Source organism: Takifugu rubripes, chromosome 9 (genome assembly GCF_901000725.2).
Source record: "Takifugu rubripes chromosome 9, fTakRub1.2, whole genome shotgun sequence".
In the NCBI taxonomy this organism is placed as follows: Eukaryota; Metazoa; Chordata; class Actinopteri; order Tetraodontiformes; family Tetraodontidae; genus Takifugu; species Takifugu rubripes.
In genome coordinates this window covers 13,325,397-13,396,824 of record NC_042293.1, presented here as the reverse complement: position 1 = coordinate 13,396,824, position 71,428 = coordinate 13,325,397, and the positions used below count along the sequence as shown (strand labels likewise).

The 71,428-nt window shown below is 47.3% G+C and overlaps 3 protein-coding genes across 5 annotated transcripts in view; 1 reads left to right on the top strand and 2 right to left on the bottom strand.

The window, feature by feature from the left end:
- LOC101079447 (homeobox protein aristaless-like 4) overlaps positions 1–5,739 on the top strand; it is a 14,917-nt gene extending 9,178 nt beyond the window's left edge. For both annotated transcript variants that reach the window (XM_003967522.3, XM_011607561.2), the window contains exons 4-5: positions 2,816–2,944; positions 3,215–5,739. In XM_003967522.3, the coding sequence (XP_003967571.1) occupies positions 2,816–2,944; positions 3,215–3,535 (450 nt within the window). In that variant the 3' untranslated portion in view covers positions 3,536–5,739. The remainder of the gene's footprint in view (positions 1–2,815; positions 2,945–3,214) is intronic.
- Positions 5,740–11,994: 6,255 nt separating this feature from the next.
- Positions 11,995–38,804, bottom strand: tspan18b (tetraspanin 18b). 2 transcript variants are annotated; one of them, XM_011607560.2, is made up of 9 exons: positions 38,505–38,798; positions 23,360–23,442; positions 16,312–16,407; positions 15,200–15,394; positions 15,044–15,118; positions 14,418–14,516; positions 14,013–14,189; positions 13,357–13,440; positions 11,995–13,036 (listed from the first exon to the last, which is right to left on the bottom strand). In XM_011607560.2, exons 2-9 carry the CDS (start codon positions 23,360–23,362, stop codon positions 12,989–12,991), a joined length of 777 nt encoding a protein of 258 aa, XP_011605862.2. In that variant the 5' UTR covers positions 23,363–23,442; positions 38,505–38,798; the 3' UTR covers positions 11,995–12,988. The 2 variants fall into 2 exon arrangements, with proteins under 2 accessions (XP_011605862.2, XP_029697750.1); XM_029841890.1 differs by lacking the exon at positions 15,044–15,118 and having other exon boundaries at positions 15,170–15,394; positions 38,505–38,804.
- A 20,582-nt stretch (positions 38,805–59,386) lies between these two features.
- Positions 59,387–71,428, bottom strand: part of cd82b (CD82 molecule b) — a 12,293-nt gene continuing 251 nt past the window's right edge. Inside the window, exons 2-9 of the mRNA XM_003967521.3 lie at positions 68,815–68,887; positions 67,789–67,861; positions 64,664–64,788; positions 63,865–63,939; positions 62,176–62,274; positions 61,727–61,900; positions 61,258–61,341; positions 59,387–60,955 (exon numbers count right to left, since the gene is read on the bottom strand). Coding sequence (XP_003967570.1) covers positions 60,878–60,955; positions 61,258–61,341; positions 61,727–61,900; positions 62,176–62,274; positions 63,865–63,939; positions 64,664–64,788; positions 67,789–67,861; positions 68,815–68,877 — 771 coding nt within the window. The 5' untranslated portion in view covers positions 68,878–68,887 and the 3' untranslated portion in view covers positions 59,387–60,877. The remainder of the gene's footprint in view (positions 60,956–61,257; positions 61,342–61,726; positions 61,901–62,175; positions 62,275–63,864; positions 63,940–64,663; positions 64,789–67,788; positions 67,862–68,814; positions 68,888–71,428) is intronic.

The window sequence follows — 71,428 nt, the reverse complement described above, 5'->3', positions numbered from 1 at the left end:
CGGCTGCGGCCCACTTTGATTTTGTGTATATCATTCTATGTCAGTGGATGTTTTCCGCTGTGCATGCCCCCAATGTGTGTGTGTGTGTGTGTGTGTGTGTCTGTCTATGCGGACTCTTGGTCCGCTGTTCTCGTCTGCACGCCTCTGGAAGGTCAGAGAGGTTAGCTGCGGAAAGCCGAGGGCTTAGGCGTCAGGAAATTAAACATGAAATGAAAACAAGCTCCAGTTTGAACATTCTCCCATCTCACTTTCCAATATCCCTACTTCCCCTCGCTGACTTTAAAAGGGAGGTGGGAGGAGAGGGACGCGGGGAGGAGCTGGCCGCGGCGGCTGGGGAGAGATTTTGACAAAGGGGTAATGAAAAGAAGAGTTTAATTTCTTGATTCTTGGCAATTAATCCCGCCTCATCGCTGGCCTCGCCTGACTTCTATGAGTTTGGCATTTAAGCGCCACATATTTGGTTCTTCAACACCAATAAGTTGTCCTATCGAATAGCCGTGTTAGCGTTTTGGACAAGAACACGTGTAAATGAACCTCACCCGGCGTCTAACTGAGCTTTGTGATGGCGAAGAGCACCAGCGGGTCCCCAGGATCTGGCGCCGTTGCTACGGTTACTGTCGTCTACGTATATGGTCCACGACTACTCAGCTCAGTTGCCTGCAGCTGTGGAGTGCACGTCCCAAATCTCTGAATTTGCTCCAGTTTGCACTTACACAACAACGAATGCGGTGACGCTTGAGACATTTCACACCGGAGCCCGTTTTCGTATCACTTTCAGGCGTTTCTGTGTAAACGGACAGTCAAAACAGAACTCAAGTTCTGCGTTTCCACCCCAAAAACGTTACGTTATCGGGGCCAAAGTTTGGGTCCAATCAAGACCTTTTTGTGCAACGGCCTGTGTTTGGGGTTCTGTAACGTTTTGAGCTCATACAACCAAAGAGGAGCCAAAGAAAATATATGACAATTTCTCAATGTTATTGAATTTACGCATTTAATTATAACGGATCCCGGACCCTCACGGAGCACAAATACGTTCTGAGCCACACTGCAGATATATAACATATAACCGAACTCACGTTCCAGGTGGAGACCAGTGTGATAACTGCATCTAACATATAAACGTTAGTGGACTCGTTCTCTGCGGTCACTGCAGACAATCTGGCAATGCTGCATTTGAACCTCACAACAGACACTTTCTATAGTTTTAGAATAGCTGCTCCTCGTGTAACAATGTGGCGCTGTGCATGTGAAAAATTCACATGCATGTCAATAAACGCGACTGAGAGAAAAAGTGAGAGATGAAGAAACATTAAGGGGGATTTCAGGAGGTTGACAGAGGGGAAATTGCTTGTCAGGGACTTTGGAAACCACAAGTTGATTGGGCCGGGAATCAAGTCCCAATCCAAGTTCAAACCACTTTGCTGAAGCACGATCTCTCTCTCTCTCTCTGTCTATGTCTCTCTCTCGCTGCCTCTCTTCTCTTTGAAAACGTTTCTGTTTCCCTCTTGGGAGGACAAAATTCAGACAACCAACAAATAGATACAGATAAACAAGTGAGGACTTGTTGTCCCCCTTTGGTTCTTGGCTTTGAGGATGGGAGAATTGGGTCCCATTTAAAAATACTACCACTGATTTTTGTGACTTAACAGCAAAAAAATAGATGATTAGAATCAGACTGGGACCAAACCGAAAGGCAGCAAGGATTATTTTTTTTAATTTTTTTTAAAAAACCACGACTGAGTTTGTGCAAACCACCGTGACCATCTCAGAAAGTGAGGATCAGTAGGCCAGGAAAGGAGGAGTCGATCCTGAGAGGTCCGAAAAACATCAATGGTGCAACTAAGTTTCTCACAACTAAGTTAATGGGGCAGATTTACATCCTTGCCAGTGTACACAGTTTTTTTTTATCATTTACTCTGACTCTGGATCAGTTGATTATCGTGCAGTGTGCTCGGCTGCTCCATAAAAACCCCACATAAACTTCTAAATTGGGGAAAAAAAGCGGAAGAAATCCCAAGAAAAGCAAAACAAAGAATAAACACACTTATCATATTACCACATTAGGGAGCCTTAAGGCCAAGGCTGGCTGCATTTATCTTAGTATTGCTGAATTTTTAACTCTTTCACTCAGTCTTTCACCCTTCACTTTGCTTTAATCCAACACCTTCCATGAAGAGGTGAACTATGAAGCCTGGACTCGGTCTGTCAGCAGGTACCATAAAAGAAAAATCAGCCTTTTGGCCAAGCCCCTGTAACTATCTGTCTCATGAGATAAAATTACCCTGAAGAACCTATTTCATGCATCAAATACCTACATAATGGACGAAGAAAAGCATGTCGTCGGGCAGAACTTGAACTTTTGTCACGGAGTGCGCAGAAGGATTCCCCACTGTATCCCACAGTGCTGACATGTGGGGGAGAGCACACCTTTCTGCCAGTGATTTATGAATGGCTACAGGTCCAGATGTGGATCTGTCGACGCTGGCAGCCTGAAGGGAGGCAGACGCTTGTGTATCAAAGGGAGGAGCTGAAAGGTGCAGCACCGGGGGAGACTCGACATTTTCACATCAATAGCTCTGAGCGGACGGCACTTTAAAGGCACGTCAAGTCTTAAAACCCGGGCCTGGACTTTCATGTGCAGCAGAATTTATACGCTTCACTGTCTTTGTTTTATGTGGTTCGGTTTCTGACGTGTAGTTGCTGCGAGGAGAGAACAGTTTTGTTCTTTGCACAAAAGAACTTGGGCTTGTTGCTGGTTTGTACTTTGAATGTCCCTGAAGCTTTTTTTTTTTTTTGGTGTTGTGATCGTTTTTAGGTGTGGTTTCAGAATCGTAGAGCCAAATGGAGAAAGAGGGAGCGTTTTGGCCAGATGCAGCAGGTTCGGACACACTTCTCTACTGCCTACGAGCTCCCTATACTGACCCGGCCTGAAAACTATGCACAGGTATATGTCCCAATCATATGTTGGCCTTCGTCTAATTCTCATTTACAAACACCGGTTTAGAGTTGCATTTGTACAAGTCCAGCTTTTACCCTTACATGTCTGTTTTTGGATTTAGCTTTTTAGCTGAGAATTGCTAAACATGCTAACACCTGGGGAAGTAAACAACATAAGGAAAGTAAAGGAACCTGCTAACACAAGGGTGTAATGGTGCGGGGTGTAACTTTAATTGAATGATGTTTTATGCAGTAAACACGTACTTTTCCACTTCAGATCCAGAACCCGACGTGGATCGGAAGCAGCAGCGGAGCGTCGCCAGTGCCTGGCTGTGTTGTGCCTTGTGACCCCGTCTCCTCTTGCATGCCGCCTCACCCTCACGGTCCCGCGGGTGTTGCCGATTTCCTGGGCGTGCCCAGTCCAGGCGGCAGCCACATGGGACAGACGCACATGGGCAGCCTTTTTGGGGGTCCCGGGATGGGAAGTGGGATCAATGGCTACGACCTCAACGTTGATCCGGACCGCAAATCCTCCAGCATAGCTGCGCTGCGAATGAAGGCCAAGGAACACAGCGCAGCCATCTCTTGGGCAACATGATGTCCCGGGCCAGGACCACCCTGCCCCCATATGACCCTTCTCTTAAACATCGGCGAGAGTTGTGGGGGAGGAGGGGGCGTTTCTGAGAGCACGATTGATAACGCAGGTCAAACGAACAGGGAGAGACCGCCAAGATAACGGAGGCCAATACAGCAGCCGACGCAGCCGAGATAACAACTGTGACTGTGACAATCAGCAGATGCTGAAAGTGAGAGAAATAGGAGAGGTGTGACATCATGTTTTCTGTTGCGATTCCTCCGTCTCTCAGGTCCGATATCGATGTTAAACTGGGTATCATCCGTGATGTGGCGATCTGTTAGTGACGAGTGTCAGTCAAATCTGCAAAACCTAACGACCTTCAAATGCTTTTGGTATTCCAGGCGCTCCGACTCTGCCGTACAGTGTTTCCATTTAGAAGATTCCGCTCTGTTCTTTGGTGACTGACACCCAGACTGCCCTTTGTGTTTTATTCCTTTACACTTGTCTCCTCTAGTATAGATAGTTGAAGTACCTAAAGGAGTATTTGTGCTCTGAATTACATTTAAAAAAAATAAGGCCACCCATGTGGGACAAGTGAGAAAATTCCCTTTCTAACCCCTTTTCTAAAAAGAAAACAATATTTGGCAGCGAGGGAAAACATTTCGTCCTTCCAAAGAAGAGATTTAAGGCAGTTAAGTAAGGAGCATGTGAGTGAGTGCAGGGATGGCGTCTGCCAGCGTAGTCTGGGAGGAGTGGAGGCTTTGGATTGGCAGCAGTTTCAAACCAATGTGTCATTTCCTCCCCTAGGACCGTCTCCACAGGTTCCCCCGCTAGGTTCAGGCCTCAGGTTACAGGAAACCGCTGGCAGAAGGGGCCAACGTTGCACAACAGCAGCCTTCAACCGGTCACGTCACCATCAATCAGTAAACAAACACAGATAGACACACTTAATTAGCATCAAAGTGGGCTGACCTGACCTGTGAGCGTGCACCTCGGCACGCATGTTTCTCAGCAGCGTGGAATCTTGGCCCCATGTGGCTGCGGGCCACATCGCCGCTCTTTCAGTAACATGATGCGGGGACATCAGGAATGCGGCGGCTGCGTGCTGTGATTGCAGGGGTGCCCGTGCGCGTTACCCCCGCCGGATCAGGCCCGTCAGCAGCTGCATCGCAGGCTGATATCAGGGACGGTGCTGGGCTGCAGACGAACCTCCTTCCTGCCAATAAAGCATCCATTTTGCTCTCCTTCTAGCTGGGTTTGTTGAGCCGATGAGGCGCTCCTACTTGAGATTAGGACTGCAACTAACACTTTACATTATTGATTAATGTACAGCTTATTCTGTTATTTAGTGGTCACAAAATCGGGATTGTTCATGATCCAACCACCCCGAAGCTTATGTGATGACTTTAAAAGCTATTTTCATTATCCATTTTCTATTTATGAATTTTTATATTGACAGTATTATGAATTTGGTTAACTGACACAGGCTCCACTTGAGATTTTCCCCAGTTCCGCCTCTATTTTGCAGCGAGAATTCACTTTTTGTAAACTTTGTTTGATCCCAATATTGTTCAGATCCCTTATGACTATAATACGTAACCCGCGCTTGGATTAATGTAAACCTGGTTAGCCGAAAGACGGACGTGTCAGATTGAAAGCAGGATCTGGTGCGTGTTTTTGTGCGTCGAGTGTGCGTTTGTCGTCCCTCAGCTTCAGCCCTCTGGAGCTCCACCCACGTTGATACTACTGAAACAAAGCAAATGACATCTTATCATGCCATATTGTGCGAATGTGGTCAATGTTATTGTCTGGGCTTGTCCGTTTGTTTTTGTCTTATGTGTAATTATGGACCTCCAGAGATGAACCCATTAAGTGTTGCAGTAATATTTCAAAGTGTATGTAAAATCAAAGTGGTGTGTCTTATTCTGATGAGCTACTCTGGATGTTTACAGAGGTTTTCTTTGTCATTTGTCTCATGGCTTTAAGCAGTTTTTGGTTGTTTTTTTTTTTTTTTGGATATTAATCGAGCATTTCTAGTTTTGTTTGTGAATTTAGAAAACGTGCCGTTGCAATATTTATTGCACTTACAGTGTTGGAGAGGTTTTTAAATTCCAACTTCTGCTGGGTTTCATGCCCCTGAAGTCCGTCCATATTGGGAACCACGGAAAACGATGAAGAGGTTAAGACAAATCTGAAGTGATTGGAAATAAAGGAATCTCCAGCAGTTGAGTGGGTGGCTCATTACCGCAGTAACACAACACGCTCTAATACAAGCTGTTCAAAAAGGAACATTGAAAGAGATTAAACGGAGAGAATATGATGGCATCGTTGCGTTTGATGAGATCACAACAAGGGCTTTCATTTCATTTATGTCTCATAAGTTAAAATATTAAGTTAATGACCACATTAGCGGCCGTTCATTAGTTCTGCTTTCAGCCTCTGTTTGAAGTGACGTATGAGAGCAGCATCAGTGTTCCTGATGCATCACTGAACAAAAGCGCTTCTCCCAAAATGGTCTTTGAAGAAAGAATGAAATCAGCCAAACTGTGGAACTACGGCGTTAGTCATAAAACGTTATGCCTGCGTGGTAATCGCAACGACCCCCCCCCCCCACTGATACAGTCACCATGCACATCTCCTTTTAAAGGTGAACGCTAGGGGATCCCGTTCTTTCCTGCAGCTTCCAGATGCAGCGTTCTGTCCAAACTATTAGTCCCAAAGTTAAGCCTAATTGTTCGAACGGGCCTTAAATGCCTCCAGGTGGCCGTCGGCCAGCGGCGCAGTTCCAGCCTCGGCGAGACAAAGCTGTCATGCGATGCAGAACGCAGCATCACACAGATGTTCTTTGTTTTTGCAGTCGGGGCACAATCATGCAACAACACAGCCCTCAAAAAAAAAGAGGTTCTTATGATCATTCCAAACTTTCTCTCACAAGCAGAACGATGGCTGTAATCAATCCCCCCTTTATTTCAAACTTTGTGTGGAACATCATCCACGGGCGGCCCAACCAGTGGGGACAACGCACAGAAAACAATGGGGGAGCGAGGCCAAGGGGAAAACAAGGGAACCTGCGCCAGTTCATATCTTGCCATCGCTCTGGTCTTTGCCCTGCAAAGAATGTTGGAGCGCTCCCATTTGCGGCTCCGTCCCAGCAACACGTGCGAGTGTTTGGACAGGGCGCTCAGATCTCAGGAGGCCTGCCGTCGCCCTCCGAAGCCTCCAGCTGGAGACGAGGAATTGGACGTCCACGCCTGATGGAAAGGAATGTTTCTTATTTTTGTAATGTTAAACAAATCTGACAGAACCATGACTCTTTCTAAACACTGCGACTGTCCCGATTCATCGCTGGCTCCTCAATCTCAGCGCGTTGGTGCCGACAGGAGACGTGATTCACGTCCGAAAAAAGGACCAATCCAATGTCTGACCCCACCAAATGTAACAAAACTCACGGATTAGCCACCCCACAGGACACAGGGCCGATGAACTCCACAGGGCGACACGCTACCCCTCGAAACTTTAAAGGTTTCCTCTGCTCTCACTCTCAGTCAAAACTGTGTGTAGATGACACATTAAACACTCGCAGAGAGGAAGAAGAGGAGCCCGCTGTGCCCCGGACAGCGCTCGTTAAACCTAATGGGTCACGCTGCTCTAACCAGGCTTCACTGACACCCTTAATAGAAGCTGGTGCCGGGTCATGGCACCATAAAGGCCATTAGGACACTTCAAAGTTCGCCCCCACTGCATTAGTGACCTCTTGATGGCAACGAGAGGACGGCTCAGATTCCGACCTGGTCGTTCTGTCCATCGGTCCACATAAACACGTGGACGCTTCAGCCACTTGTTAATGGCCGTCGTTAATGAAGCCGAAGCCCTAAATCACAACTTTCAGAGCTCTTGTTGAATCACCCCCCCCCCCCCTTCCAACGTGGTATGAAAGAAACCCGCCGGTCAAACTTCGGTACTCGCAGGACTGTGACAAACACGCCGACTCGCTGCTAAACGGACTCAGACGCTGAAATCCAAACAGGCCGTGGCGTCCTTCATATCACGATGGCAGAGTTCGTGTCAGTTGCCATAAATCAGAAGAGGTGGTTGGACCGTGACTGAGGCCGTCCTGAAGGTCTTAGAAGTCAGGGGATCCTGGCGCTGTGGCCATCAGTCAGCACCACAGAAGGAGAACAGAACCACAGAAATCCAGTAACGCTAAACGTTTGACACACATGAAAACAATTCAGAATAGCCGGAATATAACAAGTAACATATCTCTAATCAAAGTTGCTAATCGGTTAAAGGCGCAGGAGATGGTACCGTTTGATCTGGATAATGTCTATTTCAGGATCAAATGAAGAGTGACGGGCCTGAATGGAGCCCAGCTTGTGTAGTGCTGTGTCACTTTGTCTGAGCAAGTCACTGCTTCTGCCCTCTGAGGCCGGCGAAGGAGGCTGATCCAGAGAGAGCAGCACGGACGCTTCCCCGAGCCCTCGCTAATGGGCTCTCCGGCCCCGGGCCAGCCTGACGGCTGCTGGCCAAATCAGCTCCATCACTGTCGCCACTTCGGTCTCTTGCAAGATCGGACGGCCGAAGATCAGCCGGTGGGGCGATAAGACGGCCGCTGCCGCACATTTCTACTAAATCCAAGGATGAAATGGGCCATTTCTCAGGCCTGCAGAAGGTAAGAGGACGAGGTTCTATTGTCCCGTCACTGACGTCCCGCTCGCTGTCTGAACGACATCTCAGGCAACTGTAACCATGGATACAACCTCATGATGGCTCCTCTGTCAACCCCCACCAATAAAACGCCAGTTTATTGGTGTGTGGAAACGTCTAATGTGCCTTTTTGACATGTTAACGTAAACCTGGTGGATTTAAAGTGGCCCTGACACGAGTTATGGGCTCGCGCGGGTAGAAAGAGACGGATCTAACCGCTGGGTTACTTTGTGGTTTACTGACTCAAAGCAAGAGACACAAACTGTATAAAACTGGGCTTTTGAAGCGGCATTAAACCAATTCTCCCTGTATTTATATTAGCGATTAAATAAAATGACTGGTAATAGGCGCGCCGCTTGTCAGCCTGTGTGGAATGTAATGACTTTTGAAATACATGCTGCAGATTCCGGAGCATTTTGCAACTGACCGACTCAACAGTCTGACCACTTCTTTACATCAGGTTCAGTCTCGCTGTGCCTCTAACCCCCCTAAACCTGTTGCCTCCAGAGCAGCGTTGGGTTCCTCCTCCCAGCAATATGCTTTCAATTATAAATCTCGTGAATATGGAGGCAGTGAGTCATCCCCTCTGATTTATTGCACAGTTCAGTCGCGCTCGCTGCATTTGCACAATAAGCTCTCCTGCTGCTGAGCTCAAAGGTCAGACACACACACCAGCTCACCTCTCGCGGATTCATGTGCAGCAGGTCAGCGCGGCCCTGGCTGACGGGCAGATGACAGCTCAACGGCTACGGCCACGGCGGCGAGGAGCGAGGCGCCGCTTTCTGCCTCCCGCTGCGACAGAACTTCGGAAGGGGAGGGACAAAACGGGGAATTTTTGGGAAAAGTAACAGAATGGGCCGATAATTAGTCATTCGGGCCGTTTTTGCTGCCAAAAGTGACTCTTCTCCTCTGTGAGCACTTTGTGGTGTTGTCACATGGGACAGCTCGAGCCATCTATAGGTCGTCATCATCAGTGAGTCACGAGTGATCCCCCACCAGAGTGTTGACGTTCAGCCTGAGAAACTATCGTCCCTACAGACTCACTTCCTGTTCCGCTCAGGAAGGGGGGGGGGGGCACCACGCTGTGCGTCACAGAGGCTGATGATGGAGTCTAAAGCTCCGGCTCGTGGGGAAACTTCAGTCATTCCGTCTGACTTTTAAGAGCCCGTGAAATGAGCTGCAGTTTTTAACTCCCCCATTGTACCAACTGAGCCTGTTATTACATTTATTTTCTCACATTTTCACAAAGGGTTTTGTGGTCACAGCAGATGGAGGTTTTCTCCGCGGTATGGTTTCCACAGAGTTGTCCAGAGGGGCCCTCCGCTCTCCACCGGACCTAACACCTTTTACACTGAGTAAACAACACCAAAGAGAAACTCAAATTTTATGTTAAAGGTGGGGTTATTACACTCGGGGGGGGGACCAATTCCACTGGGAGTCAGACCGCTCATAAATCGTCAAGCAATGAAAGTTTCCTCTCCAAACGGATTTAAAACAAACTGAACAAGGAGCAGCCCCGGCTCCACCTCTCACCCATCACTCATCCTCTCAGCCTTTTACTGGTCGGAATTTTTATAAGGAAAGAGGAGATGCACAGATGCAAAACTAGGCCGGAGCACAGAGGAGAATGCTGGAACATCAATCAGCTGCTGTGACTCCAAGCCACAAAAAGAAAAAAGACCAAAGCTATTTTAAAAGCTTTTACACAGATTTGAAAAGGAGGCGTTCCAACTCAACCCCTGCGAATAGGCTGACAACAAAGGAAGCCTCTAAAAATACATTTTCCACTGATGTTCTGCTTGGTACAAATATGCTGACAAGTTATAAATTCACTGGGTGGGTGGGGGCACTCTAAAAGTAAATAGAACATTTTCAACTAATAAAGTGGTCCGTGACCCAAAACAGAACTCATTTGGCTCCTTTTAAACGTCACCAAAAAGTGTAAAAGTTATCCACTTGGCATTGTTTTAAGCAGCAATGGTTTAGTTATGAAACACTCATTCAAATGAAAACATTTTCCATGAAATTCTCTTAAATTATTAAAGTCCTGTGTTAATATATGTAAGCATAAAGGTTCTGCAGGGAGAAACATACCTGTGTATTAACAAATTCATCTAAGATATACTTGTCAGGTGATCTTCTACAGAAGACACCGAAACATACGCTTTTATTGCACATTTTTAAAGAATGTTACTCACTGAAATGACGATATTTGATGCTCTTACATTAATGTCCCCTCTTGATGACGCAAACTGAGGCGTAATAAGGACATTGGTGCCCTCGCGTGGTCAGATATAGCATTGCACTCAATATTTAATTCTGGACATTCATTAATTATACTTGCTTCTGTGTTGCGTGCGAAATAAATAAAAAAAGGTGCCTGTATCATCTTTGAGCATCTCTGGGCATCAGTGAATACAATTGTCTGTTTAATGTTTTATCCAGTTGCTTAATTCCTTTCAGCATTTATGGCAAAAGACATAAAGCTGGAAATGATTCCATTGTTCTTAGATAATAATCAGGCAGCACAACGACAAAAAGAAGTCACGACCGAGCTGTTTTCCATTTGTATACTTCCATTTGTGTACGCACCTGTTCAGAAAATTCAGAGACCTGAGACATTTTTAGGTGCAAATGTCACCCCCTTGTTCAAATTAGGTCCTAAAGAAATGACCACCTATGATGAGTGAGTTGATTCAGGTAATTAAATGTTGGATCTGCTGATGTTGATTTAGTTGATTTATGTGTTTGCAGCACGTTTGACACAAGAATAATGGATGATTTCTAGACACAATCATCACATTTTGCCCCTGCTTTGGTTTAAGGGTGGATCCAGAAGTTAAAGACAGCGTTTTGCTTTTTGGCCTCTGTGTTCTGTGGGGGCCTGACCCTCTGGTTGTGTTTCCCTGGGTGGAGGTTTGGGATGTGCCGTTAGGCCGAAACGGGCTCACCTGTGGGTGGAGGGAGAACAGGGGCTTTAAGGGTTGGATATCCAGGTAGCGGGTTCCAGACTGAGCTCTTTTTTCCTCCTCCAGGAAAATAAGAATTGGCCTCCTGACCTTCGTTTGGTGTTGGGTTCTATCTGTGACTCGCTAATAAATTAATTCATGTGTGGACTCATGTGTGGACTCCATTCTTTGCCATGAACCATCCCAGTTCATGACAGCTCCCACATGTTAATCATGGATTACTTTGTATCTGTGTTTGTGGATGATATTGTCTGTAACTAAAATGTATACTTTGTACCTTAAAAAGAGAACTTTTGATGGTAACGTGTAGTCTTTTTTACTCACACTGATTTTTAAATAACGTGAACTCAAGAACATATAAATACACCCATCAGGAATATGTTCTGTGATGGCATTTGCTCTAGTCATGTTGTTGGCATGACATTATATGACTCTAAAATGAGTCTTGCGTATTCGAACTCAGACGGTTCCTTATGCGGTGAAACGCCGCCCTCTGCCGGCGTTGGAGCGAAGTGCAACACCTCGATCTGTAAAGCTCTCGGATCTACCGCTAAATAAAATGTCCCCTTTGTCTTTATATTTAACATTAAAATATCTTTTTATTTTTAAACGTCTGACACGTCATTTACTTGAGTGCTGTCGTGACCAATGCTTTGCATGTCAGGTCAATTTGTGTTGACGCTTCTGGTGCTTTTATCTCTGGATGTTCACAGTCACCAATTTCCTAGATGGCGAGACAGATCAATGCGACAATGCATTTAGTTGACAATTGATTTCATTACCACAATACCACCAAGAGCCATTACGTGAACTCCAAACGCATTTAATTACATTTGGCTGAATCAGTGGATGAAATATCCATATTTTCTTTCATTCAAATGTCAAGACTGTCGGAGATTATTGATTTATATGTTACATTTACAAGAAAAAAAACCCCCAAACAAAACAAACAAACAAAAAAAACCCCAGCAAGCAGGAGCCAGTGGCAGAAAATTTCACTTTCTATTCAGATGAATTCGCTAGTACTGAACATTGATTGATGTAACATCATTAACCCAACAAAAGAAGCAGAGGAACAACACAGGAAGTGTCATTTAAAATGCCATTTATGTCATCGACTTTTCCAGAATCTAATACAAATGCACAATCGTACGTTTCACCACCTAAAACCACTACTGCAATAAACACCATACAAAGAAACAGAGAGCTGACGTATAGAAGCAGGTCAGGGAGGATCACAGGCTCACAGAAAAGAGCATCCAGTATGTACACACACACACACACACGCACACACACACGCATCTTATATAATACAGCATCAAAGAATAGTGGCTTTAAAAAGACAATATGAGGGAGTGTGAGAGTAACAAGGTAACAGCCAAACTGTACATGAAACACTTCTTTTTTTTTTTCTTTTCTACAATTAAGCCAACTTTACTTAATATAAATATTCTTCATCCAAAAGTCAGTGCAGTGCCTTCTGTTCGGGCTTCACCTGGTCCTCGTTTTTTGTCCATTAACGGCCAGGCTCTGTCAGACCTGGTCCACGTCTCCTGTCTACACACAAATCTTTTTTTATATCAGTTTTGTCTCTGATCGTTCGCTCTGTCTACCTGTCGGCATGTCTGCATGTGTGTACCTCAAAGGTCCAGCTGTGAAGTACGGGAGTTTGCTTCTGTGTCACTAACCAATAGAAAAATGAGACTAACAAATTTACAAATGTCCATATTGTTCTTTATCTCCTGAAATCCCTTTTAATTCTTAAAAAAAAGAGAAGAAGTTGAGACGTGGAGCAGTCCTACTGGATTCCCCTGAAGAGACACATGGCGAAGACCATGGCGAAAAGCTGAGGAAAGGAAAAAATCCCAAACATTGTTAATGAGTTTTGGAAAAAAACAACAAAACAATGATTACTTCTAAAGTCCAGGATAATACATTGAGTAACCAAATAAATATTTGCTAAAAAAAGTAAAATAATAAAACGACTGAGTACAGCCGGTCTTCTTGTAGTACCGAATTTCACCACTTGGTGGGGGTGTTGCCATACAAACAGCGTTTCAGGTTGTCACGCTGAAATATCTTCAGCAAATTCACATTTATAACATTACATAGGCAAAGAAACCTGGAAACTGTTGATAAAAATGACAAAAATAGACCCATTCATACCTCAATGGTCAGAACCACAATCGCCAGCGCACCAGCAACATAGATGTATAGTTCAAAGTAGTCAACAACTGCAGAATAACAGCCCTGCGGAGGCACAAAGACACTGATGTTCAGCTGGGTAGCAGTACCAGGGCTATAAACTAGTAGAATTACAGAGACAATTAAAGCAACATCACAGTTTGTAATTGAGGGAGGCTCTGAACAAAGGCTCGGTTCACTCAGCAGGAAGAGCAGCCCCCAGCCTCAATGCCTTTTAATGAGGGCTCTTTGTGTGAGCTGAGAGCGACAGACACACAATGAGGACACCTTGCATTATTCTGCTGAGCTGAAAAACAACAGGTGGAGAAGGCAGTAAAAACCTCATCCAATCAGCAGTGTAATTATTTCTTTCCATGTGTTTCTGGATGCAGGCTCTCTCTTTCACATATTCACGTAATTGTATCCTCCTTTTTTTTTTGTGCACAAATACAAACACTAGCCTCCACATCCAGAGGACCTCCTGACACACAAAACATGGAAGAGCGCTAATCAGCTGTGGAGGAGTCAGCAATCCCCTGGCTGTCATCCCTCAACTGCCTCTGCTCTAATTAGGCCTGGAGGTGGGTTGGAAGGAGACAGGGAGGTGAGGAGATGTCGAGGAAGGAGCCAGAAGCTACCTTGTTATTGCGGAACATCATATTGCCCGTTAAACACTGCTCCTGGCTGATGGAGGCCAAGTCTCCGGCCTGACTGGCACGCTGGCAGCAGGCCTCTGGCACGGCGTGGACCGGGTTGATCCGCCTGAACAGGCTGTCCCTAAAGTCCTCCGGGCTGTTCACTCCGCAGCAGTCGAACTGACGGCAGGAGCGGAAAAGAGAAAAAAAACATTCATTATTACCAAGCGGCCATTGGTGCACTATCCCGTGGTCGGCTGCATTCACACACCAAGCATGAACATTGACCTAAATTTTGAATTTCAGATAATAACTTTTGAGTCTGCACGCCGCCCTTTTCCCATTGACAGAGGGTGATGCTAGAAACGAGCGGATAGAAGCTCTTTCCCATATGTGCCTGGACCTTACTGTCGTCATGATGGCGTTCCATGTGGAGGTGAAGACGTCAGTGTTGTTGTAGCCCTGATAATGTCTTTTCAGCTCCTTGGTGAAGTACTCTCTGGTCAGCTAAAATCAAACAGCACAAGTCAGCCACATTACAAATACTAAAACAAAAAAAGATGAGTGCTCAGAGCGAGGGGATGTTTTATTTAATGGGAAGCTGATGTTACACTTCAAAGGTGTTACAGGTTTGAGGCGTACTCGTGCATATGTGAAGACAACTTCACGAGGCCTTTTGAGAGAGCCGAGCGCCGTCTGATAAATGTCCTCGAGTGACTCGACTTGAAAACAAACTTTAAAGGAGCGAGAGAGTCAGTTAGGGATGAATTTGTCTGAGAACAGGAACAAACTTGGTGGCTTTGGTAGGAAGTGATCCTCCCGGAGCTGCACAGACGTGCTGCAGCTCAACGCTAAAGGGCTAAAGTGGCTAAAGTGGCTAGCACAGGACCTGGATAATTAATGAAACAGACGTTCACAAGCAATGCCAGCAAGAGCAATTTTACTCTGATTTAGACGGAGACGGATTTTTGTTTTGAAAGGAATCGCTCAGATGAGTTATCAAAGGCAATAAAAAAAAACGCGCGTCTTCTTACGTGCTCTCGGAAAATGAAGGCTAGGATGGCAGCAGCCAGCTCTGCTAGGAAGATGAGGAGGATGAGCATGAAGAACTGCAAAGAAGCGGACAAAAGGACAGAGGATCAGCATCAACTGAAACTCACTTTAAAAATGGATTCTGAGTTTGGACTCACGAAGAGAAGAAGACATTTGTTTTCACGAATGGCTCCGCAGCAGCCCAGGAAGCCCAGCAGGAACAGCATGCCTCCCATTCCCAGGATGACGTAGACGCCAGTGAACAGCAGGGGGTTGGCCGCTATGATTTCCCTGAATCCTGTGGGGTCCACCAGCACCCACACACCCACTCCCAACAGGAAGGAGCCCCCCAGCTGATGGAGAAGCAGGACAAAACAGCAGTCAGACAGAGCAGAAACTGGCTGCACATTAAAAGTTAATGAGAAATCAGAGAACTTCAGCTTCCCAAGAAAGTGCACAGACCCCCAATCGGGCAATGCATGATGGGAATTAATGTGGGTGCTTCCAGGGACAGCGCGGATGGTGCGAGAGTTGAAGGCAGATAAAAGGACTAATATTTCAGGAGCCATGTGCACGGAGTAGCAGAAGAGTGGAGCCTCCGTCCTCTCTTTGACTAAAGCTCTCTGAGGCCGCACTAGGGCGACTCATGTGATTAAGAAAAGAGGTAGCGGCAGGGCTCTAAGCCTTCCACACCTCAAAAAAGTGGCCATTTTGAGAGTTCGCTGGGCTGGAAAGACGGTGCTACTCGAGTGTGAAATGGCCGTGAAAACAACAAGCGGAAGGCGGCGTAAAGCGGCGCCGGTTATTGAGCCACGCTAACAGAAGAGCTCATTCCCCGCGCCGCGTTATTAACCCAGCCTCGAACAGTCCTGTGTGAGCGGAGTCTCTAAACGGTTTGGTTGCGCTTAATAAAGCAGGAAAAGAGATGAACCCTCTCACCCACAGACAGCCCCCCCCCCCACAGCCTTCAGAGGCTCAGACTAACAGGATTAACCTTGATAGTCCGATCAGGACTGATAAACTCAAGTGCCAGTCACCAAGTCCTGGTGGCAGTGGGGGCCTCAGATGTGTGACAGCGCACTAAAATCTAATCAAAGGAGAATTGGATAGTATCAAGATTGCCTCCATCTAATGAAATGCAAATGTGGCTCCATTTAGTCAGGCAGGCGGGGGGCCGCCCCAAACCCGTTTTAAATCAATTAGATCGACACCGACTTCAGAGAGAGCCGGGTGAAGTGTCATTGAGAGAGGGGGACAAAAGCATACTTACAAAGATGAGGAAATTGAAGACAAACATGAGGTACTTGATGCAGCTGAGGCAGTCCCCCTCCATGGTCGTCCCCCGCGCCGAAGCCTCCCCCTGCCCCTGCAGAGACAACGCAACCAAACTGGAATCACGCAAAGCACTTAAGAAACGCAGCCAAATGGCGAGAGGATTCACATGCTGCTGCAGCTTGGATGAGCATTCACATAAACCTGCCAAGAAAACACGGCTGCACGGAGACCTGCTCGGATTCTAATGAGTTCTGCCACTCAAACACAGCCCACACACACACACACACACACACACACACACACACGCACAGGCCTGCCACTTCATTTGGTTCAATTTCAGCAGGAAAATCCCTGCTTCAACCCCCCCGGCGAGCTGCACGGACCCGAGTTACTGCACAGCCGAGCCGCGTAATGTCAATCCAACATGACACAACTCATTTCATCTCAGCCTGACACACTCTGTCGTTTCAAAAAGCACTTTTTCCAGCCTGATGCTCGGGTCCTTTATCAGGCTTCCCGGGACTCCCGGTGCTGTCTATCTCCAAGAATTTCAGTCCTGACTGTGCATTAACAGATAGGTCCGTGGAGCTTCTCTGTCTTCCTAATGTAATGAGCGGCAGGAGCCCCGTGTCCCACCGGCCGGCCCTCCAGCCGACATAAATACACTTTCCTTGATTGCAGCTCATCCTAGAAGCACTCCCACTTAATGAAGAGGGCCTTCTTGGCTTTAGGAGACAGCACAGCCTCTGTGCCGTGACCCCCTGCTTCTATAGAGACTCCATATCTGTTGCACATCTACTGGAGCTTTTGTGCCGCCAGTGAAACAGACCCTGTCTCCGGAGGAGGGGGTGGGGGGGGGATATTCTACATATTCTGCAAATGGTGAAACGGAACCGATCCGAGGGGCAGATTTATTTGCAGACTCAGTCAAAGAGAAAAATTAATTACGGGGCATAAATGAAGCGGCACGCGCTGCTTTGTAGCCGCGATTATTCATTTGCGGTTCCACGGCGATGGCCAGGATTGAGTCTGGGTTACGAGGGGATTAATAAGAGATTTCTCTGTGGAATTGTAAATAGGTTTACACAACTGCAGCCAAACGCCATCACCGCTAATTGAAAACAAGTTGGGATTTTTTTTCTTTGCCTTCCTTCCTTTTTTTTTTTTTTTTTTTTTATCTCTGCAGCCCAGCCGTCAGATGTAATCTCACATTCCTCACGCTGGTTCCTATTTTCTCTCCCCGAATCCTGGCGCGCCAGTCAGGTGACTCCTCCGGGTCATCTCTCTGTGGTGATTGAAGCTCAGGTTTACCGGCGACGCTTCGATTCCCGTCTCTTTTTAGGGGGCTCTGCTGTCACTCAGGGCCGGTTCACTCTTTCCAGCCCTCCATACTGGAAAATCCACACTTTCCGGGAGAAAGAAAAAACCTGTGGTTCCTGTAAACTATCATCTTATATCATCTTGATCATCACTCAACTTGTAGCTGTAATTATGTTGTGACAAATGAGGACTAGTGCGTGGCTGGTTTGGGTCCCCCCCCCCCCCTCCTCACAGCAGACCCGCGACAATAAAACTGAACAATGCAGGCAGCCTTTGTGGGCTGTGAGAGCGAGTTAACACAGAATGAGAAATGTCCCCCCCCCACTCCGCCTGAGGGAATATTGTTTTTGCTCTCCAGGCTGAGGGATATGGATTCATGGCTAAACAGCTCCTCTAAATCATAATGATATGCTGAGGTATTGATCACCCCCCCCTCGCGGCATTCTGAGAGCAACCTCAATGCCTGGGATGAGTTTTAATTAACCCCTCTCCATCCTAAGCTCCACTGAAAGGCCTAATGAGGGCACAAGAGGTGTTGAGATTTGCATACATTACAAACTCTCACTTTAAGAAAGCAGAAAGGGCTTTTCTCATCCCTCCCGGCCGCCAGCGTGAGTCCGAGGGGGGGGGCAAACTGCATTTACTCAAGCGGATGATGGAGAAGCGGAATGAGGAGGGGGAGGAAATGGCTGGTTGGAAAAAGTCTCAGGGTGCAGCTCACATCTCATTCTCCAAACAAAATGTCTGATTTCTCCTCCAGCTTCACCCTCCTGCTCTTCGCTCCCATCTCTGGGTCAGACCGGCTGTCAGATCTGGAGCCAGGTCCCCCCCCCCACGCCCTTTCTTTTCATTAAAATGCATTGGCTACTTAAGAGCAGAGCGGCCTGTGTGAGCCGAGCGAGGCTCCAAATCAGAAACCTATGGCGCACATCAGCATGACATAAATCAAACTGCCAAAGAGACCCCGGAGAAAGTGCAGAGTAAACAAACTGATCCTTCCCACGACTCCCGGGAGATTGTGGGTCCTCATCGATCACGGCCCGGCTGTGAGGATCAGCCCTCTGAGATTTCCTACACATTATGGGGGGAGTCAATGCTGCTCGTACCCCAGGAGGTGGCTCTTTCTCAGGCGTGCGCATTCGCACAGCCACGAATGTCCGTTTATGCGCCGGTATAAAAAAATATAGATAATAAACAAACATGTCGGCCTCAGAAATACCAAGTGCTGCACCACAGCTACAGACTGCGTGTTTGTTGGGTGGAATCCCTGTATATTTGTGCTCGTACCGGCAGTCCAGGCGCATTGTTTGCTCTCTTCTAACCTGTAAATACCAGCTCCACGTCTGCAGGGGCTCCTGGAACTGACAACACAGAGTGAAAAACGGCGGCAGGATGTTTTCTCTGACTCAGCTGCGGAGCTCTGAGACGGCGGATGAATGAAAAAACCGATCCCGGATCAAGTTCACAGCATCAGCAGAAGCCAGAGCTCTAATGAGGGCAAAGCCGCCCCACCTAAATTTGTTTCTCCTCACCGGGATAAGGAATTCCTGCGCCCTTGCTGGAGCAGCTTTGACAGAACTTTCCTGGCCCGGCATCAACTCAGGACTTAAAAGTCTATTTGTCATTCTTTGCCTTCCTCTGTCTGTGTTTTATTTTTAGATAAACCAAAAAAAGAGGCTCCAGGTCAAGGCTGTTCAAACAATGACTCTTTTTAATTGGAGGTAAAAGCGAGGAGAGCGATCGTCTGGGTCCCCGAGTGCAGCATCCCGCGTATAAATAGTTCATCCTTGCTTGGTTCTCCTTGAAGTTGACACTTTCAACAGGATTAATGAAGTGAATCGTTACTCCCCGGCTCCACTGGCCACCGCCCAGTGAAGAGGACGCTGCGTCTGTTCCCCAGCAAGTGTGGCCCCCCCTCACCCCCCTCACCCCCCACCCCATGCCAGATAATAGCCACCTCATCTCGAGCCTGAGCCTGCATAGTAATTGTTAATATGGGGTCCCTGTTGAGATTAAAAAGGCTGGAGCTTGACCTCTTCAAATGGCATTAACCCTCTAAATGATCACCTGTAGTTGAACCCAGGGGATGGAGCAGGTGTGTTTCCCCATTTCTTGTGTCGTGTTGTCCCTCTATCTGCTGCGTGAATACATCCAAGGATGACATTAATGCCCATATTCTCGATAGGCCCAGCTTTATCTAATTAAACTCCATTCTTTGTGATTTTCTTTGCAACTTCCGAGCCACAGCAAACTAACACCTCAAAATTCAAATAAAGACAGGCTCTTCCGGCAATGAACAGACCTCCCCCGAGGCCCTCCATGTCTCTTAATGAAGCTCCAATTAGAGGAGAATGAGCCTTGGGCTGTGCTGTCATGCTGAGGAGCATTAAAGCGTGTTGAATGCTAAGCAGCCCTTGCAAACAGCACCCTGGCTTCGAGGGCACGCACTTGCAGACAAAAAGGAGCAACCACAGATAGGGAACAGGAAAAGCTCAAAGGCAACCGAGCTCAAAGCGGCTGGATTAGAAAGCTCAGGCAGAAGAAGAATTCTATTTTCTTTAACATTCAGGCAGCTCTTATTCACAGGATGTACATTTCACATACTTTTTATGTGTATCTGCAAAGATATTGATGATTACAGGCCAGTCTGCGTCACGCTGTGACCCAAAGCCTCTCTCGTTTGAGTCTGCAGGTGGCGCTCTTCCGACTCCTGCTGGAGGAGCGTTTGTGAGAATCCCCGAGGAGCGAGGTCCTCTGACCAGGCAGCTGACAGACTCCTGAACAACAGGCTGATTAAGTGGAGAGGAGTCCCAAAAGGAACAAATGTGCAGTCAAAAACAGAGCGACCATGTGTTGTCAACAGCACTGCAGGCGACATTCTGCACAGCCAAACTGGGCACACGTCCAGCTCCACCAACAGTTGCTCCCACTCCAACAGAGAAATCAATCCTCTGGCTCCTTAGATTAAAAAAAAATGGGAGGAGGAAGGGCGGGGACAGCTTCGTGGTCAGACAAATCTTTGGCAAATCTGTGTGTGCGTGTGTGTGTGTGTGAAACTAGAAGGGATTCTCACTTAATCGTGTCAGCACCTCCATCTAGCTGAGAATACAAACTGGCTGTGCAGGGCTGGATCAATACCAGGCTCAGGCACATAGTCAGTCATGCATTGATCTCTCGGAGTTCCACTTTTGAGTCCAGTGGTTCTGTGGCAGTGGGAGCCCGCGCTAGACGAGCACAACGAGCAAACCAACGCTTCCACAGCGCCTGTGAGGGCTCCGCTCAGGCGTTTCCCACGGGGCGCTCTGGAAGATGACACACTGCCAATGAGATTTCCCACAAAAATTAGCTGTAACTCTATTTAAAACCGAGTAATTACTGTGAGGAGAACGTTTGTATGCAATGATCTCCTTTCGCGGCAGGTCTTTCTACAAGTTCACACACTTGTAATCCAATCAAAATTCTCAGCATCTCCGGGTTGACCGGCAATCGACCCCAGAGACAATTCATCACTAGCAATATGCTCTCTGGACCCGGTTCCATATTCATTCCACATCAGATTTGTTGTCTTTGTGCTGCTTATGAAAAGAGTTTACATCACAGATGGCCTCGGAATAAAGCAGACAATGGAAGGTTTAAAGGAGGACACTGCATTTAGACTCAAGGGGCTGGAGACAAAAGAGCAATTTATAGCTCAAAACACACACAAACTCCCAGTAAAGGAGCTCTGACTTCTGCAGAACTTGGCAAACACGATAAATATGCAACAGGAAACAAACACAAATTCAGAATTGGGAATTTCTTTTGTGGAAAAATAGCATTTGAGCAGATGTTGGAGTCTTTCCAGCTCCGGTCGCCACAGCAACCTAGATCTGGGGTGAGAGTGGCCTTTGTCTGAAGAGCTGTGTTTGGCATCTCCACTTAGGGCTCGTTCCTGTTGGAAAAGGAAAGGGGGGGCAGAGCCAAGCACTTTTCACCAGGAGGTGGCTCGGCCACCCATTTGCCTGTCAGGTGAGCACTCACACCCAGACCACGGTTGGAATACAACCAGTTCCCGGAGGCTGCATCACCGATCCCTGTGTAGCACGCCCGTTCCTGAACTTCCCGGCTCCGTGATAGACTTTAATGAAACAGCGAAGCCTACTTTGAGGTACTGATGCAACCCAAAGAAGAAAACAAAGCCTTGAGGACAAAATCTGCACACTTGTGTTTTTGAGTGAGCCGCAGATGAAAGAGATACCCAGAAATATTAGATGCCCCATTGCAAATAACTTCACAGAAGCGTGTAATTTAACAGTCCACATGGGGAAAATGCCGCCTTTAATGAAGTTGTTTGTGCAGGAACTGGGGAAAAAGAAAGAACTTTAGAGGCATATTTATAGCTGGATAATAGTTTTAATTGAGTCATGTGATGTTAGCAGTTGAGAATATTTAGTCAACCATTGTTATCACGCTATAAACCCACAATTCTATATCAGGAAACTCCAACAGGCAACTACCGGGAGATACCTCTGCTCTAATAACACGGGAACTTCAGCCATTATTCAGCAGTGCAGCGTCGTGCATTTAGAACAATACACTTTCCACATGTGGGCTGTGTAGGCTGGACGGTGTCAGCTAACAGTCACAAATAACGCATCAGCGCAGCCATACAGCGTAGATCACCAGTTCACTTTGGTGAGGGACTTTCCAAGCCATCGGGAACTTTGACCCCTGAAAGCTGCAGCGCTGCACATTTCTGATTGGTCAACGATACTCAGGGTTTTAAATATAGTTCAAGTTTGTGCACTCACATGATCTCGGTGACCTGCACGTTTATAAAGGCCTACATTATAATGCTATGAGCAAAACACACAATAGCGCTTTATAAAATGAACGCTGCGGGGCATCTAAAATGCTGCGCCAAATTACGCTAGTTAAACCAATTGGAGACAATAAATCTCTATATGTACATGTGTCCATTTTATATGAATGAGGCAACATTATTCTAATAGTATTTTCAGTCAATAAGAGCAAAAACCCTAGAAGGCAACATATACGTCATCCCCATCTCAGAGCTATTATGGCAGAAATGGTGCAGAAATCCACCAAACTGGGGTTTCACACGCTAAAATAGCCAAAGTACCCGATGAAAGGGGATTATTGACATGGCAGAATTATGTGACACAACCGGCTGCTTTTTCTCATTTGAAGATAATAATCAGCATGAAATAAAATCGCTTGGAGGGACCAAATGGCAGATTTGTTCCCAAAATCACGCGTTATTAAAGTGAAAAGGACTAATCAGACATGTCATTTGCTAATATATAACAAGCACATGCACTGCTTTCCTGGTTATGTGCTACTACTGATTAGAGCTGATGTGTCTGGGTCTTAACGCCCCCTTAACCCCTGAATCCATACACGCCTGCTCCTCAGTCGTGTCTGGAATACTAATGTTAGAAATGCCAATGCAAATTAGACTTAACAAAGACCAGCGCCGGCGTGCTGTGATGGTTATAGGACAAAAGCGCTTGTGTGGACCAGCGCTCACCAGCACTGTGCCTCCTGTTGACGGCAACAATGGCTGTCAGCATCTTACCCAAAAGAAAACATCTGTCAGCAAACCCTTTCTGCCGTCCCGCTGGCTCATTAATGCGTCTGCTGGAGCCCAATCTGGATTCAGGTGCACAGATTCACAGGGGTTCATGTGCTAAAAATAAGAGTTAGTAAAGATGCTGTCGTACCATGTGGATCTGCTGGTGCCTCCTCTTTATTCAGGTGAAGCTGATGACCTCTTTCGGTTTCCCCCCCCTCCTGTTTTCATGGGCTGTTGGACAGAAAGGAAAAACACAGAGGTCAGGGCTGCAATAACGAGATAAAATCGACAGCGAGGCGACAGAGCAGAGAGAGAAAAGCGACACATTTGTCTTACGTCTAATTCATTCGAGCCGAAAAAGACGGCGACGGCTGGAAATAAGAAAATAAAATTCTAGGCCACTTAAAATGACAGAGTGTGCATTTATTATATATGAGGCTCCCGCTCCCAGCAGCGAGCTAATTTGAGAATTGCCAGCGTTTTATCTGTGAATTTTTCACTGCTCAGCTGGAAGGCATTAACGTGGATATTTTATATAAGTAAAGTCTTGAGCTGTGACCAGGGACGGTAACGTTCTAATATGCATCTTGGCACACTGTCTTGCTTAAACAGCCCTTATTAACAGGCCCAACACATTGCAGACTCCTTGTAACACTTTTGACACAACCTTCATGAGCATCTGAACTCATGCATTATTCAACAAAATACTACCTAACTTTCTTACACACACACACACACACACACACACACACACACACACACACACGGGGGCGCGCACCTTTAAATATTAACATATGATCCATCGGCAACCAAGCGTGTCTGAGGTCATTCAGCTTTTTGAGCGGTTTTTGCAGCTTTGACACGAGTGAAAGCAGCGACGCCACCACAATGGAAGCGAATTAAAGGGCCCGTATTCGGCTCGGCAGCGCGGTTCTGAATGACAATACTTTGGAGCCAGTTTCAAAGTACTGGCGCTGACAACCGCCGCACTGAAGGCAGCAGCGGGGCTGCCCACGGAGGCGTGAGCGACACACGGCTCTCGCCACTTTAGATGGTGAAATACGGGAGGAAATTCTCATCCTGACAGGGGCCCGGGAAGGAGAATGTCCCAGGAGTATTCTGGATGATGGAATCAGCCACATCGTTCCGCCGACACACCATATTGCCAGCAGGGATCAGATTCAACAGGATGCAAAGCCCATCTGACAGTGGCAGCAAAACACCTCCCCCGTACGCCGCACTGGGTCTTATTACATCAAGAAAAGGCAATCAGAGTGAGAGAAGAGGCTGACGGAGCCAGCGAGCGGCAAGCTGCTCTGGAATGATACACTCCAGTGAATCCAGACTCTAAAGAGACACTGGAGTCATCTACAAAATATACGCCCATGCAACGCAACGCTATCGTCCCTTTTCCACTTCCTCCCATCCTCTATATCAACAGCACATCGAAAAGTGGCCAGAATCTGTCCTGAAGCCTGTTGCGAAGGTAGCGTCTCCTCAAACCTGTGCTTAGAGAGCCATTAGCTGGGCGAGAGCGTCGGTGGAGAGGGTCGGCATTATTTTTGGTTTCCATGGAAACCTATTTATAGGAAAGTAGAGCACGCCTCAATGAATCAGTTATGTGGGGTTGTGGTGGTGGTGGGCGGGGGGGTAAAGATCAGCGCAGACGGCTGGGAAAGCACAACAATAGGGAGAACCCTCGAGGGAGAGCGTGAAGGCCACGGACGCCGCGGGTCCAGTAAAGTGGGGGAACAAGTCAACTCCTGAGAGAAGGCTTCATCTGCATCCGCTCAGTGGCTTCCCTTTTCAATAAATCTCCCTCCCCATTGACATTTAAGTTCACTGAAGGCAATTTAAACATCAATGCAGGCAGTAATTGATTAGAGTCTGCTGATATTTCAGGCTCTGACAATATTATTGCATCACCGACAGCGACGCCGAGGAAGGCGGCACCACATTAGGAGACAAGAGCTCTTCCATACACCGACTGGCTGTGGGGACAAAACGGAAACCACAGGAGGTAGAAAAGGATACGAAGAATGAAGAGGCCCTTAGAACTTCAATCAATTTTCATTGATGGAATTAGGGGCTTTCTAGAAGCGTTCTGGTCATCAATAAGCCGCTGAACCGCAGCAACTCCGATTATTGAGGGTATAAATTATCAATTTCATCACAATATCAAATTATCTACATCTCTGGGCCATAATGCCATATTTGCCAGTTCTAGAGAGTCTGCAATGAAACCATTCTAAATTTGATTTAAGGGAAGGCAATCGATATCAGATGACACATCTATGGACGCATTACAGTCAGCAACGTATCACTTAGAAATAAAAAAAATGATGACACGCTTTTGATACGTCTCTACACACATCTGCTGGCCTTCCTCCAGCATGTTATTGTGTGATGATACAGACTCACTTTTTCTGTTTGGCTCTATAGGTCACATCCTGTCAATACGTTGGGCATCCTTGACTGAAAGGTCAAAGGCCGATGAACAGCAGGCTGTTTAAGCACTACTTCCTCTGTGGACAGGAAGTGGGCAGGAAAACAAGGAAGGACATGACAGTTATTTCACCTGCATGTTGCTGAGCTGGCACTGACCCCGAAACAGCTCACAAACAATGAGCTCAGTTCCTTTGGTTTATCAGAGGTGTTAAATGACCTAAGAATGAGCTGTTGGGTGGATGCGTGTGAAGCTAGAAAATCAGTGATTTGAAGGAAATTCCTTCCATGAGCACAGCTTACAATTAATAAAGTGGTGTGTGTTCATTTCCACTTCTCACTGTCAACCAGCAGCAGGCTCTAAATCATCTATTTCCCTCTAAAATGTTACATGCGGTTGGCATGAGGAAGGGGGGGGGGGGGGGGGGGGGGGGGGGGGTGATATGGCTATGGGTCAATTATTTTTAGTGTCTTAATTTTGTAATGTCGCAGCTCCTTAACGTTAAGAGGTGACATTCGGGGCCATTTGCTCATCAAACCCTGAGACACCAAATAAAAGGAAACCCTGCAGGTCTGCAGTCGCCCCTCCCTGGTGATCTCCAATCAAATCCTGAGGCCATCGTACATACATCATGCGATAACACACCAATGAGTCAGAAGGCGATTGCCAAAAGTCGTACATCTTGTGAACCCCCGCAGTAATGGGGCAACACTGAGGCTGAATTATTGCCTTTTCCCATCTGGATTTATTGATCTAACAGTGTGTGAGTCAACCACCAGAGATAAAGATAAACCACCCCAATAGAGAAACGATCTCCACTATGATCTGGGGGCATCGCTCAATTAATCACCCCCCCCCCCACTAGCTCAACACCGTCCACCCTTTACGGCATCACCGGTGCGGTTGCGCCTCAACTGCGGGGCAGGAGTACACACTCTCGGGGCAGGAGCACACACTCTCGGGGCAGGAGCACACACTCTCGGGGCAGGAGCACACACTCTCGGGGCAGGAGCACACACTCTCGGGGCAGGAGTACACACTCTCGCTCATCTGGAGGATAGAAATAATCCAGCTTGGAATGCAGATTCAACTCATTATGCAGCGATTCACTTTGGGCTGAATGGGAAGCTGATAAAAACGGGAGCCGTGGAATCGGGCTGGGAAGGTGCAGCTTTGATGGTGATGAGAGCTGACACCATGTCCACCTCTTTGGCAAATTAGAAGCAAACACTAGCCAGGTATTTTCTCTATGAACCAGGTTGTTCCTGTCGTTTACCTCAAAGACCCCCCCCCCCCCCAGTCAGAGGTGCTTCACTTTTTCGGAATCTTTACCAAGTGATACCCTGATAAAGGACGTCGAACAACTTCATATTTGTTGTATTTTGTGCCGATCTTGCCATCTCGCACAACACAAAACTTTCACCCTACTTCCCAAGGCCACGAGGCTAAACCCCAACTCTCAGAGGAACCAGAGGACTGGGGGGGGGGGGGGGCACCATAACACCACTTTGAAGTGGAGCAATTAAAGAGGAAAGACCTGTCGAATTGGGATGATGGGCCTAATGTTGAAAGAGGGGGAGGATCAGTAAGAGGGACAGGGAAGGCTGTGCATACTGAGAGCTTTGGGCCCCCACGGGACACAATTAAGAGCAAGGCTTTCTTAGTGCGGGTTACAAAAACACAGCCAGGATCCCAGCGCAGCCCTCCGAGCCAAGGTAAGAGTTCAACACGGCATGTGCGGAAGGAGCGTGTGGCTGTTTGTTCCACGACACCTCCCACCCACGGGCGCCGGCAGCTGACAAGCGGCCACATGCTAACCATTTCCACCCGTCAGGCCCTAAAACCCCGTCGAGTTTACAGAGTTTGCAGCTCAACTCTAACCTTAAAGTAGCGAGTAATTAAGAGAAAGTTCCAGAACACAAACAGGAAGTGCTTCCTCTTCTATATTCCCCCAGGTAAAAGATTGTAAACGCACAACAAAAAGGGATAGATCAAAGCAATCAAAGCAAGAATGGGTAAATGGCTTCGCTGAGGACGTTATGGCGGGGCTAGAACCCATTTATCCATCCTGTCTCCAATGTTGTGCTACTCTTCTGTTTTTGGGCAAAATGGGTCACTGAACGCTGGCTCAAAAGCCCAAGGTCAGGACTTTAAACCGCTCGATCCAATCGCATCATCAGCCTTCGTGCTTTCAGGATTAATCACCTGAAAATCCGTCAATTCATATTGTGCAGGTCGATTCACTGGTGTGAAACAAGCTATGAGCAACGTGCACACGAAGGAGGGAGACCGTCTGCACACTTGTGCACTGTTGTGTGAATCTGTGGATCCTGGAATACATCATGTGATGAGGTATTTGTAGAAATATGCGGCCTCTTAAACACATGTTGCGAGCAGACATGTGGTAACCATTTCTGGGTGCAGGGCTGCAGATTCGGCGTATTTCCTGATATCGGATTTTCACGCAGGATCGACATCAACAACAACGTGGTTGGCGCACAAACACAACGCCACTACCTGGCGTGGCCGATGCGTCTGCTGCAACCTGCCAAAGGCTGAGGAGCAGAAAGCACAATTGGAAGCAGATTGTTCACCTGATGACAGCACAGCCGCACTTCCTAATTAAAACCAGTGTGGGGCAGCCCAGTTTGAACTGGGGGGGAAACGTCTCTTAGCTATATGAAGCCGACGTTTCTTCTCTTAATGTGAATTCACAGCTAGCAAAGACAATTCTATGCTGGCTGAATTGTGAGGCGCAAATAAAAGTGGAGGAGGTCTGTAACCGATTTACTCTCAGAAGAATTCAATATTTAATTTGGCATATTTGAGGCAGACAAATGTGATGAAAAGTTGTGCTCACGGAGGCTCGATGGAAGCACTTTCCTGACTTTCTTTGTGTACCAGAGTAAATAAATGGTCCACGTGGCTTCGGCACAAACACAAACAGGCAGGGAGGGAAAATGGAGGAACAGCTACGGGTTAGCACCCAGGATACGGCTCCATTTTGTTTCTTTTTATTTCACAACTCGAGCTATTTCAAAAGAACTGCTCTGAACTTGTTGCTCAATGCAGACAGAAGCTTTCCAGATGGCAGATTCTGATAAGCATCGTGGTTTAAAAAGTGCACGTACGCACGAGCCAGGAAGCTTTGCCCCAATATTAGTACAACTGCAGCTCAGAGGTCTTAAATGGGCTGAAATGGAAATTAGCTTGCTACAGCTCAAGAATGCGAATAACAAAGTAGCTGCAAACAGAGTCCGTGTGTTTGTGGCTTTGAAAAGGGGGCTGCACGGGGGCAGCGGGGCACACGTCCTACTGGGTTACGAGACCCAGAAGCTCTGCATCTGGATCATTTCCTCAGCCCAGAGGGGCTCCTCGCTGCGACCTTCCTCGTAAAGCTTGCCAATATGTTAAAAAAAAAAAAGAAAGATCCCACTAAACGCCTGCCTCTGTGCTAGCCTGGATGTGCTAGCTGTAGCTCCTGGATGTAAAATGCTGAGAAAAACATCAGAGAGAACGTGAGAAGTGAAAGCGGCTCCTGGTTTCGTCTCTCACACACTGACACTAATGGCCAAAAAAGCATAAAAATGGGTTCCTGCACAAGGAGGAAGGGAATGTTGTTATTCCTGACCTGGAGAAGAAGAGTGATGGTTGGAGGATTTCTGGAGCTGCAGAAATGACTTTAGGCTGAAGAGCTCTGCACCTTCCGTAAGCCTCGAGATACAATCCCTCTCACGTAGTTTCAAATTTAGCTTGTTAATACATGAGAGATTTCTTCCAAGTATTAGAAGATCTAATGGAGAAAGAAAAGGACTTTTGTTTTTCTCCCTGCTAAAGGCTTAAGGAATTGCGAGTGGAGAGATGTCAGAATATCAAGAGAAATCATGCCTTGCTCAACACAAGAGGCACTCTGAGAAGGGAGATTTAATCTCTTGAGTTCAGAGCGTAACCCAGTTGTAAACACTCAGCAACAGCTGTGAGAGCACTCACTCAACTCTGGCGAATGGAAAATAATGCATAAAACACAAAACAATGGAAGGAACTCATCAAAAACAGACACTCGGGGGTCAAAGCGTAGCCGTTACAAGCTGTGAGCGCCGCGGTTGCTAAATTTACCTGGCTAAGCACTCTCACTCCTGCCCAGGCTGCTCGCTCGCCATGCCTGGGTTGTGGGAAAGACAGTTCATGCAATTACATCCCATTAGTTTACGGGAGACAGAGGATAGATAGCAGGAGGATGGAGCCCAAGCTGCCTGGAGGAGGTCCAAGATTAGGTCCCCAAAGAAACAAGTCAATAGGTTTACACCACAAAACATGATGGATCTGAGACGATGGCACAGGCCTGAACAAAAGGAACCTTCAGTGATCTGCGTAAAACGGACGCCATTGTCGAGAGAGACGTTCCTATTTGATGGACCGGATCAACGAGTACGCTCGATTCTGGGGAACCGATGACGACCCTCATACTGACGTGGAATTAACTGGGGGAAGTGATGAAACTGGAAGAAACACATCCAAGTGAGCAGCGCAGCATCAGCCGGGAAGGCAAATTTCCAACTGTTCACCGGGACCCAACAGTTATAAATAAACAGGCCATTTATTGCTCTTGACTACTGGGACAGGACCACACGAGTGGCCGCAGCTGGGATATTTATAGTGTAAACCATTAAAGTTCCTCTGCATATTTGCACATTAGCAAAACTTGAGCTCAAAATGGAGGAGAAAGGGAATAAAAAACGAATATCTTGCTTTCTGCCTACATGGCCTGAGTGGACGTGAAAAGTGCGACTGAGTTTGCTAATTACCTGTGAAGGTAACATAGCCAGACGTAGCTGGGTGTTGCAAGATGTTAAAATAATCTAAAAATAAAGCGAGAATATGACCCCACGCGGCGCAGAGCTCATTAATTTTCATGACTGCACACACTTGCAGAGACCAGCTAGCAACTGGTGGGCAGCTGCTGAAGGCAGGAAAAGTTTACAGAGGTGCTATTTATGCTAATGAGCCTTGGATTTAAAGCAGCAAAATTTGGATTGCATCGTCTTTTTTTATTTAGATTTGCTGTCAGACAAGTCTAATTCTTTGGAAGCACAACTGACTTTTTATTGGCCAAAAGGAACAGAAAAACTTTACAGACTAGAAGGATCAGCCAAATATTTGAAGAGGGTGTTTTGAAAGTGTCCACAATGGGCTGGAGAGGAAAATGGAACAGTTAGCTCTTGAGGTGGCAAACGTCAGATAAACATACCCAGAGATGTTTGGAGATGCATAAAATGGTTGACATCTGTTATTATTTACATTAAAAAAAATGGCACATCTAGTTTCAAACTGCCTGCAGAGATAAGCGAGAGCAGTTTTGGTAATTACTCACCACATTCGCTCTTTGTGGATGGTTTAAATATGGCGAGAGGGAATGAGATCACATCCGGTTGCCGAGCCAAGTTTTTTTTTTCCTTTTGTTATTTGCTTTCTTCCCTGATCCAGACAAGAAGATAGATAGCCTTCTTGTAACCGTATGTGCAGTTAATAAGAAAGAGATGTGTACAGATCCGCCACCACCAAGAACTAGCCTGCACAAATAACTGCATTTTAGCAGAAATATTAGCCAACATGCAGCCCAACATGCTAATCTGGGTGAGTAAAGTGCCAGTTAAATCTGGAGAAGGGCTAGCATTTCCTGTTGATGACCAGCATCTGAGGTAAACTAAAGAAGTTAGGCTTTTTTTTCTTCTTTTTTTCTTGGTTTAATCCCAGTTGGTCGTGTGACCAATTAATGACCATGTTGGAGCCGAGCCGAGCCAACAGGTCTTAGCAGTATGGCGTAAAGAGCAAACGCTCACATCCAGGGGCTTTCAGAGACACTCATTAAACTACTTTGGCTTCTCTGCTAGTGTTGAGGAATTTCACATGGGGCCCGCCTCCAGCCAAGTGTTATCAGAAACATGATCTGGGCCCGTTCCTCCAGGGCGAAGACACTTGGAGAAAAGCCTCAGTCGTCCGTTTTCGCCTCAAAACACTTCGAAGGTCCGAGCGTCGCGCCCTGGTGGTCCAGATTAGGTGGGAGGGCTCTACTCCTGCCCTGACGTGGAGCAGGCGGCAAATCAATGGGAACCCCTCCGAGATCGCCTGAGAAATCTCCGAGCATCCGCGCCAGTTTCTTTGCGACGCTCGAATCAATAAACACCACAGCCAAATTTAATCCCACGTCCCGGAGAACCCGGCTGTGCCGGCGCTATCTCTGAACACGTGAATGTCGGGAGTTAAACACATTTCATGGAAATATCAACATCCTCAAATACGCTGGAGATGGTTAAGCGCCAACGAGCAAAAGCAGTAAATGCCACTTTAAAAATAGCTTCAAAGAAGAGATAAATGATCAAAGCAAGGATTAAAGAAGGGATCGTGCGCCACGGTGTGCGCGTGTTTACCCTAATAACTATTAGCGAATCTTTTTTAAAGTGGGGATCCAGCTCTTTTCTCCTGCAGAGAACCGCAGCTTCTTAAGCATTCCTTGTTAAATTCGATCCACTGGCATTAGAAAAGGCAGCATTCCCTCCGCGGTGCGGTCGGCCCGTGGCCTAACGCGCCAGCATCCACCGACTGTTTGCCCAAAGGACGGGGGGGGGGCCGCGTCGTGGCGCAGTGACCCGCGAATGCCGTCTCGCGGAGCAGGCTTTTAAAGTGGCGGCGGGCTAAAAATTTCATAAAGCCCCATCAAAAATTCATGGGGCGGCGAGGTGCTCGTCTTTCCCGGTTAATTGTTTTCCCCTCGGAGGAGAACAAATAGCTGCCGACAAGATGTACATTTGATCTTCTGTTAACGGGAAAGGGCAATTATTCAGTCGGACATGAAGAGGCTGCATAGACGAGCCAATTCATCACTGTAAAAAGTGCTGTGGGGGGAAGAAAGGATGGGGGGGGGGGCAAGTGAGTCTCAGCGTTTTCACACAAATCACTTCGGATTGCTGGAGGACGCCGGGATGACCCAAATAGATTTTAGCGACAGACAGTCGGCAAACATTTGTGCTGCTTTCCGCCACATTCTCCAACGTTGGGGGCAATAAAGAGAATGACCGTTAAACTACGGGACATAATGGCACACCTGTGGCACACCTGTGGCACGCCTGTGGCACGCCTTCACGCTCAGGGTCTCAGGTGGTGAAACCTCAGGTGAGATAACGCTGTTACGGCAGGAGAGGCTCTGAGGGCAGCCAGGCAGGACATTTCCACTTCCTGCTCTTTAACAAGCTAAAGTGAAACCCAAACGTCTCTGAGACCTGTGATCCCAGCAGGCTGCTGCCATTAACCTGACACCGCCCCCCCCCCCCCAAGTTTCAGCAGATTGAAGTTAAAACCCTCTGTGGACTTCTGTAAATCAAACGCTTTATCTGTCCCCCTTAATGCCGCCGCGGCCAAGCCGGAGCCCGTATGTCTGATGGAACCGTGGCGAGTCTGGCCCTGTGGGAGGGGCCGTAACATTGTTATTAGGTAGCAGCTGCAGGCAGCGGCGGCGCAGACAAGGTGTGTGGGCCTCAAACGTGGTCAGCTGAACGTTAAGAGAAAAGCTGCGGCTTTCTAAAAACGAGTTAGCCTCATGTTGGCCAGATATTTCAACGCAAATGCACATAATCGGACCGCAGGAAGGGAGGAGAATTGCATTAGTTCCGTCATCTCCTCCAGTTTACAATATTCATGTTTCCCAAACAAAGAAAATCTCCGATGAGCCGAGGTTTGCCAGCTCCGCGCCTTCAGAAGGTGTATGCAAAACATTTAGCCTACATTCAGGCAGATCTGAGGCCCGTATACATAAAATATATGACAGCCTCGTTTTCAGTTGTTGCCAGCAGCAATAACGTTGCGGTCTGTGAGTGTGTGTGTGTGTGGGAGAGCTTCACACACATTCCTCTTTGCTTATTCGAGCTATCTACAACCGTCACTGCCTGGAACGGCAGAGTGCTGGGATGTAACCTCAAATCACGCTTAAAATAAACCTTTTGGCGGTAACCAACAGGCGTGTTGGTGACGCACGCGGCGTCTTGGAGAACGGGCTAATGAGCTAACATTAAGCCCCCATACGTGGCGTGCATTTAATTTGGGGAGCGTGACGCTGAACTAATTATCTGGGTCATCATTAATGGCCTCTGGTTGAGCACGACGCTACATCCTGACTATAAACGACTAAATCTACGTGTGGCGGGAGCCAGCCTGTGTTTCCAGGCAACAATTACTACATTATAATGAGCATCCCATCAACGGTGATTAAACATAAACGGGATATTTAAGTTTGAGCAGAGCCGATAAAAACGCCGAGACCAAAATGCAATAAAAACGGGCCGCAAACAAAGAGAATAAGGTCGTCCCTGTTACGAAATCCTCTCCCGCTCCAAAGACCTGGGAGGAAAGAGCGTGAGCTTTCAAGGATGGGAATCTGGGACTGACGCGAGGAGGGGTGGAGCCCAGCAGGGCCCAGGCAGCTTGCGGCCGGAGCAACAGACACAGAAAAAGGCCAGAAGCTGGAGGAGAGTCCCGTTTCATCAGGAAAATGCCTGAGTCAGGAGACGGGAGAACCATTAGGTCCAGTGAGTCACGGGGAGAGGCTGTGAAAACAGATCTGGGCTCGCAGTCTCAAATAATAAATGAACGGAACAATGAAGGGTTATGATGAACCCAACACCATGGCAGAACCAGACCTGCCCGGGCTCAGAACGCACACTGTTTTTAACAAAAGTGGAAGAATAACTCATCCGAATATTAAGCCGTTGCTAATTTGCGAGCGACTCTGGTGGCTCCTGCAGCCTCGGACTGGAAGACAGTCACACATCCATGAAATGAGCTCTTCCTGCCGGGCGCTTCTTGATTGACACTCAACTTCCAGCTGCCCAGTTCGACACCACCGAGCCCAAAGTGTGACGAGGCCACGCTGCCAAAGACTGACAAAAAAAAAAAGGGAAAAAAAGGAGAGACGACGCCTCCGTTGGACGGACACACTCAGCCAGGTCGGCGTTTCGGCCGACATCAGTCAGTGGATCAGAGCTGCGCTTCAATCCCTCTAAATCCTGGCAGGTAATCTCCACACGTTAGCTCGGTGTCACAGCTATCAGTGCCAGACTCCCCGGCCAGTCTAAGCCTCTCTCTAAGCTTTGCCTGCATTTAGGGAGGATGAGAAGGGGGAGGCGGGGGGGGGGGGGAGAGGTGATGGAGAAACCTTCCGGCAAAGGCAGTGGGATTTACCGATCGTCTCCTGACCGTCGGGGGCCTCACAGGGGGCCTTAAATGGGCACCTGCGTGACACGCTTTATTAGTTCTCCAAAACGTTACTCAGATGGGAAAGATGGCTTTGGGGGGGGGGGGGGTTGTTGAAGAACCCGAGACGCAGCCGAGTGTGCCGGCCCCAGTTAAGCAGCTACCGATTGATGTGGAAGGCCGGCTATCTGCTGAGCACGGCTTTGTCCAAGACGTACCTTTTACCTCATTACCTACTCAGCGATGCCATTACTGAAGGAAATGGGGCACAAGCGAGATAAGCACAAAGAATTCTTGGGTCGAGCACACACAGCCGGCCTGCTTCCTCCTGATAAAAAGGAAGCGTCAGCTGAGAGAGGCCCCCCAGCTTCCTGCTCTCAGTGGACTCTGGGGCTGCCGGCCGCCCCCGACATGACTCCATTTACTTCCTGGTGAGTCCAGAGACAGGCAGGGGACACAGACACGTGGCTATTAGTGAACCAACTGGTCATCATCTAGTTATGTGTTGGTAAAGGAAGCTGGATCAGGAATCAGAGATTCTCTGTTGTCGACACCCATTTTTAATATCTTTTCAATGTGCAACATAAATGACTTGAAACCAAATATTCAAACGCTATATCCAACTGTATATTCACACATGCATAGTTTCGAGGCCCCTGGGGGTCCAAATATAGCATTTGTAGACAGAAGCCTGTGTCCATTTTCTCCCGACACTTTACAGGAGAGACAACATGTTAAAAACACATTTATTATGTAACTCCTGCTGAATGCTGGTAGCATCCATAGGGACTAATCACCATGGCAACCTCCAACACAACCACAAAGAATATAACAGCAAGCTGCATAATGCATGCGCTACAGGCCTAGTTTTTGCTCTCGTTCGTTGTTTTGTACTGTAATTTAAATTCCGGAATGCTGCCGATGCTACACACCGATCACGTGATCTGTATTGTGGAATCTGTGGTGATCTGGGAGCAAGAAGATCAGATTCCTTCACCTGCAGCCGTATCTTGGCTGAGTAAATGGTCAAGCCGAGAATTTAGGCGAAATTTAAACAACGCTGTGCCAAGTGAGAGCCAGATCTGCTTCTCAGCGTGGAAAGAGCAGCGTTGGCGCCAATTATTAATTAGCCAGAATAATTCCAGCTCTGGTTTCAGCAGGAAGTAAACGTCCTTCTCACCCAAGGGCCAGACGGGGACTCGATGACAGCAGCATTCTGCTGATCTGACCTCCGGTTAAGAGCGCCTTCAGCGTCCCACCACAAAAACACAGCGGACGTGTTTAATCACAAAGTGCTGATGAAAAATACACCTCTGTGGGAGCAAATTATTTCTGTCAGTTGATCAGCAAATTTCATTTTCTCGTGTCTCTGGACAACAAAGACGCTGAACCCATTACTGGCCCGGTCCCCTGAATGGCGAACATTAAATGAAGGATCCTCTGGCAGCCGGAAAAAAAAGCAATTTTCTCATTCAGCCAATAGATACTCCATTTAGTTCCAGGCTCTCTGCGGTCGGCTGTCGTTGTAGTGGGCTTGATAGGGAGAAAAGCAAGTTCAGACTGATGCCCCTGCCTCCTCTCCCCTCTGCCTCCCTGATCTGGACCCATCGATATGGATACAGATGTGCTCTACGGGCTGAAATAGGGAGGCGATGGGGGAGGACCGGGGAGATGAGACAAGAAGGGTCGGGAGGACGGAAGAATAATGGATAAACTAATACAGAATGAGAGCGATGGAGGAGGTGGAAGGAGAATGTGGTCAGGCAGAGTCAGCCATCAGATGCAGGCAGAAGAAGCAGCAGGCAGGTCTGCAGGCACATCAGGCAGCCTGGGCGGCTGAAAGTGTGAGCGGGGGAGGCAGAAATCGGAGGTGTTCAACCATGTGGAGCCACAGATTTAGTAATTTCAAGACTTTAATGAGCAGCGCTCCGCCAGGCCGGGCGGCTTCAACTCAGTCACCCTGTTCCTCCCAGCAGGAGCTGCGATGCACCACAATCCTCACATTTCAGGCCCTGCCAAGGACTGAGTGGCTGGCTGGCACACACACACACACACACACACACACACAGGCTCTCTATCTCCTTCTCATTGGTCGTTGCTGCTCCTTTCATGGCAGACTCTGAATGTGTGATTAAGAGAGCAACACATTATCAGAGGCACTATTAAAATGAGAGCACTGATCACCATTAGCAAGTCTCACACCAGGTGTTCCGTGTCTGGAGGCGGAATTAAACACCATCTCGGAGGAGACTGGAGCGTATTCAAACGCTCGGTCTCCTAATTGCGCTGCTTCGCATTGTTGCAGCTAATCTTTATTCCCTGTGTAAGTTGAACCGCGGCCATTGTTTGCATTTGAACTCTGTCCTGCAGACCTCGCCGTCTGAGCAGCCACTATCTCCCAACGCTCGTGTGAATCGGGCTGCGGAGATAACGGCTCGGAGCGGAGTTTAGTCATCCGTGTTGGCAGCTTCTCCACACGGCCGTTTCTTTCTGGTTTTCGCGGACGGCAAATGTTCACCCATGACAGGAACAAACACGCCTCTGTTTCCAGCTCGTATGCCTCCACGCCGTTGGTTTTTTTCCTGCTGGGGAGGGTGAGGAGGAGGAGAAAATTCGACCAATATTTAGAAAACAGAGCGGCGCAGTCACCCAGCTCGTTAATCCCATCAGGATAATTTGTCAGGATTTGTCGGAACTGCTCAGATTTATCGTTACTTTCTCGGGCTCTCTGACACTCTGTCGGCCTCGGGGAGACGAACAGCTGAGCAGCTGGTTATGAGTTTGACTGGAGGCAAAACATCCCCGCATCCGACACTCACCTGGACACGGGCGCGTGTTAATGGGTCCCATGGAGACCGTCTCCCTGCAGGGCGTGAAATGATTAGAACCGGATTTCCAGCTGTTAACTGGAACCAAACAAACTTTGTGCGGGCTGAAACTTTTCCTTCTGAAGGCACCCGTGTGTGAAAACAGTATTAACAGTACTGCAACTGTTTCGGGGGCTATTGGATGTGTGTTTTGTCCAGTGGGATCAGACAGAGTGGGAGGGATGAGGAGGTTTGGGATGATGCAGAAGTGGAATTAATGCAAACTGGCAGTGAACACAAGCCCTACAGCCAAGGTGGCACCACCATCCTCTGACCCCACGCAGACAGCCTCCTCCCCGGGTCAGAGCTGCACCCCCGTGGGAAGGATGCCAGGTTGGTGACTGACGTGAATTTTCCCTGATGTCGAAGTTCTCACAGCCCCACTGTCTGCAGACGGCGCAACGAGGCAGATTCCCAGATTTTTCCAGGGCAGATTTGAGCGTTAAGGGGGATTTATCAGCATTGGGTTTTACGCAGCATGACTCCATAAAGCATTTTACTCTTTTAGGCTGCAGGGTTGGTTATTCTCCTCATCTGGAGACTAATTTTAACTTTAGTAAACAACGCGAGCTGAAAACACGCACTGCGCACTACAGCGACCACGAGAGAAGCCAAAAACTAACACGGCTGCCACAAAAACCTGCGAGATGTTTGAAACAACATATCAACAGCGCCTTCATTTAGCCCACGGCATCTAAGTTTTGCACACTATTACAAAGCAGGGATGCGTTTCTTACCTCAAAGCGCAGATCGCTGCCGGGACCTTTGGCTCAGACCCGCCGATTCCACGCGAAGATGGAACCAAACTGGCGACTTGAGAAACCTGCGACCGGGTTCCAAATGTTCAAATGCACCCCTGGAAACTGTCAGTCAGCTCGCGTCGTCAGCGGAAGGCGACCTCGGCACCGTCCAGCTCATAAGATCCACCGGAGACCAGCGCTCCCAGTTTAGACAAGCCTGTTGTGCTGGGAACACTGGCGTGATAACAGTTTTCTGGAGTGGCTGGGAGCGGGGCGCTTCATCCAGCAGCCTGCTTCGCTCCGGTGGGCGGAGACAGCGCTGCCAACGTCCCCGCCTCCGGTCTCCATTGTCACTCGCGTGTTTGTTCGGAGCGGTTTAAACAAACCGGGTGAGAGGAAATTCGACTTTTCACCCTTTGATTCAACAGAAACTATTATCCTAAACAGCCAGTACTGGTCTGTTGAGAAATATAAATAATATCCCATGAAATATTCAATAATCAGAATCAATTATTCCAAGACGTTGGGGTGTTTCAACTCTCTGGAAAGTCTTTGTCAGTTATCAGAGCAAATATTGATTTTTTTTTTTTTTTTGCTCACATCACTCTGGTTTATAGCGGATATAAAGTCAACTGGACGTGCTGGCGAAGAATTCAAGCTTATTTTTAGTTTTTCCTTTGGAATTCCGAGGCCACACACAGACTTTCATCATATCTGCAACGGTGTGAGGAAAACGTGAGGAATCTGCTTCTTAGACTTTTACTGTCTTGCTGGAAAAAGAGAGAAAAAAGTTACAGTTTCCTAAGATATGACCTCACTGCTCTGTGGCGGAGTCAAAAATAGACACGTTTGCTTTTTTACTGTACTTCTGGAGGGGAAAGGCCCACGGAGCCGCAGGGGCCCTCCGGCCTTCCGGTCGCCTCTGCTTCTGATTAGAGCGACAGATAAAGCGACACCTCTCAGACGGTCAGCTGATAGTCGCCGCTTGACTCTCGTTAATTATTCGCGGCCTTCTGGCAGCCAAGAGAACAAGAGGAGTGCTTTTGTTTCAGGTCTGGAGGTGCTGGGAGGGGGGCAGCTGAAGCGTATTTACCCCTCCCTGCTCCTCGTGTCACAAAATCTTCCACAGATGGAGGGCGAGATAAGCGTTCCTGAGGCTGGTCGCTCCCTGCCTTCTCCTCAGAGGTCGTGACACTGACATTCCCGCCGGCATACGTGATACCTCCAACCCCCCATTGTGTTTTCTCCTCATCCTGCTCTTATTGGTCCTCAGGAATTCTGCAACTTTAAGAGCTTTTTTTTTTTTTTTTCCTTTTTCTTTTTTGAAGTCAGGTTAAAACAAGGCAGAGCTGTGGAAAGACAGGTCTCAGCGGCTCCGTCTGTTGCGAGGGAAGTATCGCAGGAACAGCTGTGAGGTATTTTCTTTTTGGCTCCTCTGGTATTTTCAGAGTGAGGAGAAGAAAAGGTGGTGAATACCCGGGGCCCTCCCCGCCTGCCTTTGAGCACTCACACGGATCAGCCGGACACAGCTCACTTCACCCATTACTTGTTTCCCTTCACTCATCAGCGGTTCGTCAGCAAATGCAGTGATCTGTCGTCCCGGTGATGTTGGACACCGGTCCGGTCAGCCCTCTAAGAACCAGCCCATGGTTCTTAGACCCTCTGGGTCTGCACCCGCGTGTCCCCTGCCGAGAAAGTAAAGGCTCTCTAGTTTACTGAGCTGGGAGAGTAAACGGCTCAGGAAAGATTCTAACGTTCACGTTCTGATAAACAGGACAGAAGCTGACGTGTGAGAGGAACCGTGACAGAGCTGCACGGAGGACGCGTCCACTGACTCACACCCATGTAAAGCCCATTTGGGCGTCATTGAGTGTTCGGTTGTGTTTGTGTTCCTCCCACGTCTGAGCTGATGGTGAAACGATTTACTGTTGTGTCCCTGCTACACACACACACACACACACACACACACACAGAATTTATTGAACATTCCTTTCATTAACATTCTTATCACACACAAACCCATTTAATTCAATTTACACAGCCCTGTTTCAATTTCGCACATATAGCATCTTTCCACATGCTGTCATTAAACAGGCTGCAGACATGCTTCACAAGCTATCACACAGCAGGCCTCACACACACGCACGCACACACACACACACATCCCCGGGTAGACACGGGGGGTTGAGGCATAAGGAATTTTCCTGGCAGCAGCACAGATGTAATTTAATATTGCACTCTTAGTGTAATTGTGTTTTGTTTTGTCTTGGTGTAAAAAGGAAACGGCAAAGTGTAATTTCACAAATCTATTGTGCGGGCACAGTGATCCTCCTCGTGTTAAACTGCACGCTGCGCGCAGGTTTGGAACAACGCCCATTTGTCTCCTTCCCATTTGTTTGTTTTTATTGTTAACGGAACCAGAATGGAGATCGTCTGGAAGTTTTGGACATCGTTTGTGAAGAAAAGGCTGCGTTAGCAGGAGGCGGCTAACTACACCTGACATTTATCGGCTGGTTTAATCAGATGCCTCGTGGATTTATCAGCTCATGTTTGGGTTGCCTTCCATATTTTCTATTTTTATGTAATCATTTTCTGGTTGGCTGCTCGGTCTCACAGTGATGTGGATGATTAGCACAAATTACCTTGAAGTTATTTTCCATCACGAAAACTAGGTTAAATGCCCAGAAATCTGAAACTTTACAGCTGCAGCTCAGCGGCAGGAGCCGGCCCAGATATCTATTTTCACTATTGTGTCGATATGAAGAAGCTGGTGATGCTGCTGCTAATGATCCCATAATAATCCTGATGTTCTGGGACTCCAGTAGAAATCATTACATGTGAGCAAAGATGCTCTTTCAGTTTTGCCTGATCAAAGACCGACGTCCAGCCCTGAGCTGTGTTTATTCAGATAAGTGCATCATCCCTGAGACACACAGACGCACATAAACACGCAAGCATGAAGACGTTTGAACGCATCGTTTCAGCCTCAATCTGTCACAGGGCATCATCCAGAACCCAGGGGAAGCATGCCGTGCTGGTGGCTTCCTGCCCTCTCTGTGACTCAGTTATGAGGATCAAGCTGTGCGACAGGGTTCAGACGGGACCCCCAAACCCCCCATTAGTGAAAGACACTCTGCCACGCTGCTCCTGAACAGATCTGCCCTCCTTGATATACATTTATATACATTTCCAGATGAGCTACTTAACCTCCAACCTTCCTTGTTCCTTCCTCCAACAATTTAGCATCAAAATGAGCGCGATTTCAAGCCAAATCATCGGTGAATTCATGCGTCTCCATCTGGCTTCGTGAGCCTGTCTGTCACGCAGCCAAGCCGATGGCACAGCGCGAGAGGAAGTGACAGTTTCACTAAGCTGGAAGCTAAAGAATTATCTTTATTTGGGAACAGCTTCATCTTAACGGCTCCTGTGATAATGCCGTACCTGCTGGTGGCCTAGCAACGAGCCCCGGATGCTGTCTGGAAGAGTAATTAGACAACTCTTAAGAGTTGTGAGGAAGAAAATGAAAGTATTAGCACATTAAATGTGAAATTAGAAAGCTTTTTGAAGTCCCTTTAATGTGTGTGCCGCCTTTAATTGTATTTCTTTTTTTTTCCTTGTGTGTATTCAATAAAAGCAGCCGTAAGCAGTCTGAGGCTTTTGTGCAGCTTGATAATTACAGAGGTTTACCTGCTGCAGCTCGGTCGCTGACAAGAGCCCGAGGACATCTGAGAAAGTGAAGAAGGAAGGAGGGAAACGGGGAAGAGCGCGTGGAGATGCATGTCAACCTGCCTCCACCAGCAGACGCCATCTTTGTGGACCCCCACCAACGATCTGCTGAGCTGAAGCGGAGAGTCAGGGAACACGGCGAGGGAGCAGCGGTGGAACGGCTGGAGCCTTTTCCCTTGACCCTTTTTTTTATTATTATTGTACAGTAAGCATACCTCCCTCCCCCCAAACACACACACACACACACACTCACTCACTCACTCACTCAAGCGCAGCTATTTCTTCGCTGTCTTGCACTAACCGGCCAAGCGTAGCTGAACTCTGGCCATAGCGTATACCTCCAGTGTTCCCAGGAGGATGGACTGGCTGGTGGATGGAGGAAAGTAGGGCAGGAGAGCCACTGCTGTATTCCTCCCTTCTCCTCCCTCCTCCCTCCTCCTCTTCTTTCTCCTCAGATTCACACGGAAGCCCTATTTGTATGTCTCACAGAAGGTTTCCTGTCCCCAGCTGTCTTTGGGGACACTGTTAGTTCCCTCAGATAGATCAGACAGATCTTATACATCTGCCAGCATCACTCTTTAATTCAAACAGATCAGAGTCGCCCTGGCTGTCTAGGGACCCTGAGCGGTTCTATTAGGAGCACAAGTACGGAGCCCCGTGGTTACTGGACGCGTTTTCTGGTCTGGAACTGTGGGATATAAAAGACGTTTAAATCTGTATTAGGATTTCAGGCGGGAAACGCTGTGGCCCCGAGCAACGTAAATCCTTCAAAACAGGAGGTTTGTTGGCTTTCTTGAAGCCGGATTCAACAGATCGGAAAATCAGGACGTCAGAGGAGCTGCAGCCGCCACAGCTGTTGCTGCTGCCATCTCATAATTACAACCGCAATAACTGCAACGGGACTTGCTTACAGTGCAGACGCTAATTACGCTGTTACGCTAACGCACGTGCCCGTCAGCGGGGAGCAAACAAATGAATAAAGATAAATGATGATCAGTAGGTGAAGCTGGTTTTAATTCTCCCTTCTGCTCGCATGGTTGGTTACCTCAGGTTATTGTCAGCTCTATTTGTCCTCCAGATGTGATCGTGGACATTTATCCTCCAGGCTGCTGGGAGGAGGGAAAAATATCTGCAACCCTATTGAAAATAGAATAAAGGTTGATTAAGTCTGTGATAATTCTAACTTGATATCACACCTTTATTAAATGATCTTTTTTTGTACCAGAAAGTTCATTTGACGCCGGAAAGGAAACGACGACGAGAGCATCAAAAACCCTTTCAAGGCAGATGTAAAGTCACATTTCCTCTCCACCACACACCGGCAGGAGCACCAAGTCCTCGGAGCTTTGGCCTTTGCTGCTGGGTGAAGTCCTGCGCTGACAAAAAGACAATACGGGCCCCCGTCTCCCTGGGGTCATAGGTCACTGAGGCGTGTGAAAGGGGGTCGGAGGGAAGTGCGACTCTGGGAAAGCGGTGCACTCTCAGATGTGGTTCACTTAACCGCGGCAGAGAGAAATGCTTTAAACAATGCGAGACACAATAAAAGCTGCCCCCGAGAAAATCCTTGAGGCGCAAAATCTTTGCTCATTTCGAAACAATGCGCCGCTCTCAGTCTGGCTCGTATTACCAGAAGGATGCGTGCTGGGACCGTTGCCAATATGCAAATCTGTTTAGAAGCATAACTTGATGAGTTAAATCAACTCTCTGCCTGCACTGAAATTACCATTTTAAGCACAGACTTCCCCCAGGTTGAGTGTAATGAATTATGTTGCAGCCTATTCCAGCGGCCTGGACGTCTGGTTCTGACAGCAGGAACCAGTTGGGGAAACACGGCGGCGGTCACGGCGTCGGCTGCATCCGACAGGATTCACCCAGGGTGGTGCGGGGACCTGTTAGTACAATTTAAGCAGTCGGGGCTTCTGGAACTCTCCTCTCTCTCCAGAAAGGCTGTTTTTCCTGAGCAGATAATGACATTCACAGAGTTCGTGCTGGACCCGCGATGCTGCAACCTTTGAACAGACGCCCAAGTCATTTCCCCTCCTTTCATTCAGCGAACCGGTGCCCATAAATAAAATATAGATGAAGCTTGAAATCGACTCCAGCACCATTCAGTCTCTTGAATCAACTTTGGGGAGGTTTCCCTGCCAACTCCTGCTTGGATACCAACACTTCCTTAGCAACTGCATGGCCAGCAGCTATATGTGCACGTTTAAGTCTGACAGGAGCTGCAGGGCTCAGCTGTTGATGGAACACAGTTATCCTCTTTCTCATTACTGTCTGTTTTGTGTGAGCTCTACCAGGCCTGAGGACACCCACCAGGGACCTGCATGTGTGTGCACACAGTAGGGCCAATAACAGAACTAGGTCTGGTTCTTTAGAAACACCTGTCCAACTCTCAGAGCAGATATAACAATGCAATCAACGGGCTTTATTCCCCACAATCCTCCAGATGCCATCAGATGTGGATGCAAACAAAACCTGGGGAAACCAAATTGGTTCAGGCGTCGTCCTTGTGCCTGCTATTACCTGCATAATTACCTTTAAGCCCATAAAACACCAATCAGGCGCTTCCTCACTGACAGCAGTGTATGCTAATTTGTTTTTATGTGCAGGAGGAACTGCAGCGTTTCTATGGAAATCAATAAGTGTGATGAAATGAGCAGAGAAACACCTTTATTTCTTTATTTCTTGGGACTCTGTTAATCAGACCGACGCATTAGAAGATTCATTCGCTGCTCTCTTGGAGGAGAAACTAATGTGAACAATTAATTTCCTTTATAGATCTTTGTGTAGGTGGCCTCCGGCAGCCTCTGCTGTTTCTCCACTGCTGTTTCTCCTCTGCTGTTTCTCCTCTGCTGTTTCTCCTCTGCTGTTTCTCCTCTGCTGTTTCTCCTCTTGTGTTCTTGACACAAGGTTAAGAGCAAAAAGTGCTCCATTGAACCAGAAATTCTGCTCAACCTAAACTGAAGCACCATAATAATTCAGCTGGTTAATATTTAATGGACAAGACCCAGATGACCTTTGTGCTGAATAAATATGAATTATTTTTTGCTAAAAACCTGCAAACTTGATTACATTACAGTTTGGTGATCTCCGGCATGAGGCAGGAGTGATGAATATAGAGATGCATGAACCTTCTAGCATCACTCTCCGGGTTCCTGATTTAGATGCTGCATCTTTTTGAACTTCCATCCTGTCAGAGCAGCTTTCTCTCAACTCTGCAGGTGAAAAAAAAAAGAATCCGAAAACCAGATCGAGGCAGTTGCTCAGCACCAACCAGGAGAGGAGCAGCAGGAGAGACTGAACTGAAGTTCTAAACGTGCTTAATAAGTGTTGAACGGTGTCACACGTTCAGACCCAGAGAGCCGCCACCTGCCCCACTACCAGGAGCAGCCGATGGGTCTGGATACGCCTCCGTAGGAGGCGCTACCACCAGCACAGCTTCGCCGTGTCGCCATGTTTTATGACTGCTGCCATAAAATATGGGCATATTTGATCAGGTCCTAATCAGCTTTGAAAGGTCTCTTTTGGAAAAACATACATAAATGAATAATTGCAAGCTAAGTTTAAATTTGTGCGGCGCCACTTCAGCACATTTGGCACCGCGGGCGGTGGCTCGAATCAGAGCTCAGCGTTGCATTCTGCGTTTAAAAAAAAGACGTGATTTTGAATGAATGCTAAAGATATGCTGAACACCTCCAAAGGGTGGCGGCTGGCAGCGGCGCGGCTGCAGAAACGTGAGTAATTGAAAAGAAATCTGCAGTTTGAGACGAGGCAGCGACGTGCGCCATTTACAGCCAGCTCCCAGTTTCATTGTTTGGAGATGTGGTCAGCTGGGTAATTGATTCAAACAGACCACGGTGAGAAGCTGAGGAGCAGCGATGCAATTACTTCTCCCCTGGTAGGGGTTGGCGCGATGGTGCACATTTAACCTTGAGGCCGTGGGGGTGATTTAGAGTCCAGCTAACGAGGAGCTCCCAGTGTAAGAAGTCCAAGTGATCAGGCATCTGAGCAGAAATGACAAACGGGCCTGGCGCCACGCAGCACCACATGCAGGATTTAATGGAAAGAGACAGCAGAAAGAGATGAAAAGCAAACAGGAAGGCAAAAGCAGCAGGTTTTTCTTCATCACGCCAAGCCCGGGCAGATTCCTGGGAAGCTCTTGCTGCACGCTTCCATCTAAAGGCTCATTTTTAAATCATAAGCTCAGGTCCGTCGGTGGGGGATTGATGCCTTTGTCAGTTAGATCTGTACAAAGTCTTTAAAAAATATGAACGCGCGGTCCCTAATGTGATATTTATATTCCCACAGGATGAATGTTCAGTCAGACACGTGCAACTTCCACATGGGCTGCGGGTCCAGGGAATCCTGCACACATGAAATACCGCTTGTGTTTGTCAGCCAGGCCTGTTTGTGCGTTACCGGAAGGCTGGGAAAGCTGCTCCGGCCACTCGTCTCGTGTCAGGAGCAACGAAAAAATCAGCTGCTTTCCTGTCTCTGTCCAAGTGATCCTCCTGGAGGAGATCACATGTTTAATCACTGCTGACGATACAGATGTTCTCAGCCAGAGGAGATTCTTTAATAATGAAAGAAAGTGGGGGTTTTTTCCTTCTCCCTCACGGAGCGCTGGAACAAATCACGGCTTGATTTCATGTCGGTCACAGTGACAATTTTTCTTAAATTATTATGTCGTCTATTTTCAGATGAAAAGCCTGGTTCTGCTCATCTGGGCTGTTGACGCTGGAATCCTGCATCACCTCTTTACCCCTGTTAAGAAGGTCAGAATAGGACGATAGGGCAACTTTGAGATGGTTGGGTTTATTTGAGAAAGGAAAACTATTTCTATAAGCTCAGTTACTCGGCAACAGTCTTTGGTGGATTACCGAATTGTTCTAAAGCTCCTTGTTTTTAACCCCATGCTTTAAATCAGGAGAAACCCATTTCTGGGTAGAGCTCAGGCCACTTTAACCTCCTTTCCTGAACCTTTTCTAATAGCTGTTTGACAGATTATCGGAGCTATTAAAATTAGTCATCAGAGCCGCGCGCTGGTGAGACGGAATCGGGAGGAGGCTCTCGTTAACCAGGAGACCCGGAGGAAAGATGAGAGAAGCATGCAAATGAAATACAATAGGAAGGATGACTTTTCTTCATTCCCTCTCTGGATTCTTACGATTTAATCTGCTATAAAGCCCAGCCTGCTGCAGAAAGCCCTGCGGGGAGGAGCCTTTTTCCAACAATTTCACCAGGAATAATGTTAGAGATCGGAGAAGATCTGAAGAGAAAGAGCGGAGACAAAAGAGGACGTGAATATTAGAGAACAAAGCTGGAGAGCGCGCACCAAACACATGCAGCCCAGAAATCATTAGAGATCTCAAACATCGTGGTGAAACAACAGGGTGACCTTGTAACCAGGAGAGAGCTGAGGAAACAGAACCAGTCAGAACGGACTGTTTACAAGCTGCATTATTCCGCCTGCGTTCTCCTTCTCCCACCTTCCACTGCAGCAAGGTCAGAAAACTGTGAATAAGTATCACATTATACACTGGTTTGGTTTACCTTTGCTTCATTGAAACAGTTATTCTCTCTCTCTGTGTGTATGAAATTATATGTATATGTAGCAAAGGAAAACAAGAAAAGAGGAAAACAAGATCTCTGGATTTGTGCCCTTTCTTTTGATGCTTTCATGCACTGAGCTGGCCTCATGTTGCCTCGTGGTCTGTAAATTATTGCTTTTTAACCCTCCTTAGTCTCATAAAATCAGGAAGGAATGATTTCCACGTGTGACTCCCTCATAAATGAAACGGTTTGTTGTTTCCTGAATCAACAAGCTAACCAGATAACCTGACGTAACCTGATAAGGATGAATCTGGACCGATCCCTCTAAGAATATTGGCGTCCGTTTCCTCGTGATGAATTCTGCTGCTGTTTTCTGTCCTCTTGGGACAGAGAATAACACTGAGAGCTGATTTAGATTAAGGTGGTAAGAGAACCAGGGATGTGGAGAGGTGCACTTGTACCTCCAGCATCGCCCCAGTGACACACCGATCCACTTCATCAGATCACGTCCCTGCACGCCACAGGCCGCCATCTCCTCCACCCAGAGGTAATATCCTCAACCAGATAAATATTCATGTCCATTAATACTAAAGAGGCAGCAGGAATGGATGCACAATGCTCTGCGCCGCTCTTATGTCTCACAAGAGATGCACTCCAAATGCCAGGACGACTCTGTCACCATGACAACCACGAGTTCAGCCAGCGAGCCAAGACTTGGTCCTGGCGGTCTGCTGCACCATTCTCAGAGAGGAGACAACAGCGTGCGCGTCAAGGGCACTCGATATCCATCCTGATGTTAATGTGTCGTTGCTTGAACATCGTGGGGACGCGGTCGGGGTTAACGGCGAGCGTGCACGAGTGGGTTCGGAGTGGCTGCAGATGATTACGTCGGCCTCGGGCCCTTTTAGGATTGTTCCCAAACAGCAAGAGACCCAGAATCCTTTGACTGTATAAAGGTGCTGAGTCACTTGGAGTAAATTCAATAGAAAAACAGCCACAGCTGTATTCCTGAATTCTCCTGCTGCTGTTGCATCGTATTTAAAGGGATTATGTGCACCGATATTAACAAGGCATTTCCCCTCCCCCCCCCCTCCCGCTCCCTGCTTCCAACCTACAAGTTTCTCTCTTTGTGCTTCAGAGGTTCTGTGATCACACACATGATTTTTTGAACATTTCCTCAGGGAGGAGTGACAGTGAAAGCAGGCGGGGGGTGTCCGGACAGCTCTGACAGCAGGGGAAGGTCACCTCGGAGGGAGCAGCTCGCTGATGTGTGCACGACCAGGGTCACTGCGCATCCAGCAAGATCCACCAGGACATTTCCGCCAAATTAATCCGCATTGCCCACGCCGATAAAAGTGAAAAATGAAAGTGCAGCAAGCACAGTTTGACTGGGCTCTTAGTTTAAGCTTAAACGATAACGTGACATATGGCCTGTTTGCATCTGTTTGATTGAGCTTCCACAAGCAACTGATCCAGTTTTCAGCAGCCTTTCTGCAACTTATGATCAATAAACACCACATACGACGGCGTAAAGAATGATGGACAACAAAGAAGCCAGCAAATCAGCAGGTAGGTGCAGTCGTCAGTCAGGAGGCTGTTAAGTTTGCTATTATCTGTAAAATGAATAAGACTCATCGCGTCAGGCGCCGCGCCTCTCTACACACACATTCAGGTTTTCATGGCTCAGGTTGGCCCCACCCATGGGTGTGGAACCCCAACACCGGCAGAGGTCTGGCTGTTGGCGTCCACCTGCTCGGAGATGAAGGATGAGCTTGGAAATGGAAATGTTTTCATATTCCCACCAAGAGAATAACTCGAAAACACGCACGTGACCTCATGCTGCTAAGAGCTGTCAGCCTATTAGGGAGTGCTGTTATTTGTTTTGACTCCCCCCCCCCCACACACACACACACAGACACACAAACACACACACACACCTCCTCTCAGAGAGATTCTATGTAGACACAATTTCAACAAGGATATTAAGGAAGACTGTCCAGCCTGCAGCGACAGCAGGACACACACACAAACACACACACAAACATCTTTGTACTTCTATCTTTGTGAGGACTTTTATAGGTATAATACAGCAGGACGGATCGATGAATCAAATGAAATATATGAAAGCCATTCCAAAGGCAGGAACCCTTGGCTGATTCATCGATCCGTCCTGACATATTGTTCATCCCGGATCCTGTCAACCAGACAGCTTCAGACCTCTCTCTCGCTCTCTCTCTCGCTCTCTCTCTCGCTCTCTCTCTCGCTCTCTCCAAGCGTCTTGATTCTCTAACCAGCAGTCCTTCAGTCGAGTCTTCATCTCTGACTCTAACCCTGACCCTAACCTAAATTAAACTCTAACCTCAACCTTAAAACCACATCTTCACCCTTAAACAGTCTTTTGAAGTTGTGAGGACCAGCCAAAATATCCTTACTTCCCAAAAATGTCCTCAGTTCGTTAGCAGAATGAATATTGTGGTCCTAAGTTTGTAGTCCCGAGTACAAGAACACACACACACGCACACACACACTCCTCTAAATGGCAAGAACCCCAGGCTGATGGAGAGGAGGGAGAGGAATGAAAGGGTGGGATTTTTGGATGGTGGTCTCAGCTGTGCCTCAGGACAGCAATATCCAGGACACACACGCACACACACACACAGTCATAAACAAACACACACGCCACTCTTTGTTATTAATACAGGTCGTCAATTAGGCGCGACCTAGAAAATCTGTCTGGACGGCAAGCAGGGACAGAACGGGAGGACAGCCTCACACACATGTAAACACACACGTTGAGGAGACAACAAAGACTTAAAGAAGGAATCCGACGGTGAATCTTATCAAAGCGGCTTGAACAACAGTGTCACCGTTACCGGCGGTTGGTTCCAACACGTCTGTGATCGTTCCTGTGTAGGTAGAACCTGTCAGAGGTGGAAGCTTTTACCCCACGCTGGGATGCAGATTGTCACGTCTGGATGTGTGCTGCAGCAGGAGCGTGATGTAAGGTGAGGAGGGGGAACGCTGCTGTGCTCCAGGCAGGGACGCGCGGCTCTGCTCCCAGGCTCTGCTCCATTCACACTCTTGTCTTAAGAGCTTTTCCCTCCTCCATTGTTACACGAGGCCTATCTAAAGGGTTTATGCGACTGACTTGTGCTAAGCACGCAGAGAGACAGAACCAGATCACAAATCCTAAAACCCTCTGCAAACACCCCCCCCCCCCCTCCCCACCGCCTCTCATGCTTTCTGACTTTATCATTGTTTTTTTTTGCTTCCCCCTCCTTCCCTCTGCCTTTTCTCTCCCCCTTGCCTCCTTGCTCTCCCCATATCTTAATGCCTCTATCTCCTCTCCGTGCTCGGCGCCCTCTAATCTAAGCCAGATGAGCCTGAAAAACACAGGCCCTCGCCGTCCTTTGCTTTCCCCATTAACCGGGAGGCCCATCGCTTCTCTCTGCAATCAGGAGGCAGACCTCTGCGGTTTAACAGCGTGTCTGCATTAGCAGAGCAGACAGGCCAGCAATGTTCATCTATGAGTGATTTATAACGACACTTGACGGCTTTGCCGCTGCCATATTTTATCATCTCACCACAGACCTTTTGGCAGCAGCTCAGCTCGGGAGGCGACACCTGCTGTGAACGCTGTTTTCCACAGATCCGACGCTATATGTAGACGTTCGGCTCCCCGGTGGATCCTCGGCCTCCATCATGGTGAGTTTGAGTTAGGGCTCTCTTTTAGGACTGACTGGCTGGCTGTCTCTCACTCCTGAGGCAGGAGGACATCTCGTCCCTCGGGGGACAGTTGCCATCCCGCCCTGTCACTTTCACTCTGTAATCCGGAGGCCAAGAACCACATGAGATGGCTGTCCAGGCTGCACAGAGGCAAATGAGAGACAGCAGAAAAGATGAGGCAGGCACTTGGCGGAGGCAGCTAAGAATTGTTTGAATGATGCATATTATTTAAAATATACTTATAATGGGCCCAGGTGGTCGAGGGGACGGTCCAGAGAGACGAAGCTTGCTGGTCCCAGGTGGTCGAGGGGACGCTCCAGAGAGACGAAGCTTGCTGGTCCCAGGTGGTCGAGGGGACGCTCCAGAGAGATGAAGCTTGCTGGTCCCAGGTGGTCGAGGGGACGCTCCAGAGAGACGAAGCTTGCTGGTCCCAGGTGGTCGAGGGGACGCTCCAGAGAGACGGAGCTTGCTGGTCCCAGGTGGTCGAGGGGACGCTCCAGAGAGACGGAGCTTGCTGGTCTCATTCGAGTCCCTCTGCAGACGCCATGTCCCAGTTCTCGGATCAGATTTGTTTCGTCTGCGTGAGCGTGAGCCGCCACACGTCGGCACCGACACCTTTAGGCGTGTGTCATTTATCCCGGCGACAACAGACAACTCCCTGCTGGAGCAGAGGGTTTTGCTCTAGGATCACACACTGACACAGTTAGGATCTACAAACGGGAATTTGCACCCCAAAAAAAGTCCAACGGAGAGGAGATGTAGGTCACATCAGCCCGTGAATTAGCGAGTTCCCTCAGCAGAATCCTCTCTGTGCCTCAAGTTCTAATGAAATCAGTCCTAGTGACACAGACGCTTCTTCATCTGTAAACATCAGACTCAACATTTCTACAGGAATAAAAAGAGTTTTAAAACTGCACAGGCTAACGGAGACACTCGCTTGCCCCCCCCACACACACACACACACACACACTCTTCCTCCTCACTTTCCTCCCTTTCGGCATGGTTAAATTAAGAGAAACTTTGATTATAACATTTCCTATGTGCCCCCCTTTGTGATTACTCATCTGGGAGATTTAAGACGGCGAGGTAATAACACAGAGAGGAGCGCACGGTGTGGCGGCACGACTGGCACCGGATCACACAACAACACACTCGGCAGCGAGCTTCGCATGAATCAAAGTGACAAAAGCAGCCGAGTGAAAAATTCCCTGTTGCTGGCAGAGAAACTGCAGCTCTCTGGGTGGGTGGATCCGCCGGTACGAGATGGTGCTCAGCAGCGGCTAAACCACCTGATTTTCCCTGCAGCTGTGTTTAAAAATCTGTTCTGTTCCTGTCAGTGACACAGGTTTTTACTTCCCGGGGACGCATCGTAAAGGCCCGACGGTGGAGCCTCATGCTGCCTTCTGACGCTGCTGGTGGGTAAAACAAACAGACCCTGAATACGACAAACACCCGTCTTCACAAGCCCTTCGAAATACCAATTGTGAGAGGAGATGGGAGGGGCGGGGTCCGGTCCAGGTGCAGCGTGTCCCACCTCCAGGCTATAGAGACCTTTAACAGCCTGGAGATGGGAGCACACTATCCCCAATAACCCATAAAAGACAGTGCTCCCCCGGATCCCCCCTCCTTTCCGTCTGGTACGGCCTCATAAACAGTCTCCCATGACCCTTGTGTCCGCCGGTGTGGGGATTGGTCGGATCTTCATGGGAAGGGAGCGTGCCTGGCCAGCCAGGACGGTGAAGGACAGGAAGGGTCAGGGCTGCGCTGGTCCCGTCCAGCTGGCTCGCGACCCTGCTCTTCTCCTCTCCAAATGTCAGCCAGGAAAACCACATTCAAATATGAGTCCCAACCTCAGAGTCTGGGGGCCGTGGACCCACAACAGCCACACACGTTAGACCTCTAAAGCTTATCAGAGTCAAATCTGCAGCTGAAGGATGCTCTCAGGCTGAAGGTCAGAGGGCGTCCCAGAGAGATAAAACATATTATGGGATTGGGGCCGAGCACAGAGGAGCTGTTTTTGCTTGTTTGTGGTGCTTCTCTTTGTTTTTCCACAGCTGTGGGGAAGTGGGATGCCGCGGGCCCCGGACCCTTCCCTCCATCCGACCCCTGCTGACCTCTCTGTTGTTGTCACGACACCAAGGCTGCGGTCGCTCAGCTAAATCTGCTGAGGGAGTGTGAGGCCTGGGGGAGGCCATTAACACCACCGTGACTTTTGAAAAGAAAACAAAAAAACTGAAACAGGATCACCGACACACACCAGCACTTCTGCTCAATACGACCCGCTGGACCCCCATCTAACACGCAGGGACACACATCTGGATCTGGAAAATGCAATATTTGTACACACACGGCACAAGTCACCTATGGAACGATATACAGAGTATAGTATGCAAATTTAAGCTGTATATTATTTATACAGAGGTGCTGAATAATGCATTGTGTACCATATAGCTATTCATGCACTCCAAAAACATCAGATTTGTAGTGACACATGCATCTCATATTGTTCATGTTGTCCATGTGTAATAAGCTTTGGATGATAAACACATGAGAATACATCTAAAATGCATTTTTAACGCGTATGTATACAAACACATCATTTCTGATTTGTCATAAACAGCCTGTATGTCTGTATAAACGGAGATAAACGTGCAGTTATTACAGTCACATTACATTTCTGACAGTTTGTTCGTTCAGATTGTGCGAGGCCAACGTGAGCGTGACCCAGGTGAAGAGTTCAGTCTGGATATAGGAGCCCATACCGTCATATAGCCATATATCAGATTTCCTGATGAAAGCCCATCTTGAATGAGAAGAATCCACACACGTGTCTTCAAACCGGCGGGATTAAACGTTTCTTTCTCTGGTCAACGGAGCCGAAAGCCTCAGACGTTCTCACCATGAACTCATCCTTAAGCTGCCTGAGCTGAAACATCTGGGCTCCTACTTTCGCTGCAGCTTTGCACCACGCTCCGATCCTTCAGCATTTGGCTAAAGGATCTCACGTGCACACACGTGCACTCTAGAGAGGCAAATCCCGGTGTGTTCGGTTGAATGATTGAATGACGTCATCGGACAGGCAGACGCGCTGTTTAATGGCGAAGAAACCAACAGTGGATACCGTCTTTAATGTGGGCCTGCTGTTCGCCTATATCAAGACTCTGTGTGTGTGTGTGCGTGTGTGTGTGTGTGTGTCCTCTGTGGAGACCGCAGAGATGGGTGCTGTCCCGCTGCACCCCTACACACCCCTCTCTCAGTGAAGAAGGGACCGGCTGTGAGGGAGGAGAATGTGAGAAAAAGAGGAAAATCTGAGGGGGAAAAGGGAGGGGATGGATGGAGGGCGACGCAGACAGCCACATGAAGGGGGGTGGGTGGGTGTGGGGGGGGGGGGCATTCTGTTCTCTGTTTCAGACTGACAGTGAATCTCATTAACATGGCTTCCTAATCAGCATCTGAGAAATATTCCACTGAAGGCCATCCGCTCCGCTCCCCGAGTCCTTCCTCTCCGTTTGATTAAATCATTGCATAAATTTGCCATTATTTTCTCTTCTCCCTTTTCATCCGCGAAGGTCTTCTGCTCCACGGTTCAGGCTTAGCATTTGGAGAACTGCAGGTTTCCATGTCGGAGAGCTCAACCCTGAGCTCAGTGGGGGAGTGGGGGGGGGGCACTCGTCTGTCATCTCCACACTGTTAGCTGGAAAATGAAATCCATTCATTTTGGGACAGTTAGAGGGTCGCTCAGACAGGACCTGCTTTCCTGGAGGTTTACTTCTGAGATGAGCTCATTAAGGTCATTGGAATACAACTGAATACATTTACTCGATTACGGCGATTGTGTTTTAATTTAGCACGACGTCGAAGGAGCTGATGTGGGAGCGTCTTTATAGCAATGGTTGCAGGTTAAGTTCAGTACGGACCAAATCTGCAGTATTTATTATGCATTTTATCTTTATTTTTGTTCCTCTCAGTCTGGTTTTTAATTTTTTTTCATCTTAAAAGTCAGAAATCATAGAGTTTAGTTGGAATTTTAAATGCAAATTAGCCAAGATGAAATGCATTTATCCTTACATCTGCACTGAGCCAAACTCATTTTAATCTCTGTTAATTCTCTATTATTGTAGCACTGCAAAAGAAAAAAAGGATCTTTTCTTTTCCTGATGACTCGAAAAGATAAAAATTCAGACTTTGTTCATAATGAGAATAAAACATTGAGGGATTTTGTGGCATCTCTGCTTTGGCTGGTTAGTCACTCTAATTAATAGCAGTCTAATGAATTATTGCAAATGTTATGATCTGTTTTGATCTGTTTCTGACTGAACATGAAAAAGACTGCAGGAAGTTTGCTTTTTTTTTTAAAAAATTGAGAGGGTTAAAAGTCAAGGACGTGTTCTGGGAGACAAAGAGGTGTCACATGACAGGAAACAGGAAGGCCAGAGCCAATCGGCAGGTGTGTATCGGCTCCACCTCACGCGCGTGGTTGTTATCAGGCGACTTCATAGCAGAAATATCTGATTGTCCTCGTGCAGACCCGCTTGGCCTGCGATGAAAAATAAGAGATCTGACAGTGAAGAGTCAGGCCAGAAACATTCCCAGCATCACGCACGCTCCTTCTTTAATCATGATCAAATGCTGCCAAAAGCAGAGCAGCGGAATTCCAAAGTCTATTTGGCACCAAATGGGAGCGGCGACATGTCGTCCGTCTCTCCAACTTCTGACAGAGTGACTAATGGGAGCTACTGAAGCTCGACTCTCCCCAAACCCCAAACATAAACAGCATTAATGCAGCCTCTCCTCCTCTCTCTTCTGATGTCTAACCTCCCCCAGTTCTGACAACTTCAGGTCCAGAAGGATTTGCTCTCCGTTGCTCAAGTCTGCCCACTCCAGTTAGCTGGAGGCAGCGTCATTGTTGTAGTCAGGAGGGGGGGGGGGGGTTGGGGACACACAGCCAGATAGGAAAAATAAATCACAGCTTGGAAGAGGCTGCAGGGATTAAAGAGGATATCTGATGAAGGAGTTGGTGATGAGAAAAGGACGTATCAAAGGACTCGGGGATGGCGAGAGTCGCCCTCCATCGCGGGCGATCCTGCTTTCATTATCAACCTTTGATGATGTAAAAATTGGCCTGATTTAGCAAGTCTGCCTCTAAACATACGTCCCAATATGAGCTTTACGCATTTCCTCAAGGAGGGGAAGAAGTGGCGGCGGCTGGCTGTGCCGAAGCAAGCGAGGCAGCCAAACAGAAGCAGGGACCCAGACGGAGAAGAAGCGGAGGACGGGTGCAGACTGACAGGTGCATTATCATAGGTTAATGAGAAACCCTGCGCTGCCTGTAGCTTCGATCGGGGGAGCCGTGCCTCCGCCGCCTCCGCCCCCATCCATCAGATCAGATCAGAGAAAAACTCCCATTCCAGCTGCAAACACACGACACAACGCTCAGATGGGAGTGGAGGGTTCGGCACACCGAGCAGAGGCGAGCGCACAATCGGGGCTTTGACAGCCTGTGGCCAACACAACACGCCAATATTGTGGCTGCAAACGGGTAAAGAAGATTAAAGGGTTATTTTAAGATATTATTGGAACAATCAGAGATAATTAGCACCTGGAGTGCAGCTCGGGGGTGTGATCATCCAAAGATGGAAGCTACTAGAGACCGTAAGCTCTCCAGAAATACGCAGCGCTGTCATTTACCTAAAGGCGCCCAGAGCTCCTCCTAATCCACGGGGTCGTTGTTGTCGCCTCCTGGGCCGCAAGACTGGAATGTTTGCAAAAAATTATATGGTTATTTAGCCGTTTCTGCTGTTCCTGTGACCTTTTGGTTTTCACCCACCAGTCAACAGTCAGAAATCAAAACAGGAAACGGATCGAAGATGCTGCTGTCAAGCTGAGCGCGTCCCGGTTCCTTTTATTAGCAACGAACGTGCCAATACGCAAACGCACCGAGGTGTCAACGGAAGACTTCACTCCATCCCATTCTGCTGAGGGTCAGAGGTCAACTGGACCACAGGCTGTCAAAGGAGGACTGGAGTGCCTTAAACCGACAGAATTACCATAAATGGGAAAAATAATTTTAGATTTTATGTAAAAGTACCCAAAGCTCAAAAGTAACAATAAAAGCCTTTTCAACATTCCCAAGGTGAGCCAGTCTGAAAAAAAGGAATAAAAGGCATAAATCAAAGTGAAGTACACATCTGTCCTCCCCAATTTAATCATAAATACATGCAAATTGTAGTAAAGTACAGAAAAAAGGCCAGACAGAACTATGAAAACACGGGATTGAGCATGTTGAGGGCAAGAGCGGCTCGGCCAGGCTCCATATGACAGGACGCATGCGAGAGCCTCGCCCCCCCCTTCACTAAAGGGCCAGAGAGGCAGCGTGGAGAGCAGAGCTCATCACAGTGGATTATCCCAGAGGAGAGAGATGAAGCGTGGAAGAGGAAGGTGCTCCTGTGTCACTCGCCGCATCATTCCTCTGCGGCGCCGGACTGGACAGACCGCGGGGCAGGAAATGAGGCGGCGGACGCCCGCTGACCTGCAGCCACTTGTCACCTTTCAGCCTGTCACGGAGACAATTTAAACAGCTGAGGGAACGGGGCCCATCCTGTACGAGGGCTGTGACTCACACTGCTCATTTATGATTAGAGGTCCTCGGGCACAGAAGTAATCTGAACGAGTCTGGGAATACAGCCGGCCAGTTATGTTATTACCCATAACCAGCAGGCGGGGGCTGGGAGCACCGTTTGTTTATATATGATCCCCGACGCAGATTAAAAGCAGGGAAACCAGACAGATGGGCCGGTTTGCAGGTGGGGACGGGTTCCATTGTGGGGGGGGGGGGTGGTAGTGCTGGGAGGAGGCAGCCATCAGGTGCAGCAGAGCGCCGCCAGTAAACATGGAGGCAAATAGCTACAGAGGTCTTCCTGCAAATGTGCATCGCACTTGAGTCCATGACATCATCTTTACATCTATATATATGGGGGGGGGGGGGGGGGGGGGGCGTGCTTTATCAACAGTCTGGGTGAAGCTCTGCAGGTCGCCGATGGTGCGGGAGCTTCATTATTGATGCTTTTATTTCACCAGGTCTCCGTGGGCTCATCATCTGTCCCACTCCCCCCGATCGGGGCTCGCTGACTGACAGTCGTGGGGGGGGGGGGGGGGGGGCACTTCCTCGTTGTGTTTGTACAATGAGCATATGCGCACAATGATCTGTAACACTTTTCAACAGTTATGACGAGTCCATTATCCCTAATCACAGCACATTATTCATTTTACTTCCTTTTTTCCACCTTACGCCTGGATCCAGTAACACTTTGACTGAAAACCATGTGTGACCTGAGGAGGTGTCACAGATGAGGCGACATGCTGCTGCTGTACTCGGACATTTCTCCCTAATGACACACGTCCCTTTAAGTTATGTCCAGTCCCCTGAGAGAACACCAAGCTGCTCATTATACCGGGGCTGAGAGCCAGCACAGAAAGGTTGATGTGCAACTGCATTTTTAAATTGTTTTCTGGCACTGCACATCATTATAACTGCTTTTTCTGGTAACTGCTTTTGCAATTATTACCCCCCCCCCCCAAAAAAAGAATGAATGATAAGCAAGTCTGTCACTTGGGCATAATTAATATAAAACACTAAAAATAAATGAGTCAGTTGTGGGGAGTACAAGCAGGAATTGAATATAAATCTGTTGTATATGTTGTAATATCTATAAATTTTACATTAAGACAAAGATTTTAATTTGCACATAAATCGTCTTGACTGGCACGTCTCACCGTGGCTCAATACTGCCGCCTACTGGTCACCAGAGGTACTACAGAACATAAACCACCGCCATCACGCACGTTTGTGCTGTTCAAAATGAAAGAAAGTGTTGAAAGGATCCTCTCGTCCAGTTTTATTAAGAGTTTTCAATAGTATCAAAAGAAACAATCGTTTTTAAACATAGAATATAGTTCCACAACTACTTTCTCTAGTTGAATATACAGTAAAAACCCTTCATCTGATTGAGTTAAATTAACTTTTTAAGTTGAATATAAGAAAAGTGTGAGTGAAACCCACACAAATACATTTTAACGGCCTGATTTCATCCTTTTGTGTTTCTAAAATGACTTAAAATGTGGCATGAAAAACTTGGAATTGAAAACGCTCCATTGAGAAACAAACTGTTCTACTGATATCAAGGAACTGAGACGTGGAAAATCTGGGATGGGGAAACTCGGAGTCATTGCTGTAAAATCAGGAGAGACAAGCCCGAGTTAATGAACCGTTGCCGTCTGGTCATAGTGGCTTCTGAAATATACAATCACTGCTGGTTTACGACATTTCCCTCGCTTGTTCTTCTAGTAAAACAAACATGTCAAGAAGGGAAAACACAATGTGGTCGCACCGCTCGCATTTTCTTATGTCACTGCCTTGATGAGAGACTTCGTGGTGTGTTTTACAAACTCCTGTGGTGGTAAAGAAATGAAAACGTGGCTTCCAATTTCTCTGATTCAGGCCTAAATTGCGCTGACAAGCTGCTGCGACAGCTCTCTGAACATGAATAGCATCAGACAGGAAATGACAAGCAGGACTTTTAAAATAAAAGCGTGAGGGAGACGTTCCCATACAAAAGGCTGAAATGCCGTAACTCCCTTGCTTAATTCATATGTACATAACAGATAACACAAAGATATAAAAAAAAACATGTCATACAAACACTTTTATGTTATAAAACGAGTCATTTCGGGAAGCTACTGGTAACCAGTCACACCCCAGAGGGACGCAGAGACGTGACGCCACCCCAGTGGTGGGTGTGAACGCAGGATAATGGCAGATCTGCTGGGTACAAGGAGTTGATGAAAGGAGTCAGAGCCTTTACCACAGGGGCCCTGCCCCGGCTAAGCCATGGGCTGCTGCCCCACCCTCAACCAAAAATAGCAGCTGCAGAATCACGCTGTAGCAATAATCCTCACAGCTCCCCCCACCCCCCATCTCTCTGTCCCGTCCCTGTACGCCCCCCCGTTAACAAACACAACTAAAGTGCTCTTTCTTCTACCATAGCAAGCGCTTCATCGAGGTCAAGAAATGATGACAAATAGATAAACTGTTGCATGGAGTTGGACAGCAAACAGCTACGAGACCCAACAAAAAGTAAATTACAGAAAATCCCAAACTGAAATGTCTGAAGTCCAGCAAGTCTGAGTGGAGTGTGAGCTGTGTGTGCTCTGCATGTGTGGGTTGTGAGGTCTGCACAGCTGCTGAGGCAGGTGGAGACAGCCGTCTTAATTTATGTGTGTTCGTATAAGGATGAGGGGCAAGCAGAGGGCGAGAGCGAGGCCTCCGTCCGTGCGTGTGCTGGGAAGCTGCCTCTGTCTTCACCTCAGTACTTCGGCACCTTGCTATAATCCTCCTGGACGACGCTCTTGCACAGACACATGGAGAGGATCATCCCGAGGAGCTGAGGGAAATAAAGCCCACTCAGCTCAGTTATGTCTGCCACAACTCACCGGTCAACCTGCCTTTAAATCCTTTTAAAACAAACTACAGTTTTTAATCTGCAGCCAAATTAAAAAAACAAAACAATATCTTTTTTAAGGTTTCTTAATTAAACAAATTAGCATTCTGATGCTAGCAAATGAGTCTTACTGTGTACAAATCCCTTCATTCTAATCTGTAACGTCTTGCTGAGTATTCAGAGAGGAACACCTGTAGCCAGGATGTTAAAGCATCACTACGGTTCGAGAATAGAGGGGATTGTACCTCAATGACAGCCACCCCGGCACAGATTCCCAAGATCACTCCGCAGTTTTCCAGGAGCCATTTCTCCACATTGGTTATGCAGCCCTGCAGGAGAGACAGAGACAGAGTTGGAGGCCCACGTGCAGGAGGAAGACGAATGTCTCCGTGATCCGAGGCGGACATCAAGAGAGCCTTTTCAAAACACAGCTTGTTGACTTTGGATTGAGTCAGTGAGGGGAAGAATAACAGGGCTTGGCTGAGCTGAGGAAATGTGGAGAGCGGAGCTTCTGAAGCACGCAGCCCAAACAGCAGAACAATAGGTCTTCCCCTCTACTCGCAACAGAATCACGCTGTGCAAACACGCCGGACTTTCCCCCCATTTTCAGGAGGAAAATGAGTCTGAGGAAATCACAAGGTGTGGAATTCCAATCTAAGATTAGCTCAAGTAGAGACGCTGATGAGTCTCGGTGGAGCTCAGGGTGTTACGCACCGTCTCGAACACGGGGAGATCCGCGGACAGGTGTTCACACAGGCCCTCGAGCTTGATGTCCGAGCCGGGCAGGGACTCGTTGCGACAGGAGCAAGGGTAGAGGTTCTGGAAGCTGTTCTTGATTATGAGGTTGTCAGACCAGTTTCCAGGCCCAGTCCACCCACAGCACTTCATCTGATGGAGAAGGTTTTTTATCATGCACAGGAGGGAATGACAGGTGACAGAGTTAGAGGACAGAGAAAGTGCCAAGTAAGGAGCAAAACCTTCAACCTGAAGATGTGAAGGAAGGCAAACCTATCAATAATAAAATACTCTTCTTTAGCCTCAAACTGCTGCCGGCTCAGAAAGGAGATAAGTTTGTTGAAACGCTCATTCTTACAGTTCAGCTGAGACACTTCAGATTTCTGAATCTGCTGCATTAAAACAGGGACAACGTAGCAGCATCTCACCGACTTCTGGACGTAATCCCACGTGCTCTCGGCAGTCCTGTTCACACCAGTGTAGTTGACGATCATGTCCTTTATGATGTTGGACATCTCGTGTTTCAACTAGGGGAGATCGTAATATAAGGACATAATTGAAATGAGACGGAGATGATTCCATACGTTAGGTTAAAACATGTCCAGGGTTCCAAGGGTAGCAGCTCTGAGCGTCTACATGAATCCTGACATAAAACAGTGAACAAACACAGCTGAAGGGACACGTGGTCCTGCGTCAATGTGGGGAAGACCACAGAGAGATGGCAGCGATGTATCGTCAGAGCTCTGCAGGAGATGAGTGGCTGCCTCTCCCTATTCTGGGAAAGGGCACCACCCTGGCCTGTGGTGAGCCTTAAATACAGGGAGCAGCTCCAGAACTACACACACACACACACACACACACACACGCACATGCACGCTGGAGGGTAAACAGCTGAGGCAATATCAGAGGTTCAGAGCCCAGAACTGGTCTAAAGTGAGTGATCAACACAACACACCCCTCACACATTCCGTCCAAACAAACGCGGGCGCTGCTTTTATTCAGGCGTCTTCTATTACTCGCAGGACGGTTTAAAACCCACAACAGCAGCAGTGAAAGTTCATGTCGCAACATGCATGAGCTTTTTCTACATAATAGTAGATTTCGAATCAACTCGAAGGCAGCGGCGCTGATCTCAGATTCAGTGCTGATAATTTGACCACTTTCATGTGAGAACCTGTTTTAGTTACCAGAGAACTAAAGATAAACCAAAGGAAGACGGCATTATTATTTACATCCTGGCTTCTCCCTATGTGTGTAGGTCTGTCTGTGGTAATGTCGGCGAAAGAAGAAGAAGGAAATGGGTCCTGCATGAAACCGGGCCATGACGGGTTTGTGAATTATCTTAAGTAGGTCAATGTTTTCTGGACACAGACACTGAGCTGAGTTTGGAACTGCATTTTATTGGTTCTTTTTGGCCTCGCTTTAAGGTCACAGGACAGAAAAGTGGAACATTCGGCTGAATTCTGAAGTCTAAAGACATCCACATGGAGGAGGCAGTGGAATAAAGGGATTTTTGATTTTGAAGTCAACGAGGATAGTTTGATGAGACGATACGAGGGCCTATAATTAGCATCCATCTATGTTGGAGAGACTTGAAAGAGCAAATTATCACTAAATATCCCTGAGGAAAGAACCAAATGGGTAATCCTGTGTTTATCTCTGCCATCATGCTGCTGCTAACTGGCCGTCTGGCTGTACAGGTTCGTGTCACACACCACATCATAGAACAAACACACCTAGAGGGGGCGCTGTTACACCAAGACCTCTTTGTAGACCTCAACGTTTCTGTTTCGGCAACATAATTCATCTCATCTTATCTTTGGTCAGTTACATCCTACAATACATAATTCGAAACCTTTCGTAGAGGAGCTCTCTCTGCTCTCGACATTATCTACAACCATCACCCATTCATTACGTTCTAGTCATTTTCCACTCACAAAGCAACAGATCTACACTTCACATCAGCTTCAAAATAAAGACGGCATTCATAGATAAGAGTGGAAGCACAGATCCCTGTAGATTCCAGGTGGGGTGGGATAATGGGGCAGAAAAGACAGGCAAATGTAAGCCTATAAAAATTTACTGAGAGGAAAAAGAGGTTTAAAGTAATATATTACCTGATCTCTTTGGAAGTAAATGAGAACTCCAGCAGTGACCTGGCCAATCAGGATGAGCAGCAGGCATGTGAAATACTGTGGGTGACAAAGAAAAATGCCCTTAGAAATAAGTTAATCCCAAAACAAAAACAGTTTCTGCAGGAAATCAATAAATACTTTCATAGAACAAAAGTTTAATGGAGTGTCAAGAAGGCGCTCTCTTATTTACGAGACTTTAGAAAGTTTTGACTCAAAAGAAAGTGTGTGATACGAGGAAAAAGCTCAATTAATGATTAACTCGTAAATGTCTCTGTTTCCTGCTAGTTAATACTGTGACAGTTTAATCTTTCAGGGATTCTTCCACAGGCTCATCTGTGCCTTTACTGGGCCTGAAGGTGCTCTGTGTGTGTGTGTGTGTGTGTGTGTGTGTGTGTGTGTGTGTGTGTGTGTTGAGATGGGGGCCTGCCAGCTGGTCACTGTCACTGGGAGAAGTAGGTCACAGCAGTTTGTCGTTAACCCCCAGCAGGTTTAACTCCATCGAGGTGGTGCACCCGTCCCCACTCCTGCTGCACCCCCTGTATCTGACAGGCTAACAGGACCCACACATGCTGTGAGGCCCCCACCCACAGATAATCACACTTTACTGCCAGCAGCAATTCATCATGAGATCTTAGCTCTTACGGGAGCTTCCAAGCAGGTTTGTGCAATTGTGTCCCATACTATATTTGGCTAAGGTCGCAGATTCCACACGGAAAAAAGACGAGATTTACATTGAGGGGAAAAAAAATCTACTGTTTCCAGAGTGGATAAGAGTCCTCACCAAACCCAGCAGACAGCGGATTTCATAGATGGCTCCTATGCAGCCAAAGAAGCCCAGAGCCATGGACAAGGAGCCCACTCCAATGAGGATGTAGGCAGCCACTTTCACTGTGTCTGATGACTCCTCTGCAAAAATCAGAATACATCAACTTAGTACTTCATCTGCCACTGCGTTCCTGCAATCATTCAGCATGTTGGGGAAACAAGCAGCTGAAGGGCTTTTCATCAACCGCGAGTGCAGCGTCTGTACGTGTTCATCGAGGCGTTGAGGCAGAAAGAAAGGCAAACACTGATTTCAGAGCCTGCTCCTCTCTTACTCCTATAAACTATCATTTTAATAAGCCACCAGAGCCTGGAAAGACAAGTCAAATTCCAGCAAGATGAAACTATTTTTCCATTTGGTACATAAAGCAGGAGAGCTTGGCAGAAAGAGGATGTGGAGGAGGAGGAGGAGGGGGAGGAGGAGGGGGGGGGGGGGGGGTGCTGAAGGGGAAGATTGAAATACTGGAGAGGAGATAAACCGGAGACATTTAACGGGTGTGCAGTATCTGAGTTCTGGAGAGCTCCAGGAAGAGGTTGTTCTGTAGATGAAGATGAAGCCAACCAAGAATGAAAAGGCTGACGGGCCCTGGAGCTCCTCGACCCCCCATGATGCCTCTTGGCTCGCTCGCTGCTGAGGTGTTTATTCACAGTTAAACTGCACTGTAAATCCTTTCCCGCCCTGACTGCTGCCTTGCGCGGCCATCGTGTACAGTATGCGCTCTAGCAGCTGCAGAGGCATAAATTGTATCACAGGCTGCAAAAATATTGCCTGTACAAACACAAGCCTGCACTATAAAACTTTACAACCTGCAACAACACTACGCCAATAACCCCTTTCACCCAAAGGGTCTTCAAGGGTTAAACAAATATGGAAAAAACACACAAAATATGCATGTTTAAACAGACGCATCATTAAAGAGGCAGTTCGTTTGAGTCGAGCAGTCGAGGGGTGGTTTGAGACTATCTGAGAATAGTTGAGTACATGCCAAATTCATGCTGAAAGTGTTCCGCAGCTTCAGCACTTGGCTGGGGCACGTCAACATGTCCGCGTACTGAAATGGTCTTTCAATGTTAGACTTCCCGAAGGACAAGAGCAGAACATGCATGAAATTATTTTAGCAGAAGCCTCGGTGGCTGGTCAACGCTGAGAGAGGAGAGGAGAGGAGAGGAGAGGAGAGGAGAGGAGAGGAGAGGAGAGGAGAGGAGAGGAGAGGAGAGGAGAGGAGAGGAGAGGAGAGGAGAGGAGAGGAGAGGAGAGGAGAGGAGAGGAGAGGAGAGGAGAGGAGAGGAGGGATCCACAGCATAATGTATAGCAGAATAACAGAGGTTTTCCTAAACACATGTTCAGGTCATCTGCTTTCCTCTACTTTTATCAAACCTTTTAAAAGTGAAGTGAATGTTGCAGCCTGTGCCAGGTGTGTTTCAGCTGCTTCCACCCAGCGTCTGTGTTCTGTGGTAAGTCGGTGTGTGTTTAGTGGCGGTGCTGCTCTGTGTCGTGTAACATGGCAACTTTCCATGTAGGTCTCTGCTGCACAGCCTAAAATAGTTCATTTGGTGGTTTCCATGAAACTTTCCATTTAAAGAAGCCTGAATTATGGTGTGCTTTAAAGAATCTGGAAAGGATAGGAAGCCTGTTTGCTATTAGAAGTGAGCCCCACTTTCAGCGAGAATGAAATGAAAAGAAGCAAGGTTATGTACAGATGAACTGTGTAAACACAGATCAATTAGAGTTGGTTTTTATTAATCAGACCTTAGGAGAACTAAGAACTTGCCTTTTACTATTTGTGGCTTTGGAAAAAGAGTCTGACCTCATCATCTTTGGCAGACACTTAACTTTCCAAAAACTGATTTATATTTAGATATATGGAAAACTGTGTTTTGGCAAGTTCTACAAAGAAAAGAGGTTCTACTTATGCAACCCTGAATAGTGGAGACAAAACATATAGGAGCATATAGGAACCCTGTTAAGCATCAGGCAATGTTACCATATCTGTGGGGACACAACCAATAAACAGAGCTTCACAGAGCAACGGTTCTGTTGTATTAGTGTGTCAAGAGTTTCCCGGTAACATGGAAAACAGGGAGGAGTTGAGGTCGACTTCTTTGGAACCAGAAACAGAAATATAATAGGGTTACGGAGCCCTGTGTTGAAGGGGACATCCTCAGGGTGTAAGTGAAGGGGCCTCTGCTATCTCTGGAGGAGCAGCTGGATTATCATAATGATAGGAAAGAAGCTGGCAAAGGTGATGGACACGAGGCTGCCTTTATGTTTGGGACGCTGGAGTGAGGACAAGCAAACTCAGCTCTATAATAACCTCAGAGAAAGTCCAGAGCAGTGGCATCGAGATGTAGTGTCAGAGTCAGAGGAGGCTCAACGAATGTGCTCCCATTTTATATCAATTTCAGTGCCAGCACATGTTATAGTTACATTAGGAACATGTTATTGTCCCATTTGGAGTCAATCTGGATTTGATACTCAACAGGAGACATAAAGGGTGTCATAAAGGGTGATGTCATTGAATGAGATGGTAAATATGACAACAAAGTTGGGAAAAACCCAGGTCAGAGCCTCAAAGCTTGAATTTTGTAGGAAACTTTACTGTTGCGCTCAGCAAAAGCTCCATCTGGGTTGAATACAGAGGAAGTGCTTATAAAAAAATCTTTACGACAGCTGAGGCTTTCTGTCCACGCGTCCCTCTGTGTCGAGACAAATCTGGGTATAATTACACTCACTCTGCCTTGACTGTACAAAAATCAAACTTGCTAGACAACCAAAATATCAATATAACAAATTAGCCTTCTAAAAGGGCTTGCTTTACTTTGCTCAGTCTATTTAAAGATATGACAATTCCACAGTAACTGGGGCGATATGAGCTTCCCTTTTAACTTCTTATAGTATGTACTAGTATGTGTGATTAACTAACACATTAACTGCGGTTTGAAAATGGCTTTGCTGTTGTCAGGAAACGAATCCTGGTACGTAGAATTAGAATTCTTATCACACCATTTCCTCTTCTACAACATGATTTCTTATCTCCTTTAATGCCGCCACTAATTCAAGTGTGTGTGTGATGCAACGCTTACGGAGGACAGCGATGAAGCTCTGGTTGTCAAGCAGGACCCACAGGCCAAAGCCCATGATCAGACCTCCAAAAACCTGTGGAGAATAATGAGAAGCACCTTATTGAGATGACTGCAACACACAAAAGGGTTTGATCAAACGGCGTGCTCTCTTTTATTCTCCAGTAAGAATAGTGAAGACCTAATTCTACAAAACAGAATTCTGACTGGCTAGGTGGGATCTGAAACTATTCCAGCTAAAAGGTTATTAAAGGGCTAAAGTTATGTCTAAACAAATATTCAGCCTCAACCTCTGTGGCTGTAAAACAAGGTTATAAAGAGCTCAACTTGTATGTTATTAAAAGAACCCCCATTTAGACCATGTGTCCCACTCTAATGGGGCAAAATCCAAAGATGAGAGGTTCTTTTGAGTCATCTGCTTCTCCTCATGCTCTGCCACCCCCTCAGGGCCTACAACAGTCCTTAAAGTCCTGGTTAAGAGCTGATCCTTCAGAGGGACTTCGCAGCACCCAGCAGCCATCATTAGCCCACCACTTCCTGGCTCCCCCTACCTCCACTGGCTTGATCTCTGCACACGGACAAACACCGACGCAGACACACACGCTTCCTATTAGACACCAGTTGGGTGCTCACATCAAAAGGTCGGAATTAGGTTTACAACCTTAGCTTCATTGGAACAGTCTGGATACTCTTGCAGACAGGGTTTAAGTAGTCTGGTCTAATCTCAACCCTCATATTGTCATGGGTGTGAAGCGGGAGGAAACAAGCAGAAAACATCTGGATTACACAGCATCCTGCCTCTGATCGAGTCAATGCTCTCTGCATCTTCACCTATCTGCATGATGCATGAAAGAGGAAGCTTATAAGCCTCACTGCAAAGCAGCACATGGCTCAGTTTTTATATACCGGTATGTATAAAAGACATGAAAGAGTGAAGCTAGCACGACTGTGAGAGAACACACCACATATCTGCTACTATAGCCACTTTATAACCATCAAACATTAATAAAAAAAAAACCAATTACTTACAAAGAAGAGGAGGTTGAAGAGGAACAGGAAGTATTTGGTGACTGTGATGCAACCTTTACCCATGGCTGGTCCTCTGGAGGAAGAAAGAAAGAGACGGCGTTAATGAGGACGAGGGCAACTAACATCTTTACAGCTGCGCCTGGACGATAAAAAGCTTTAATCAGACTCTCTTCCGGTCTTAAACAAGTCGGCCTTCTTTGATATCCACTTCGAAGAGAAAATGAAGTGTGTACCAATCTTAAAATATTGAGCTTTTTGTCCTTTGAATGTCTGGAGACAATCTGTGATGAAGGAGGGACGTAATCTGCTACATCATCATGAGAGGTGAGACACTGTCAGACAAATATAGAAAAAGAGCAGAGTGATATATAGGCAGCCATGATCAACAGGTCATGAACCCGTCATTAAGAGCCAGACACCCAAAGATGACACGTTGGGGTTGGGCGCCTGACACCAGTCTGCATTATTTTATGGTTGCATTGCTCGTGTTTGCATTTTTCATGTGCACACATGTAACTCAGACACACGCTGCTTAGCAACTTTGCAATGAGTCACTTGTTCCTTTGGGGAAACACCTGTAAGTCAGACCAAGAGCGCATACACAGAAAACAGTAGGAGCACCGAAGAAACCCCCCGGCGGCATGATTCACTCCAAAAGTCCAAGGAAAATATTTACCACAACCAGTTTTTCCTTCACTGGGAACGCTGGAAATACAAGCAGCCATTGTGGCTAGCTGAAACATCTGAAAAGATTTCATAAGGATGACCAGATGTCAGGCTTCTCTCGCTCCGTTCACACAAAAGGATTTAGGTTCTTCTGGGAGGATCGAACCCCTTCAGGTCTTTCAGTTTCTGATGCGGACTACGTGGTAAAGAGGAGGTCGCGTCTGGTCACATAAACTGTCTAAAGCTGGCTGAGATGAATGATAAAGTTATTAAATGTACTCGGTACAAATTGATGTTTACAAAAATGGCCAGAGAATAAAGCTTAAGCCAGATAGGAGATAACAGACCAGTGGATAATCTCTAAAGGAGATTGCTAGTCTTTATGTCTCAACAGTGAGAAGCAGTGCAGATTTTTTAAAGCCTATTTATGAAATCCATTGTTGGTGTGGACTGAACCTCTGACAGTAATTCACAACCTAAGTTATTAGATGGCAAACATGTCGGAGCAAAAACTGCCACGGCAAACTCTATTAAACCTGAAAAACCTGAAGCCAGAATTTCAAACTGGAAACAGGGTGCAAAGCGTGCCATGGAGAATGAGATTATTGCTTCCTGTAAACAATTATTGTAAAATGAGGAAGCAGATACACAAGACCTCGTACGTGTAATGCAAAACAACCAAAGGTTTTGATGAATAAACACTGAAGGAGCTGCTAAAGCCATCCCATTCAATCCGATCACCATCTAAACATGTACAGGGTGCACAATGTGTTTACTGGAATATGCATATGTTTACTCATGCACCCACAACAGGGGCCCAGAAGGTGATTAAATACATCGTTAGTGGCAGATGGCTCTGACATCACCGTGGCCTTGATGGACTCCAAAAGTCAGGCAATGTGCCAGCATCCATCCACCATCACCTCCTGGAACTATCATATTCATATGGAAATGGGTCATTTCCACATCTGTGAGGTCCGCCACATCATCCTCATATCACTGCCCTTAATTCCTCCCAAAATCCTGCCTTAAAACCAGACGCAACCAGGTGCTGCGTTGCAGCGGATTTACTTTAGATTTGGTGAAAAGGGCTCTTCCTCCAGCTAAAGCTAAGCCACAACAAGCGTGTCATGATTCTGCTTGTACAAACACAAAAACAGCAGAAACAACAATGTTTAGCAGCTGGATGATGGTGTGACCCAAGACTTTACAGGATTCAAAATGTTGCATGAATAAACCTCATACTGGTGACATAATGGGCTGATTCACCTCCAGCTACTCGCTGAAAAGACCCACCATTCAGAGGAAATTATGAAACATCTGTGGCAAGAAGGAAAAACACAACAGAGGTGTTAAAGTCGAACCCAGAAAATGGAACAACTTGCGTGTGATGATCCATCCATCCGTTCTTCTGAGTTTCCCCTTACTGCCACTTCTGATGAATAACTAATGATTGTACAAGAGCATAAAAGAACTCAAGACGTTTCTGTTTCTTACTTTTTACAACCCCTGACTGCTTTTACGGCTCTTTTATTTCCTTTATGCTTTATTGATTGTGTAGCTGAGGAAAGTTCTTTTGAACGTCCGTAATAGTGCAACAAATTCGTGGATTCCCTGCACTTTGCGGACCACCTGACGTCCAATTACAAGTGTTTCAACCAACAGCGTAACGTGCAACTAATGGCTTAGTTACAACAATAATAACAACAGTAATAACAACATTGTTATCAATCGTTTCTACTAACGGAACAGGTAGTAACACTGATCGAAGTCCTGTTGAAAGTATGAAGTAGTACTGATATCAAGCACGTAGGTAGTGTTAATACACACCCTTAAGAAAGGGGAAAGAAAAGGAACTTTAACTTGAGCCCGTCGAAATAACGATGAGGTTAGATCTGGTGCTAACCACTAACCAAATGTTGCAACGCTTTAACAAACTTTAAAAATA

Excerpts from the sequence above, each read along its gene's own strand:
- tspan18b (XM_011607560.2), bottom strand. Across the intron at positions 15,119-15,199 it reads ACAAATGTCTTCTTCTCTTC|TTCTTCATGCTCATCCTCCT; the intron begins GTGAGTCCAAAC and ends GCTTCTTTGCAG. Across the intron at positions 13,037-13,356 it reads TTGTGGTTCTGACCATTGAG|CTTTTCGCCATGGTCTTCGC; the intron begins GTATGAATGGGT and ends TCCTTTCCTCAG.